General features: G+C 34.1%; 2 long non-coding RNA genes across 2 annotated transcripts; both read right to left on the reverse strand.

The window, feature by feature from the left end:
* Positions 1-35,575: 35,575 nt before the first annotated feature.
* Positions 35,576-39,358, reverse strand: LOC142630443 (uncharacterized). The gene is made up of 5 exons (XR_012843314.1): positions 39,223-39,358; positions 37,682-37,729; positions 36,399-36,534; positions 35,985-36,173; positions 35,576-35,884 (listed from the first exon to the last, which is right to left on the reverse strand). It is a non-coding gene; the product is annotated as an uncharacterized LOC142630443 (long non-coding RNA).
* Positions 39,359-41,640: 2,282 nt separating this feature from the next.
* Positions 41,641-45,300, reverse strand: LOC142632249 (uncharacterized). The gene is made up of 3 exons (XR_012843757.1): positions 44,995-45,300; positions 44,777-44,863; positions 41,641-42,131 (listed from the first exon to the last, which is right to left on the reverse strand). It is a non-coding gene; the product is annotated as an uncharacterized LOC142632249 (long non-coding RNA).
* Positions 45,301-60,948: the final 15,648 nt, after the last annotated feature.

Here is a 60,948-nt window from a genome sequence, read left to right on the forward strand (position 1 = left end):
GAAATACATCAAGAAGCTCCTAGGTACAATCTAACACAAACACAAACTCCCCCTATCTCCATGCAAAATATGTACTCCTCCTTTTTGTGATGAATTGCCAAAGGGCAATCAAGACTCATTGTTAAAAGGAGGTGGCGGAGAAGACCTTCGATAACCCGCCAAGTCAGCACATAAAGCCTAAAGCTCCGTGAGCACATCCAACAAAATCTGTCCATACGCCGCTTGAACGGTCATGACAGTATCCAGCATTCTCCATATAGAGGAATCGCTTGAAGAAAAAGGTGGAGGATCAACAGTGGCGGTAGGACCAACATACTCCTCAACAGTATGATCGCTTAAAGAAGAAGCCTTAGATGCATCACCTGTGGAAAACTCTACTCTAAAGCGTTTAGAGCTAACTTTCATCTAAGCCGCTCTTTGCCTAAGAAAGGTGGCACCTATAGGAGCTATAATATGAACAGGCTTGGATGCAGGAAAGTCCTCTAAACCTAAGTCTAACAAAAATCCTATGAATAAAAACCGAAAAGAAAATACCATGAGATTTTGCACTACTCTTATGAACCTCAACTAAAGAGCTAATAAAAAGAGAAGGAAAAATTATAGGAGCATCAGTGACAAAAGCGTACAAAAACGCACATCTCTCGAGAGGAATAGTGTGTAAATGAGAGATAGGCCAAATGGAATGACAAGAAATCCGGAAAAACAGATAATTGAGCTTAGTAAGCTCATGGGAGTTTATCTGAGGATTAGTACCCTATCTAATGGAAGTACCGATGAGTAATGACATAATGTCATCAAGCGGACGGGACTTAGTGTAAGGGTACACAAGCTGCCATACCAAAGGTACACCAAGAGCAAAAGCCACTACCTGAGGTGTAATGACATACTCTTCACCTCTTATCAAACTCTTCACAAACTGAATGTTGGAATCATCGAAGTGGATAGAAAGGTTCGAATAGAACTCTTTAATCAAGGCAAGAGGAGGAGGATGCTCTACATCTAAAAGATGTAACCAACCCCTACGCTCAAAGTTCCTCCTAATCTCCCCATTAAGCTCATCTAGAATCACCTTATGCTCAACCCAAACCGACCTATAAATGTTAAGCTTTTCATAGGTTTCTTGGTTTCTCTTGGTTCTAAACCTATCACTCTCAAACACAAGGGTAGAGGGAGTGGTGGTTTTCTTGTTTGCTCTAGTTTTCCTAATCATGGTGCTAAGAGATTAGAATAAAAGGAAAACAGAAACAAAGAAAGAAACACAAGGGCAGATTGCATTAGAGAGGGTTAGAGCACAAAAATCTCATTAAATAACAATCTATATGATGCATGTAATGAATGCACATATGATGCATGCTCTAATGCATTGAAATTTGTTCAATTTTACATCATAAACCATCAATTGACTTGAACACAAAGTTTTAGACCAAAAACCCCAAATTTTGAAAAACCCTTTTTCAAAAATTAAACCAAATTGATCAATTAATCATTACACTAGTTAGAAAACAGCATATAATGACAAAACCAATCAATAACACAAGTCAATTTCATCAATTTTAGCCTAATTGAACAAAATCCCCAATTTCTCAAAGTTTCAAGCCCTAGAATTTTAAATTTTTCTTAAAACACAAAATTGATCAAATTAATGCACGAGAATCACATGTATATGATCTAGGAACAAAAACCCAGTGATTAAAATTGAATAAAAGCAACCCAAACATCAAAATCCCCAAAAATCTTATGTTCAAAAATCTTAAGTAAAATCCATGAAAAATGTGATTTTAATGAAAAATGAAGGGTATTTAGGTCTTACCTACACTTGAGGACAAAAACCATTGAAGATTTGAGGAAGAATATGACAAAAACTCTTAGATTGGATCGTTCGAGGAGAAATAGTGGAAAGAGTGTTTGAAAGGTTTGAATAAAATAAAGAACACGTGAGAAAGATTCCTTTTTAAAGCACTCATTGACTGATTTTTGATCAGTCAAAAATTAGCTTCGATCAGTTGAAAATTAAATTCAATCAATCGAGCATCAATCGAGCTAGATAGATTTAAACCCAAAATTTTGTCTCAATTTCGATCGGATGAGAAACAGTTGCAATCAATTGAAAATCTGGAAAATTCAATTTTTTGAAAAACATAGCAATTTTATGCAAAAACTCCTCAAATCACAATATTTCATGAATTAAGTACATGAGTATGAGATTAAAAGTTTTTAAAAAACACTTGAATTCAACCCAAATCTTTCAAAAAATAAAAAAATTTCAACCTTTTTGTCCCTAAAACACTCAACTATTAAATATATTTTGCATTAAAATCAAAGAACATATAATCTTGGATGGCCAAAACACATTCACACACAATATCATGTATGAAGTTTAGCAAGGAATAACTTGTGTAGTGTGTGCAACTAGCAAAAGCATGAGATACATGTGAGATGATAAGTAAATAATAATCAATCACATTTTCTACAGAATTCATCACATAAGTTTAAAAGAGACTATCCCCTAAAGAGTTACATCATATAACTCTCACATCTCCAAGTTTGCAAACATGGAAGTTTCTTGTTTGCCTCATAATGTACACACCGATTTTATTTCATTGTTAAATTGATATTTAAGCTAGATAATGTACACACCAATTTTATTTCATTGTGAATTTATTATAGCCCAATAATGTAAACACTAATTTGAGTATTAATCCTAGGCTACACCTTATGTTCTTTTTGTGCATGTGCTACACTTTCTCGAGCACAAAATCTTACGATATGCACTAAGGTGTTCATGATTGGCTAGTAAATAGTGGTGAGATGGTTATTTATGCATTTCTCATTAAGTTCTAGTCATAACAATCAAAAGCATGTGACTTCAAAATCAAGATCATGTGATCAAAAACTATAAAAAATTCCCACACAACATGCATTACATAGCTAAAACTAGTAAAGTGCAGTAAAATTAAGCTCATCCAAACTAAAGAAGGTACACAAGCATGTTATGTAAAAATACTATGGTCAACCTTGATTACAAAATCCAAGATATATGATGCAAAACACATCGTTTTCTTTTCCCTTTTTTTTTTTTAATAAAAAACAACCTGTCATGAAATGCATGAATATAATGCAATGCAATTCTTAAAAGTAAAAAAGGAAAAACAAAATAGCAAAAGAAGAATGGTCACAATGAGTATTGAGATGAAGCACAAGGACCATGTCAAAAAGATTCAATTAGATTGAACCTTTTGCATCCAAAACCTTTTAGAAGCAACTCTAGCATTGGAGTTATTATTCACATTTGAATGATGAGCAACTCCATGATTGGATTCTTAGGCTTAGTGTCTTTAGGGAGGTTAGGATTCTTAGGCTTAGTCTTTTTAAGATCAACCCTACTCTTCCTAGGAGGTGGTGTAACTTCTATTAGTTTGACAGTCTCACTCTTGGGAGGCTCAGAAGAAGGAACAAAATTTGTGGAATGAGTTTCAAACATCAAGATGCTTTCTACAAAACCTAGACCAGTTTTGTCTAAGGGAGACTTCTGAACACTCAACATGTGATGAAGTTTAGAACTAGCAGACCTATTTGTTTGTTCTCTAGCAATAGATAATTCTAGCTCCAAATTCTTAATCTTATCAAGAAACAACATGTTCTCAGTCTTCACTTTATCAATCAAAGTACTAGCATCAAGCAATTTCAACAACAAATCTTTCTTATCAAGTTCAAGAGAAGCAATTTTCTTTAAACCTAAATCAAAATTCATTACATCCTTTGCATCAACTTTGCATAGCTTATTGAAACCTTCTTGCAAATCAGCACATTTAGAGAGTTCCCTATTAGAAGGGTTCTCTTCAACCATAACACTTTCATCAACTACAGTAGTAGCTGTGAAAGTAATGAAGTTTCCATCTTCATCACTACCAGACTCGCGATCAGAAATTTCATCATCACTAAGGTTTACAGCCATGACTTTACCCTTTGATCTCAAGAATGTAGCACATTCTAATTTCACATGACCGTACCCTTGACAACCAAAACATTATTGACCTAGAGAGTTACTAGAGGTTTGACCAACTTTCTCTTTTGATTTGTCAGTATTATTATTAAGTTTAGTTGGTTCATTCCTCTTAAAGTTTCTAGGTTCAGCATTATTTTTATCTCTTGCCCTTCTGTTGTTATTCCTAAGAAAATTTCTAAAGTTGTTGGCAAGATAGGCAATCTCGGTAGAAGAGTGTTCATCATCAAATCTATTCCCATCAACATCATCAACTAACTTAAGAGTCGTTAATTTAGATTTGCTTTTCTTGGGTAGGTCTAGCTCATAGGACTGGAGAAATCCTATAAGCTCATCAATAGGGATGGAGTCCACATCTTTACTTTCAGTGATGTTAATCACTTTGGGTCTAAACTCCTCAGTCAAGGATCTAAGAATCTTCCTAACAATCTTAGGTTGATCATAAATTTGACTCAAGTTATATGTAGAGTTAAAGATATCATTCAGTTTAGCATAGAATTCATCAAAACATCCATCAACAGACATTCTAATACTTTCAAATCTAGTAGTTAACAGCTGCAGTTTATTAATCTTAATTGCCTTTGTGCCTTCATGCACAGTTTGGAGAATATTCCATGTAGTATGAGCAGCCTCAACATTAGAGATTCTCTTGAATTCCTCCATAGAAACAGCATTAAAAATAGCATTCATGACTTCCCTATTAAAAGCGGATACTTCTTTTTAAGAAGTTGACCACTCGCTTACGGGAGTAATCGGTTTCTCCCATCTGTATTCAACGAAATTCCCAACTCTCTCATCAATAGATTTCAGGAATGTTTTCTTCCTTACTTTCCAGTAGGCATAGTTGTTCCCATCAAAGTGGGGTGGGATTACAAGAGAGTAATCGTGTTCCATGACAGTAGGGGTCAAGGATTAACTCTTAGATTAAAAGATCTAAACACTAGAGCTAACTTGCTCTGATACTGTTTGGAAATTTAGACCCCGATTGATAGAATTAACAAGTTTTAAACCCAAGTTGTTAATTAGATTTATTATGTATAAAACTTGTTAAAGCATACAAACATCAATATCAAGTCAATTATCATGTACAACGGAAAAGTAAATAAGACAAGATATGATGACCCAGGAAAACTAATGAAACAATCTAGTTTCACAGTAAAAAACCTGGGGGAAACCTTCCCGAAAAGCAATCCACTATAATAAAGAGAAATTTCAGATCTAGTACAAAACCTTTGTCCTTAGACTCTACAATTCCCGTAGATGAACTTATAGCTAAAACCTTCTACCGCTTCAGAACTTTTGAATTCTTCAATATATGAACGCCACCCTTTGATGCACGGATCCCAATACATGACTCACTTACCAACTTGAGGAAGAAGAATGTTAGCTTCAAAGTTCTTCACTTCATCAACAATGAAGATCAAGAAGCATTTGGTTACAAAATCCTAAGGCGCAAAGACATAGAAGCTTCTTTTAGAGAGAATAAGGCTTCGGTCACCTTTTGCATATGTTCTCCTTGTATTATCTAATGTGACGGCTTTTAAAATAAGCCTTATATATGTCTAGGGTTGTGAGAAAAGAAACCCTACATATACATATCAGCATGGGCCAAAAATCAGATCTGAAAATCTGAATTTCATAAAGCTCAATAGATACAGTTGTCGAGGTAGGTGTCGAGACCTCTATAGATAGCTATCTGTCGAGCAGCTGTCTGTCGAGCAGCTGTCGAGCTTTAATGAATCAGCCCTTGTTCACTTGTTTCTTGGACAGATTTGCATGGCTTCAATACTAGACTAAAACTATTGCTTTTTGAAGTATTAAACACATCTTGGATCTACCCAAATACAAATAGAGTGAGTTTTGTCAAAGGATTAGCTAATACATAAAATGTTGACATATGTTCCTAACATAAATCACATATGTCCTAACAATCTCCCCATTTGGCAATCCGTGACAAAACCATAACAAACAAATGAACATATGAGAGAAGTCTTAAATCACTCAACTCATACTCACTTGTTGAGTACAATAAAATCTATCCTAACACAAACTCTTGAAAAACTTTGCAAGAAGAAAGTTCATGGCAAGGAAGACTTTGACAACCTGTATTTCTGAAACACTTAAACAAAACTCATGAAGGCATCTTTGTGTGAAACAGAAATAAAAGATTGCATACAATAAATAAGAACCATGTGTATAAAGAGAAAAAAGAAACAACACATGTAGAGGTAGGTGAAGAAGAACATACATCATCATATATATCAAAGATAAGCACAATGTATGTAAACATAATCACAAGACCGGTGTACAACAAGAAGAAGCTAACAGAAGCTCCTACAACAACAAGGAGGTAAACACTCCCTCTAACAAGATGAAACACAACTCCCCTTCACAAGGGCATGTATTTCTCCCTCTAACATGTAGAATCTTAAAAAGAAACCACATATTTCCACAATTTCTCCCCCTTTTTGTCATGATTGATAAAGGGTACAAAAAGTTACAAAGCTTAACTCAAGAAATATAAAGATGATCAAGGATGATCAAGGGGGCGCAAGGAATCCAAAAAAATGCATAAATGTAATGAAACAAGATGCTATGGATGACAAGATAAAAGAAAGATGCAAAACATGTAAAAGCAATGCATGCAAGAGGATCTCGATGGATTGATAGATATTAAGCTGCTATTGAGCCAACCTCGATGGATTGAGAAAGTGTTGAGCATCTATCGAGGAGACAGAAACTTTCTCGATAGATCAAGAAGCTGTCGAGAAGCTATCGAGATTGCGATAACAAGAAGCTGAAGAGCTCAATAGATAGCCTAGTTGTCGAGAGGTGTAGAGAAGTTGTCGAGATTGCTTAAAAATAATTTTTCAAAGAAGAGAAAAACAAAGATATGAATGCAATCAAATATGCAACTCAACCAAGGATCCAATCAACATGTTAAGCTCTCAAAAACATCTCTCAACAAGAAAAAAATATCAAGCTTCTAGATCCAAAACACACACACACACTAAACAGGTCTAACCAATTTTATATTTCAAAAACAAATTAAGATAGTTTAGTGAGCGTACATTAACGCATGTAAACCTTGTGATGGCCAAATCATATTGTACCTGCACATGTATCAAAAGTAGCAAAGAATATTGTGTGTTGTGTGTGAAAACATCACAAGATTGCATAAGTGTCTTAATGTTATGATGATTTGAGATATGAATAAATCACTTTCAACTCAAACACGATCATAACTGTTTGATGGAGACTATCACCTTTGAGGTACATCCTATAACTCTCACATCTCCTAGAATACACGCTTGCAATCATATATAAAGGATTTTGATTTTGATTTTTTGCTTTTATTGTTTCTTTGTATATATATTTTTCTTTTAAGCAAACTATGCATGGGCATAGAAGAGAAAAGAAATTAATACCCAATTATGTTAAGTTTTTTGACATTGAACTTTTGCTATGCCAAAGCATACAAATGTCATTTTATGATTGGCGAGCAACAGTGGTGAGATGGTTATTTATGCCTTTCTCTTAGGATTTTTTAGTCCTTCCCACCAAAAAGAGTGATACGAGTGTTAAGTATAAGAGATTATTTAATCTTACTCATCACAAACAAAGAGCCACAAAGCTCACTTACTTAGTTGTGCACAAAAATGCTCATCTAAGCTACAAAAGATACAAAGTTTAAAAAACTTTGTTTCATTAGTCATTCAAGGTACACAAGTACCAATGTACACAAACACACTGTTTTTGTATTTTTCTGATTTTTCAATTTTTTTTTATTTTGAAAACAAAACAAAATAAAAACTAAACAACCAAACAAAAACAGACAAATAACATGAAAGCATGAAAGAAATACGCAAATACATGAAGGCATGATAGAAAGGTGCAGATGCATGAAAGCATAATTCCAAAAGCAGATAAGAAATCAAGCAAAGAGAGTCCTACTATAGATAGAAAGAATTAAAGTAGATGACAAATAGAAAAGACAATTAAGTTTTAGGCTCCTTTCTCACCCACACAGCACGAGTTTTTGGCCATGAAGATGAAAAGGCATGTGTCCTAGTATGTCTACTAAAGGACATGGAAGAATTAAAATTCTCCTAAAATTGAGTTAAAAAGCTCAAGGTTTTTAATAACTCTCCAAATAAAGGTGTAGATCATTGAAAGGAAACCTATGACCATTTGGAAACTTGCTTTTGAGGATACAACTTAAAGCAATTAGGACGAATGTGTCCAAGAACACCACAATGGTGACAAACATGAGGTCTAACAAAGGATTTAGAATTAGCCAAAACGGTTTTGAATTTCATACCTTTATCACCTTTCTCAAATTGGGGCTCAAAGACAGTCCTTGATCCAAAAGCCGTGGAAGAGGAGGGGCCAGATGAGACAGCATATCCTAAGCTAGTCTTATCAAAACTAGGCTTTTGAGCACTCAATACCTCATCAAGCTTTGCACTAGACATCTCTCTATTTGAGTTCTAGCTTGACTAAGTTTAACCTCGAGATTCTTGACCTGCTCTTTTAATGAGGTATTCTCCACAACAAAAGTCTCAACTAACCTTGTAGTCTCATCTAGTTTGACTAATAGATCAACTTTTTTCAGTTTTTACCTCATTAAACTCTTTTTTACAAAGATGAGAAGTCTTTTCGAATTTTATGAATTCAGTGCATAGCTTATCATAGGTTTCCTGAAGGGTCAACTTCTTAGGTACTTCCTCATCAGAAGAATCCTCACTGTCACTAGCACTCACCACAATCACCTTATCAGTTGAGGCAGCAAATGCCATAACGTGATCACATTCATCCACATACTCATTAGAAGAGTCATTCTCAGTGTCACTCCAAGCAGCAACCAACCCTTTATCTTTTGACTTCTTGGTTTTTTCTTTCATAAAGTAGTTTGGGCACTCTATCCTTATATGTTCAAAACCTTTGCACTCATGGCATTGGATGAGGGGCTTCTCATCTTACCCTTCCTAGAAGATTTAGATTTCCTAGGAGGTTTCCCCTTATCCATTGTCCTAAACTGAAGAAGCTTAATAATCTCATCAGTTATGAAGGTTAGATTCTCATCCTAATCATCATCTTCACCTTCATCTTAAGAGTCCTCAATCTCTTCCTCTATACCCTTAAGAGCCAAAATTTTACTCTTTCCACCTTTCTCCCGTTGAGCCTAATCTCATCTCATAGGTTTGAAGGTTCTCTACAAGCTCAGTCAAAGGAAGTTGATCAATATCCTTCACTTCTTCAATGGAAGTGATCTTGGCATAGAATCTTTCAAGTAAGGACCTAAGGATTTTCCTAACAATTTTGGATTCTGCTATAAATTCTCCAAGGTAGAAGGCAGAATTCACAATATCTTTGAGTTTAGCATAAAACTCATCAAAGGTTTCATCCTCCTCCATCATTATTTCTTCAAAAATACTAGTGAGTCGTTGAAGCTTCACAGTCTTTACAGCCTTGGTACCTTCATAGGTGGTCTCAAGAATGGTCCATGCTTCCTTGGCAACTTCTATGGACAATATTTTCTTGAATTCCTTATTACTCACCCCACAAAACAAAGCATTCAAGGCCAAACTGTTGAAATTTTCTGCTACGATTGTTGCATCATCCCAACCCACCGGCGATTTCTTTAGCTTAATCCAGCCAACTTCAACAGCTTGCCATACCTGTTCACCTAGAGCCTGCAAAAATATTTTCATACGAACTTTCCAGTATGCATAATTAGTGTCATCAAATAAAGGAAGAGTCAAAAGAGATTTTCCACGATCCATGACAACCGGGGTCAAGAACCACACTCAAGAAATTAATCAAATCAGAGTGTACCCGTTCTGATACCACTTGTTTGAAAATTTAGACCCTGGTTGATAGAATTAACAATTTTTAAACCCAATTTGTTAATTAGATTTATTATGTATAAAACTTATTAAAACATACAGACATCAATATCGAGTAAATTATCATGCATAGCGAAAAAGTAAATAAGACAAGATATGATGACTTAGGAAAACTAATGAAACAAACTAGTTTCGCAGTAAAAAATCTGAGGGGAAACCTTCCCGAAAAGTAATCCACTATAGTAAAGAAAAGTTTCAGAACTAGTACAAAACCTTTATCCCTAGAGTCTATAATCCCCGTAGATGAACTTATAGCAAAAACCTTCTACCGCTTCAAAACCTCTGAACTCTTCAATATACGAACGTTACCCTTTGATGCACAAATCCCAGTACGTGACTCACTCACCAACTTGAGGAAGAACAATGTTGGCTACAAAGTTCTTCACTTCATCAACAATGAAGATTAAGAAGCACTTGGTTACAAAATCCTAAGGTGCAAAGACGCAGTAGTTTCTTTTAGAGAGAATAAGGCTTCAGTTACCTTTTGCATATGTTCTCCTTGTATTCTTTTATGTGACAGCCTTTAAAATAAATCTTATATATGTCTAGGGTTGTGAGAAAAGAAACCCTACACATACATGTCAGCATAGGCCAAAAATCAAATCTAGAAATCTGAATTTCATAAAGCTTGATAGATACAGTTGTTGAGCTAGCTATCAAGACCTTTATAGATAGCTATCTGTCGAGCAGTTGTCGAACTTTAATGAATTAGCACTTCTTCACTTGTTTCTTGGATAGATTTTCATGGCTTCAATACTAGACTTGAACTCTTGTTCTTTGAAGTATTGAGCACATCCTAGATCTACCCAAATACAAGTAGAGTGCGTTTTGTCAAAGGATTAGCTAATACATGAAATGTTGACATATGTTCCTAACATAATCACATATGTCCTAACAGATACCGCTTGTAAAGTTTTAGACCCCGTAACACAATATTTTTAACCTAATATTAAGCCAAGTTGATTAACAAGTTTGTTAATTAAAATTAGGTTAAAAAAATATGTGTAAAACAAATATAATGCAGAAAGTAAAGAACAAAAAGATCTAATGACCCAAGAAAACCAAACCGGTAAAAAATCCAGGGAGGATTTAACCTAGCTATCTTCAAGGTAAAACAGATCTACTATGAAAGAATTGAAGTTTATACAATAGAACTTAGACCACTAACATCCTATTACTACCTCGAGAAGAAAACTTACTACCACGGAAACGTGATAGCTCCAAGTCTATGAACTACTTCTTTCCTTTGATCCACTACAACTACAAGTTCTCCTACTTGTGACTTTGAGACTCCACTCAAAGATTTCAGATTTTCTTTATGTTCTTTATGTAACAACTGAACCGATCACCAAGTTCTTGACACGAATCTTGATCTTGATAACCCTAAGTGTGTGTGTGAAGGTAAACACCTCTAGATCTCACAAGAGATTTGATAGGCCAAAAATGTATTGACTCCTTGTGATGAATTAATTTTTTAATTACCCAAGTTTATTAATTAATCAAATTAACATGCCATGTATGTGGCAATACAAACAAATCACCAACTAAAATATAATTCAGTGGAAAATAAAGTTGACACGGTGATTTTTTTATGAATAGGGAAAACCTCCGAGGAAAAAACCCCAACAGGTGATTTTAAGGTCACCACTCCCGAAAATTCACTATTATCACAACAAGTGGTTATAAGTAAAGGAATCCTAGTACCTTATACCAACCTACAGTTGAACCCTTACCCCAATACCCAATTGGACTTGTTTTGTAGTGACAATCTCTTCTTTTAATACACGGCTCCTAGTACATGACTAACCAATAGATGCGCGGATCCCAGTACGCGACTTGATCACCAACTTGAGACGGATGTTGGCTACAAAGTTCTTCAGTTCATCACATGATGAAGATCATGAAACTCCCTAGTTACAAAACTCTACGATGTATAAACACAGCAGCTTCTTCAAGATGAACTAGGGCAAATTAGGTTTCCGGTCACAATTTGCATGAATACAGTTTTGCTTCACACTCGCACAACTATGCTCTCTGTGACGGCCCTTAAAATAATCCTTATATATGTTTAGGTTTGTGAGAAAATAAAGCCCAAACACATACTCATGGATTGGAATGAAATCATAATTGAAAATTTGACTTTCATAATTCTTGATAGATACCCTATCTATTAAGCAACTGTCGAGCTTTGGGCTGAAACAGCTTTTTAAGCCTCGATAGATACTAGTTGTTGAGCTAGTTGTCGAGTTTTAATGAATAGCACTTCTTCACTTGTTTCTTGGATAGACTTGCATGGCTTTAACACTTGAACTTGAAACCTTGTTTCTTGAAGCATTAAACACATCCTAGATCTACCCAATTACAAGTAAAGTGTGTTTTGTCAAAGGATTAGCCAATTACATAAAATATTGACATATGTTCCTAACATGATTCAATATGTCCTAATAAGATTCAACACACAGCATATCAAAGACTCTAAAACATAGCTAGGGTTTTTCTTTTTATACTCGAAGTAAAACGTAAAAACCTACACGCCAAACAGGTTTGGGCTGAGTTGAAAATTCTGTAGAAAATTAATTTTGCACGATTCTCGATCAATCGAATATAATTTTCTATCAATTGAGCCTTGCAGAATTTATCCACTAATTTCTGCAATCACTCAATTCCAACTTTACAATAAAACATACTTTAAGCAAGCCTAAACCTAGACTCTATGTTTTGATCATGGTTTGCCAACATGTTACTCATTGAAGTTCTAATACATTAGTCCCTAAGGTCTTAGAACCTAACAATATATATATATATATATATATATATAGAGAGAGAGAGAGAGAGAGAGAGAGAGAGAGAGCTTTCTTGCTATCCATTTAACATTTATTGTGAAATTTTTATTCTTCTTCATCATTTTAACTATAAATTCGGTTTTCTATGGGGAAATTTTTGTTGGTTTTGGAATCTAGAGGGGTCAAAAATCTTCCTAGTCCAAGGTTTGAAGGGTATTGATTGGCTTTTACTAAACAAGATTATCAATTGCTTTGACTGAATAAAATTATGGATTGCTCGAATTAACCAGCGCAAGACCAGCCTTGGTGAACTTGGGTTTAAAATAATATGTTCCAAGTTAGGTTGGTCACTCATATTTAAGAAAGATAAGCATGTCAAGGAAGCCCAAACTTATTACAAATTCATTTATTAATCGTCAATTTCACATGTAATGCTATGATATATGGAAAACCACCTAAAACCTCTAGGACAATACTTTAAACTCATGACCCCTTAGCAGATCCAAAGGAATGGTGGGTTGTTAGAAATTCTCCATCTTATGGGAAAGTGTTTAGTAACTCCACCAACAAGAGCTCGTAAGTATACCCTCCTAAATCTTGAAGTTGTATTCTTTTTCGAACTTCAACTGCTGATGTATACAGCTTATTTAACTTTTTGCTAAAAGTGTGCTACAATATATTTGTACTTTGAAAAAATTTGAAAAATAGGAAAAAATGAGGATTTAAAAAACTATACTAGGTTGTCAAAATCGAGATCCTACGTAGGATTGTAGAAAGTAGGTAGGGTCATAAATCGTAGGATTGAATCGTGGATCGTAAGATCCTACCTATTTTCAGATTTGAAGCAAAAAACACATTGATAGTGACTTTGTATATTGAATAATCACGTAAATTGTGAATCTTCCGTTAAAAAATAAATAAAGATTTTGATCATATGATGTAATTTGCATGTCCTACATTGCTACATCTATACTAATAAAAAAAAAATATTTAAGTTTTAATGCAATGTATTTTAAAAGTTCGGTGAATGTTTAATTAGAAACTAACCAAGTACCAAAATACTAACACACCTTTTCCTTCACCAGCAGCTCTTGAACCCTCATCATCACCTAACATTGATAACCAAATAATACAATAGTGATCACACATTCACACTATACACATGTAACTTTTTCTTTTTCTTTTCTTTTTTTAAAAAAAAATCTATAAAGGAAGGCATTAGAGTTGTTACTTCATTATCTTCATCAAAATCTGAACCATCATCTTCTGGTCGACACCCTTTACTAACCACTCATCATCCGAAGACAAGTTCTTCAAACTAATTTCTACTTTTGCACTTGATGGTTTATGTATTTTTTCTTTGATCTTCAAGTTTTACATAACAAATACCAACTCTTTTTTTTTTTTTTTTTTAATTTCTCCTTTTTGAGTGTACTTAAAGTTGTACCAATTTTAATAGAGAATTCTCAATTGGGGGATAATATACCAAAGTCATTTGGTCTTACTATTCCAAATGTACTCCAATTACTTTCACAACCTGAAGAGCTATATGTTAAGCGCAATATTCTTATAGCAAAAATATTCAATTCAAGAAAGTCATCTCCATATGAGTCCCACCACTTAGTTGATACATTTATGAAGTACAATGTCTTAGTCTTGAGATTACAAATTACAACTTATAAAGATGAACTTAAAAAAAAATTAATTTTTACGTTTTGATAGGATGGGTAGGATCCCATACGATCCTACAATCCTAAAATGTTTACGATCCTTGTGCGGTTCTAAACGTTTTGGTGAGGTGGGATCGTAAAATTGTGCAATCCTACGATCCAGATCACGATTTTGACAACCATGGCTGTACATAAAAACTAAACATGCTAAACATGCTCTGAGTCTACTCAAATTAGATACTAATTTAATCTTTAGAAGGGCTTATGACCAACCCCACAGGTTGGTCATCAGCCTATTAAGTAGGTTTCTTATTTCTAATAGGGCTTACATCATTGGAGATTGTTCTGTTACCAATTTTGTTCAACTAGAACCCTTGTTATGGTTCCTCTTATTCAGATCTACTTGCTTACAATTGGCATCATTTGTGAAAATCACAAAGCATAAGATCCAGCTAGGCATTGTCAAGGAAACCTGATTCAACAAAAACACTCCTTGTGAATGACCTATAAGACATCTACAAAGAAGCCTCAATAATCAGAGCATTTGGGGGACCTCTTTCACGGTAATGAAATTGTGGACTAGCCATGCCAAGGCTTCAACAAGCATCGATATCAAAGGATTTACTCCAAAGTTCACCAACTCAATGAATCTTGAAGAGGTGACACATGTAGTCTTAAGATCCCCCATTGTAGTGGAAGATGAAGGCTACAACTTCTACCGTTGGTGTGAGAGACCGGAACTTTTAGGGGCTCTCAATAAAAAAAGATAGGCACTGACACCTCTCTTTTGGGGTTTTGTGAAGTTGCCACTTATTTTTATTACCAAAAAAAAAAATTACATATCTAAAATACCTCAAGTTTCATTAATTGAATATATGAATACAACTTGGTAGAAGAACATTACAAGGCTTTGGTCCAAAATACAATCTGTGTAAAAAAATAAATAAATAAATAAAGTTTTGGTCCTAAATACAATCTACCAAAACAAAATAAAGACAAGACACTATTCTACGAACCAAAACCTATGGTTCAGGGGCTAGATTATAGAATGGAAAGGTGTTAGGCATCCATTTTGCCTAGACAAAGTCCAGTCTTCTAGACTTTAAATCATCATTAAGTATCCTTAAACAATGATATACAACAGATTATGAAATGCAATATGTTATGCAAGCTTTTTAGATCTATGGACAAATGTTATTTAAAGACTTTAGACCTGTATACTCTTCTGTGTAAAGAAATTAGATTTGATATTTAACATGGAAAACAATGTTAAGAAAATAGATTTGATGCCAATTTTTATTATAAAAAAAAAAAAAAAAAAGATTTTTGATGACAAAGTAGAGATCAGGATTCCAATAAATTTTGGTGAGAAAAAGACAGATCTAATTTTAGTTAAGAAAAAGATGAATTTTATTAAAATTTGAAATCTGATTATATATATATATATATATATATATATATATATATATATATATATATATATATATAAAAGAGTTTTGAAGAAAGAATTGTAGATCTGATTTTCAATTATGAAAAAGAATGATCTTTAAAGAATTTTAGATCTGATTTTTAATTAACTGAGAACCATAGATCTAAGATTATATCATGAACATCCTAAATCTATATGTTTGAACATGTGAATCAAACAATCATGGAATTTTTTTATGATGAAACAAAGATTCAAAAGAAAATTCATATCAGAAATTACTGTTCACATATTAACATGGAAAGTATATCTAGATACACATGCTAATAAAAGGAAAGAACACTCAAGCATGCTAATAGGTGTGTGTGTGTGTGTGTGTGTGTTTCTAAAAAAAAAAAGAACTCAGTGTTGTCGAGTCATCCCACATCAGGAAGGTGTGATATTGAGAAGGGGTTTATCACTTGCTTCGCGACACTAACTGCAGCATGCAGTTTTGGTGTTGGCGTGTGAGTGTATTCCCTTATCTCATCCTCCTTCCCCTATATATAGGTGTGTGTGTGTGTGTGTGTGTGTGTGTGTGTGTGTGTGTGTGTTTCTTAAACAAAAAAGAAAAAGAAAAAAAAAAGAGTAAAAGTAATATCTGCATAATTACAAGAACAAATTCTCCAGAGGGGAATTACTTTAGAGTTAGAGAGAGTGAATCTCTCTAAGTCCTAAAGAATTATCACTTAACAGGAAAGAAAATCTTAAAGTCAAACTTCCAAGGTTTCTTTAACGTTAAGGGGCAAAGGGGTGCTTAGAAAATCAATAGATATGAATTAGGTCAAGTTTTATCCCTCAAAAATTGAATTTGATAGGCCTAGACCTAAACCAAGCGTATCTGGGCCTAATTTGAAATTTGTGTCAATCAGCACTGTGGAAGTGCCAATTGGCATTCCAAAGTGCTTCGCCCAATTTCGTCTCCTTGTGCATTTTGGACTCTTTTTTGGGCATTTTTCTATGCCAGGAATTGTACTTGGACGTATTTTGGACTTGTATTCTCAATAAAATTCATTTTAACTTGATAATTAAATCCTTAAAAATAATTATCTCAAAGATAATTATCTCAAAAATAATTATCTCAAAAATAATTATCTCAAAATTTTAATCATAAATCCAATTTTAACATTATCAGATCATTCATTTTATTCCTCTACAACCAAACTTATTTTTAATCAAATCAACAATCAATCAAAAAAAATTATTTAATTAATTTTAATTATTCACCAATCAACACTAATTTCAATTAATCACATGTCATCAGTTCCCCGCAATAAATGCATGCAAACCATGAAAACTTGATCTTGTGATATCTTTCAATCTAACTGTCCAATTTGGGTACTGGGCATATTGTCACAATCATTAGAATCTCAAGATCATTTTGATGTTATGTGATGAATGATTTAATGCATGAAATGTAATTATGATTTTAGGTACTTAGAATGATCCTTTTTGTCATCTTCCAATATTAAATTATGGGTGCGAAATTGAGTGTCTACAGAATGCCCCTCATTGACAGGGCTTGAAAAGCGAATGTCAATGTAAAACAAAGACACTGATTTAATCGAGGTTATTTTTCAAAGATTTCCTAGCCCTAAAACCTAGAACCATGGGACATAGCACTAGTGTTCTACTGTCTTACATAAAAATGAGAAATGTTGACATCTAGTCTACTTGATGATTGATGAACCTATGTAGAGGCTTGATTGCCGATGTTTGAGAACCATATCTGCTTAATCTAAAATCTGGTATGATTAAGAATTGTATTCACTTAATCTAGAATCTGGAAGTCAACTAAGAACTATATTCTCTTAATCTAGAATTTAGGGTGACTGAGAACTATATTCACTTAATCTGGAATTTTGAAGTCGACCAAGAACTGTATTCGCTCAATCTGGAATCTGGAAGATGACTGAGAACTATATTCACTCAATCTGGAATTTGGGGTGAATGAGAACTATATTCGCTCAATTTAGAAATCTAGAAGTCGACTAAGAACTGTATTCGCTCAATCTGGACTTTAGGGCGACTGAGAAATATATTTGCTCAATCTAGAATGGGGAAGTCTACTGAGAACTGTATTCACTCAATTTGGACTTTGGAGCGAATCAGAACTATATTCACTCAATTTAAAAATCTAGAAGTTGATTGGAAACTATATTCGCTCAATTTGGACTTTGGGATGACTGAGAACTGTATTCGCTTAATCTAGAAATCTGGGAGTCAACTAAGAACTATATTTGCTCAATCTAGACTTTGGGACGACTGAGAACTATATTCACTCAATTTGGAAATCTAACGGTCGACTAAGAACTGTATTTGCTCAATCTAGACTAGGGAGACTGAGAACTATATTCGCTCAATCTGGAATAGGGCGACTCAGAAATGTATTCGCACAATCTGGAATGGGATGACTGAGAACTATATCTACTCAATCTAAAATTCAGGGTGACCGAGAACTATATTCGCTCAATTTGGAATCTAGGGAGACTTAGATTAGAATTTTGATGATTGATGCTTTATCTACTCAATTGTTTGGGATGTGGAATTTTCCTTTCCTTTTTTGTTTCACCAAAATAATCAGTTTTATCCTTGTGATTTTTTTTTCTTTTTTTCAGAATCTCTCTCTCTCTCTCTCTCTCTCTCTCTCTCTCTCTTTTTAAAAAAAATTTTGAATCATTAATTTTTAAAAATCCTTGAGGAATTTTAGAAAAAATTTTGAACACAAATTTCCCTATGTTCTCATATTTTCCTTCTCTTTTTATTTTGTTTTTCTTCCCCTTTTTTTTGAGTGAGTTAACTCAAGTTTGACTAATTCAACTTAGTCAAACTTGGGTTGACCAACCAATTAAAAGGGGAAGAGAGAGGGGGGCTAAAATTTGGCCCCCCTCTTTCATCTTTTTCCTTGTTTTTCTCCTTTCTTTCTTCCCTTATTTTTCCTCCATTGTTACTATTCACAAGCTCCATATTTCTTGCATCTTTCTAACCACATCTTGCTTAGAAAATCATTTCTCTAGACTGCCAAACTTGAATTTTATCATCTCCTTGAAAATTTCTTCAGATCCTTGAGTTTTTGAAAAACCCATCCTTGAAACCCATTTTTGAACATTTTCTTTTGAACTTCAATGGCACTTCCTCCTGGACCACCTAGATTCCTCACATTTCATGGGAAAAAAATATGAACTGCCAATTGAGTGGAATGTGGAAGAAGGACTTCTTCAAGACCTACTTAAGCATGCTCTATACCCCTCCACCAAGGACCTCAAGGTGAGTTCATTCTTTTGTTTCTTTGGTTAACTTGTTAATTTTTGGCTTGGTATTTGAGAAATTTGTGATAAACATTGTCATTTTGTTATTATTTTCTCATTTAGAAATTCTTGGATATCGTATGATTTGGATGAAAATTTATTGGACATGTTGATTTCTTAGGGCATTTTGAATTGTTGAATTGCTTGAGATTGTTCAATTGAAACAATGATGATTTGTGGAACTTTGCGTTGTATTTAATTTTGGGCATTGTTGGATAAATTCTGATTTTTTATTTTCAATGGGTATGAAATCATGGGAATTTGATGTGTAGATATGGTTGAACAAAACTCATCTTTTTTTTTTTATGGGTATGGAAATTTTTGCTTTGATGTTTAGACATTGTTTCTCATGGGTAAAAAAAAAAAAATTCTTTATGATCGTTGTTTGGGGGATTGTTAAGTTTTAACTTGTGGGAGTTACCACAATGATATTTGTCATGGGCATTTTCATTTGGTTGGCATAATTTTTTTTTTAATGATCATTTCTTTGAATTGGATATTTTTGTGGATGTTATGATGATTAACAAATTTTGTGGTGGGTCATATTTTAATGTGGGGCATTTGTTTTTGGTGTAGAACCTTAAAGTCGGGGTAGTCTTCAACTGTTGAAGGAAAGTTAGTATGTGTTGTAGCCAGACATTAGAAAGGTTATCAATGATGTCGGTTTTAGGACCTTCTTTCAAGCTATTTAAAGTTATGATACCACTGAATACAAGGATCTTCAACTGATTGTGGCATTATTTGAACGGTTTTGGTATACCACCTGTACTTTCCATTTTTCGGGTATTGGTGAAGTGATGTTAACACTGTATGAATTTTTAGTCATTACTAGCTTGAAATTGGGTGGTGAGAGGATTAAAGGTCATGACACCATTTCACCGAGTGAGATCAATGATTACTTAGGTGTACACCATCCTAGAGTTAGTAGTAGCAATGTGTCTCTGATGTGGTTTTATTCCAATATTGAAAAGTGTAAGAGCATGGAAATTGGCACCCGAATGTTCATGCTCTTTTTCATTAGGAGTCTTTTGTGTCCTAACTAAGGAGTATTGTGAGTCTTCGTTATTTGTGGATTTTGAGGGACATTAGGTGCATCGACAATTATGATTGGGGTGACATGACTTATTCTACTCTACTACACTTTATGACCCAGCTATCCAATTATAGTCTTTCGAGCCTAGGAGGTGCATCGTTTGTTTGGTCAGTAAGAAAAATTGTTTTGTCATATATATTTTGCAAAGGTTATTTGTGTTGTTGTTAACAATTGTTGATTTTTGTAAGTTTGGATGTATGAGTATTTCGGGGTTGGGCAACAGCTTTTGGAAGACGTTTTGTTGATTTTCCAAGGTTCCTTCATTGGATACCTGTCGATGCCTCATGGTTGCTCAACCACCCATCGCGGTGATGCTCAATGTGCCAGTACACGCGTGCACACATGCTGTGGAGGAGGTGTGTCATACCTCGGGTGTGTGACTAAAATCTGAGTCAATTTTAAAGAAATTACGAAGGGTAAGTGAAGTCTCTACCAATCATTGGGTTTTTTCTAAGGTGTGATTTGTCACCTGACTCTATTGAATTTTATTACCGATCCTAGGCTAAGAAAAAGTAATTTTTCCTAATCTAATATAGATGGATAAAAAATCTTGATTATTGAGTTTAGAAGTCTGCTTACGTGTGGGGAAGGTGTTAGGCACCCCACAACGTCTATCCATAAACAGTCATTTTGTTTGGTAAAATCATAATTTTCAAACATTGGAAATTGACAGGCATTAGCTTATGGGCTTTAAATGTGTTGGGCTTTAAGGTTTGGTTTAGGAATGGGTGTGGTCTTGATCAATGCTTTCTAAGTATGTTTGAAGTCGTTACCAAATTTCCACGGCAAAAATTCAGCAGCATTTTGCCTTATTTTTGTTGCAGAAATCCATTAGCACTTCGCCTTAGATGCATCATAGCACGCTAATTGCTATTCTTAAAAGGATTTCAATGTGAGAATACGGCAATGGGGATGCCCCATTTTCACGACGAAAATCCGGCAGAGTTTCGCATTTGGTGCGCTATGGTGCACCAGCAAGTTTTCGCGTCCATGTATATGGCGCGTATCGACATGCTCGCACTGTGACAAGCCAAAGCCCTCCAAAATGTTAAGCATGTTGATGCATGTCGGATACACTAGAAAACCAATGTCACTTGGTGACATGGATCAAGAAAATCACACCACGATGATCGTACACACAATATCGTATGAATATGCACCTATGGCGATTGCCTTGAGCACATACCCATACTAGAAGGTCAAGAGCTCTCATGACTAGAGAGGGTCACTCACGTAGTCACGAGAGTCCATCATACGAAGTACACAATCACCCATATACAAGAAGATATAGATATACATACATCATGCACATGCTATCACACATAGTGGGAAAGTAAACTAAAAATTGCCAACATTCCAAGGGTATGGCCCAGCAAGGTAAATGAAATGTAACATAGACATTGTCATACTCAAGGAATGTGGCCCAAGCAAGAAGCAGGAAAATAAAAGGGGTACATGGAGGGGACCCTAATGCATGCTCTAAAGAAGATACTTAGAGAGAGAAAGAGAGAGAGAGAGAGAGAAGACCACTCTAGAGGGGCTAGGCCTCCTAATCTACTGAACATTGCCCTTTGTGGGCTTGCATCCTTTTTCTTGCATCCTTGCCCTTTTTGCTCACGCCTAGGAGGTCGTATCCTTGCTCCAAGCGTCCTCACTCCATGCTTGTACATGCAAAGAAAAAAGAAATAAGCTAGCAAAGAAGCAAAGAAACAAATGGAAGGAAAATCATGCTAAAGATAGACGTGGCAAAACAGGCGGGTCGGTTCAATCGGGTTTGCAGGTCAAATGGATCATTTTTAAACGAGTCAAACGGGTTGCAGGTCAATCGGGTTGCTGGTCGGGTCGAGTTGACCCTTATTTTTCAAACAAGTTTTTTTTTTTTAATTACAAAAATAAATCAATGACAAACTGTTTAGAGAGAATGAATAAAATCAATTAAGCAAATAAATTGCACTTAATGCCACTTGTTAATATCCTTCCAATTCTGACAGTTTTGAGCATGACAAAAATTATTTATAGTCATAAATTCATGATGGAAAAAGTCTTCAATTTTAATAGGTCACTGTCAAAATGCATATAATTACAAGTTTACATTTTCAAAAAGAGATAGATCTTAAAACAAACAAAACAAGTAAGACAGCAAAGTAGCAAGTTATCGGTCTTCTTAAGTGTACGTGTTCCTATTGCATTTAAAATAATAGTAAAGTTAGATTACTTAGAAAGATAAACTAAACAAAAAAAAAAGATTTAAAAATAAACATAACATATTAAGTAAAGAAGAATAAGTAAATATTTTATAAGAATTACACCTCAATCTCAATCTACTCAACGTTGGTAGCAGATTCAGCACTGCAAATATCCATACTTGCAAATTGTAGCTCACATTTTAAAGTTTGTCACGTTTTAACTTTCAGGTTTGTGCATTGTGTGTGCCTTTGGCTTTGGACAATGGACTATAGCTAGTATTGAATGAGATTTGGATCGAGCGTCCATAGTTCCATTGGATTGGAGTACTGACGACACACAGACTCATGCAGGCAAGTGTGCAAAGGTGCAGAGAAGCACAGAAAGTCAAATGGGTAGCACAAGGCAAGCATATCAACATTACGCAGAGAGAAGAAAGGTATGTATCAAGCACACCAACACCACGGAGGTGTATCTCACAAGTGCTTACACCCAATCAATCCCTAGAAGGGATGGATGCGACCACACCAGCACAAGCCCATGGAGGGCACAAAGCATGGCAAAGCCTAGATCTAGAGAGGCTAACATGGAGATAAAGCATAGAAGTAAGCAAGCAAACATAGACATGCAAAGGAAATGATCCAAACTCTTTAATATAGGCCTAGATGTGCGGATGTAGGTCAAGACCACAGGATCTAGATCTACACCCCCCAGAAGGATCAAAAAGCAAGAAAGAGAGATATCAAAGGACAAAAAGGGATAAACTAGCACATGGCATAGCAACCAATATAGATCTAAGCACACAAGCATGGCACGGAGCACATAAACACATAGATCTAAGCATAAGGACATAGATCTAAATACTAATATGTAGATCTAAGCACAAACATGCCAAAGAAAACAAAGGCATGTAGATCTAAGCACAAACATGGCAAGGAGCCTAAAATACATGTGGATCTAAGCACAACCATTAAATTTAGATATATCCTAGCCCAAGAAAGCTAGGCCAACAACAAAAAAGTGATAAATCATGGTAAAAGCAAGGAAACATGCTATAAAAACAATAAAGACATGTTAGGAAAAGTAATAAAAGCATTTTTGAAGCAAGATAATGCTAGGGAAAGAAACAACGAGAAACAAGTGTGGATTGTTGCTAAAAAGCTACATCCACACCCCTAAACCTCAAATCCAAGGTATGGAACCAAGGAGAGGAAGATTGGGAGCAAGAACACTACCTTGAAGATTGTAGAGAAAAGATGAGAATCTAAGGTATTTGGAGGTGTTTTAATGTGTTTGGGAGAGAAATTAGAGAGAGATAGAATCTGCCCAAAACTGCCTAGAAAATCTTTTTTTTTTTTGGGTAAAATAAGGGGCCTGGGAGCATTTATAGTGAAAAAGTGACCCTTTAGCTGCCAGCACACCTTGTAGGGCCACCGACCACCTTGTTGATGTCCATAATTCTAACCTTTTCTTGGTTTAACTTAGGATGCATATTGGAAGACCTCCCCGGACTTAGATTAAGTTAATTTTAGTATCCCTAAAAAGCTCTGGATGTCTAGTTTTCAGAAAACTAAAGAAATTGAAAATTCAACGGTTGAATCAAAAGTTATGGACTAGGGAAGCATGCTGATGTTCTTTTTACGTTTTTTTGGATATCTTAACCGTTTTAACTCTAATTTCGACCCATGAATAGTCGTTGGAAAGGGAATTTGATAATATTCGCAGTGGCACTAGTCCTAACCTGTTCTAATGGTTGGATCAAAATTAGGGTTTCTAGTACCCTTGGGAGTCAATTTCAAGTCAAACTTGGTCAAACTTGACGAAAATCACCGAGTAGCTCAGGTTTGATATAGAAACATGAAAAGTCATTTTAGGATGATTTTGAGCGACTTTGACTTTCGGTTAACCCAGGGTTGACCAGGGGCATTTTGGTCAATTTGACCTGAAATGGCACTTCAAGTGCTCCGATGCCCAAATGGGTTGTGCCACGTCAATCCAAATGTTTCCGTGGCCCCATGAAGAAAAGATAATATTTTTGAAATTTTCAAGGTCCGACACACAAATTGAGGGCAAACAAAATACAGTGTCTACGATACCCAAGAACCACCTATCAACGCTTCCAAAGAACTCTTTGAAGGCTTGGCAAATGGTGATCGATGGCTTAGACACTAGAGATGTAAGTTTCCTTTTTTCTTTCATTGGTGGAAGCTTGATTTGATTTATTTTACATGGGTATGTCTTTTAAATTTTGGACTCTTTATGAATTTTAGATGAACTTAGATCCTTGGGAGGGATGTGAGGGTTATGCTAAATGTACATTGGCTCTAGAGCCGAAAGAGCATCAAGTTTTATTTGAATGTGGCCATGGGAGGTATTGGTATCTTGGAGATCAAGTGCTTCCATAGGTTTACCCTGTGTACCCTCATAAAGTAATTCATGTCAACCCTTGTCCTTCAGTTCGGTTGGCCAACCTTTTAACTATTGATGAAGTAGCCAATGCAAAAGTTGGCCACACCAGTCTTGGGATACCTAAGGACTATCTTGAATTCATCAAGGCTCATTTGTAGGGTCACTTGGTTGATGCATCTGGAGCATTGGTGAGCTTCCTCTTTTTCCAAATTAATTTGCATCATCTTTGACATTTTTGTCATTTGTAAAAGTGTCTGAATGTTTCATCTTCAAGCTTTGTCCCTTGGAGTGGGGGATTCTCTTCAGGGTAGGGCTAATCCTTCTCACCCAACAATGTTGATGGTCCTCATGCTTCCTTTGCGGGACATATCCCGATTTTCCAACATGGCAATATGAGATAATAAATCCTGATGAGTCTTACAGCTTTGTGAACTTAGACTGGCCTGAATCTACTCCGAATGTTCCTTGGAATGACCTGGTATATTTCCAACCCTTTTGATCTTTCATCTCATGCTCCTTGTCCTCTTGACTATTTCTAATTTTAGGCCTTGTGTTCTAGATTGGTGTCGACCTTGTGGAGAAGAGTATGAGGATGATTGGTGTCGTCATTGGTCTTTGATGACTTTGGTCTTGTATGAATCTAATTCAGACAAGTTTAGAATTTACTTGATAAAATCTTGGTTGTACAAAGATTTGAATTTACCTGATAGGTTTTGACATGGGTGATCTTACCTAATTGAAGCATACCTGAATGCCACTAGTTTAGAAATTTATGCATGATTTCTTCTTCTTTTTTTAATTTTGAGATTCTTTTAAAAAAAGAGATGACTGATTTTTTTTAGAAAATGGATGGGGCGTGGCCAAATGCTTCTTGTTTGGAAATGGATGCATGATTTTGAAAATCTTGATTTGATTTTTATCTTTAATGATGATGATGATCACTTTTTTTTTCAAAAATGAATGAGGCATGGCTGAATGCCCCTAGTTTGACAATCATTGTGAATTTTGAAAATTTTATTGTACAAAAGCCTTTATTGGAGAAAAATCAAAGCTCAAATGGAGCAAAAAGCACCAAAAACACAAAATTAATCAAAATTGTGTTAGGATTAGTGCCCTTAAATCCTATTGTATGATGCTATGTATGATACCATGTATGACATTATGTAAGACATGATGTATGACTTAATATTGTGATTGATAAAGTTATTTTATTATTATCTAAAATAATGGTAACATGAATATGGGACATTATCATATAGTCAATGAGATGCATTGTATGTGATTTATGTGAAAAGTCACAGAATATGTAAATCACAAGTTCTTTATAAACTCAGAATTTATAGTTCGTAGTCGGTGATCAAATTGGGCATTTCATCTACGAAGACTATAACGTGTCAACTAAGATGATTTGTCTTGATCATGGAAGTGGAGACTTCTAGTTGATATGTTGATATGTTTTAAGAATTAAGACATATTGAACAGGACCGCTATGAGATTAATTATTCTCCTAACGACTGTCAAATGAATAATAAATCTCACGACTTCTATTTGCATGAACTCTTAATCCTGAGAGAATAATGGACTTGATCATGAAGTGTAGGTTGCTTTGATATATCAGGAGTGAGATCTGAAGTGACGGTCAAAACCTTAGTATGTTGGGTAGCCACATTTAGTGTTGATGGAACATATATTCTCAAGATGGAATTCATAGTCTCTTGATGGAGATATAAAATATTCCCTTGAGATAAGTTTAATGGGTCCAGTTATTCAGAGAGTTAGGCCTAACCACTTTAGTAAGAAATTACTAAAGTATATATATTTATGAAATTCAATTTCATAAATATATAATGAACAACTTTAAAGAATTAAACCGAGTACTCAAGGATAAGATGTAGTAATTTACAAAGTGGCAGTCTACATTTATGACTTTGTGTTACTACGAATATTTTATGAAGGGGTTACGTGTATAATAAAGTCTTGGGATATAATTTATTAATAAGGCCTAGAGTGCAATTATATTTATATAGTGGTATTAAATATAATTAATGGTAACTTTGGACTTGTCAAGAGTTGACGAAAAAGCCCAAGGCCCATTGGAGCTAGTGTCTTATTGGTCCCTTTTGGTCCCACTCCAAGCCACACACTAAAGCCCAATTGGAAAGGCCCAATTGGCCAGCCTAATTAGATAATCAGTTAGTTATAAAGGGAGAAACATACATAATTTTTATTTAGAAGTGATTAGAAAAGAAAAAGAAACGGTGTGTGAGAGAGTGTGAGACACACTTTCATTCTCCCTTTGAAAAATTGATTGAGAGACCACACATCTTGGGCGTAAAGTGGAATTGGAGTGAAGATTAAAAGTGTTCCTAAGTGCTTCTAATCTTTGTTTTGAATTTCTCCACACCAAGGTACGCTATCTTGTTCTTAAATTCTGAAATTTATGTAGTGCACGTTAACAATCATGAATGAAATAGATCCTAGTTCGTTGCTTCCGCTGTGGGTTTTGCATGAGATGCAAAACCAGAATTTTTCCTTCAAATTGAAGGTGCTGGTGAAGGAAAAATTCTGGTTTTGTATCTTCTGATTTTGTATCTCATACAAAACCCACAGCGGAAGCAATGAACAAGGATCTATTTCATTCATGATTGATAACGTGCACTACATAAATTTCAGAACAAGATAGTGTACCTTGGTGTGGAGAAATTCAAAACAAAGATTAGAAGCACTTGAGAACACTTTTAATCTTCACTCCAATTCCACTTTACGCCCAAGATGTGTGATCTCTCAATCAGTTTTTCAAAGGGAAAATGAAAGTGTGTCTCACACTCTCTCACACACCGTTTCTTTTTCTTTTCTAAACTCTTCTAATAAAAATTCTGTATGTTTCTCCCTTTATAACTAACTGATTATCTAATTGGGTTGGCCTATTGGGCCTTTCCAATTGGGCTTCAGTGTGTGGCTTGGAGTGGGACCAAAAGGGACCAATAAGACACTAGCTCCAATGGGCCTTGGGCTTTTCCATCAACTCTTGACAAGTCCAAAGTTACCATTAATTATATTTAATACCACTATATAAATATAATTGCACTCTAGGCCTTATTAAGAAATTATATCCCAAGACTTTATTATACATGTAACCCCTTCATAAAATATTCGTAGTAACACAAAGTCATAAATATAGACTGCCACTTTGTAAATTACTACATCTTATCCTTGAGTACCCGGTTTAATTCTTTAAAGTCATTCATTATATATTTATGAAATCCAATTTCATAAATATATACTTTAGTAATTTCTTACTAAAGTGGTTAGGCCTAACTCTCTGAATAACTGAAACCATTAAACTTATTTCAAGGGAATATTTTATATCTCCATCAAGAGACTATGAATTCCATCTTGAGAATATATGTTCCATCAACACTAAATGTGGCTGCCCAACACATACTGAGGTTTTGACCGTCACTTTAGATCTCACTCCTGATATATCAAAGCAACCTACACTTCATGATCAGGTTCATTATTCTCTCAGGATTAAGAGTTCATGTAAATAGAAGTCGTGAGATTTATTATTCATTTGACAGTCATTAGTAGAATAATAAATCTCACAGCGGTCCTGTTCAATATGTCTTAACTCTTAAAACATTTCAACATATCAACTAGAAGTCTCCACTTCCATGATCAAGACAAATCATCTTAGTTGACACGTTATAGTCTTCGCAGATGAAATGCCCAATTTCATCACCGACTACAAACTATAAATTCTAAGTTACAAAGAACTTGTGATTTACATCTTCTGTGACTTTTCACATAAATCACATACAATGCATCTCATGGACTATATGATAATGTCCCATATTCATGTTACCATTATTTTAGATAATAAAAAAAAAACTTTATCAATCACAATATTAAGTCATACATCATGTCTTACATAATGTCATACATAATATCATACATAGCATCATACAATAGGATTTAAGGGCATAAATCCTAACAGCTGGAATAGTGTGCCAATCAACATTGCTAGAGTGCCGATCGGCACGTCTTAAGTGCCGATTGGCACACCCAATTTTGGGTTCAGGTTTCATGCTTTTGACGTGTTTTCAAGCCTTCTCAAAAATTTTGTTCATCTGTTATTCACTATACAACCTTTTCCTAGTTGACTTCAAACTCTTGGCAACCTGAAACCTTCTTTAAACATGATTAGAGATCCAAAACCCTATCCTAGCATCAAGTGGAGAATCCTGAAAGTAAATTTGGCATCAAGAAAAGAAACTAAGGAAGAGATATCACACACAACAATCATCCATGGCAAACAATCAAAATCTTTTTAATTCAATTGCACAAGATATCAACGAATGGGTTTGTAGCTTTGATTTTACTACTAAGACCAATTTTTCTACCTTCAAGTTAGAAGGAATCAAATCTTTGAGGAATATCAAGATCAACTGGGAGTTTCTTAGTACTACAATAAAGTTCTGGGATACTGAAGATCATGTTTTCCGGTTCGGTACTGCCAAACTTTGTCCTACCTTTGAAGAATTTTCAGCCATCTTGGGCTATGAGTTTAACAAAAAATCTATGGCAGTTTTTTGTGATACCAAGCATGAAGAAATTTATCTAATGCACTAGGTCTTTCAGTTTCAATTAACAGTAGCATGATTAAGGGTCACATGGTGAATCTCCACATAGTTGCTGCAAGGTTTACTCATCGACGTAATCATGGTATATCCGACAACATGCAGAAGAACTTTGCTTTGGCTTTTTGTTTCATAGGAGAATTCTTGCTTCGCTCTGGAAGACCTAGTTTTGTGGATGCTCAAGCCATAGGAATCGTAGATCAAATTAGAGATGGTGATAATCTTGCTTCTCTGATCTTAGTAGAAACTCTTTTAGGGTTGGACTCTGTATTCCTTAGTGGAGAATCACAACAATTTCTTGGGAGTCCCCTCACTTTGCAAATATGGTTGATGGAGAGAATGGACATGATAGCCATTCCTACGATTTCTAATTATGGTCCTAGTAACTTCCTCAGCAAGGTAGTTATCAAGACCAGGTGTCAGACTGAAAAAGATTGGCTAAATTTTTAGAGAAGAAATCTAGCCTTTTAATTCATTAGGACTGTTATTGGTGTAAGTTCCTACCCCCTCTATTACGATTTCCTAGATCAAATCATATCTTCCTAGTTGGCTTAAGGAGGGCTACTTTCTACAAGGCTGACAGACTCTTGAGACAATTTTTATATGAGCAAGGAATGCTTTGTGATAGAGGAAGAAAACATTTTGTCCTTGTAGACACAACTCCTACTTTTGTAAGGAATATGCTACTAAGTTTGGACATGGCTGACAGAGTGGATCAAACCTTTGTTAAGTTTCACTTTCACAAGATGATAGTAGAATACTCCAACTGGCTAGTGGACTAGATTGTGGATAGAGAAATTGACATGGTTTTGATGAGAGAAAGATTTCTTAGGGATGGAAAGGACAAGCAAGAGGATAGCGACAATAAATCCAAGAGAAGAGATAGAGATAAGGGCGTGATTGATATTGATAGAACAAGTGTCCAGCCAAAGAAAAGGAAACAACAAATTATGAAATACAATTTTCATTAATTGATATATGAAGACAACTTGTTAGAAGAATATTACAAGGCTTTGGTCCTAAATACAATCTATGTAAAAAAACATACAAAGCTTTGGTCCTAGATACAATCTACCAAAATAAATAAAGACAAGACATTAATCTACGAACCAAAACCTATGGTTTAGGGGCTAAGTTACAGAATGGGAAGGTGTTAGGCACCCATTCTGCCCGGACGAAGTCCTGTCTTCTAGACTTTCAATGATCATTTTGTTAGGATTAGTGCCCTTAAATCCTATTGTATGATGCTATGTATGTTATTATTTATGACATTATGTATGACTTAATGTTGTGTTTAATAAAGTTGTTTTATTATTATCTAAAAATAATGGTAACATAAATATTAGGACATTATCATATAGTCCATGAGATGTATTGTATGTGATTTAGTCACAGAAGATGTAAATCACAAGTTCCTTGTAGACTCAAAATGTAGTTCGTAGTCGGTGATGAAAATTGGGCATTTCATCTGCGAAGACTATAACATATCAACTAAGATGATTTGTCTTGATCATGGAAATGGAGATTTCTAGTTGGTATGTTGATATGTTTTAAGAGTTAAGACATATTGAACTGGACCGCTGTGAGTTTTATTATTCTCCTAACGTCTTTTAATTGAATAATAAACTCACGACTTGTATTTGCATGAACTCTTAATCCTGAGAGAATAATGGACTTGATCATGAGGTGTAGGTTGCTTTGATATATCAGGAGTGAGATCTAGAGTAATGATCAAAACCTCAGTATGTTGGGCAACCACATTTAGTGTTGATGGAACATATATTCTCAAGATGGAATTCAAAGTCTCTTAACGGAGATACAAAATATTCCCTTGAGATAAGTTTAATGGGTTTGTTATTCAGAGAGTAAGGTCTAACCACTTTAGTAAGGAGTTATTAAAGTATATGTTTATGGAATTGGATTTTATAAATATATGATGAATAACTTAAAGGATTAAACCGGGTACTCAAGGAATTAAGATGTAGTAATCTATAAAGTGGCAGTCTTCTTTCATGACTTTGTATTACTACGAATATTTTATGGAGGGGTTGCGTGTACAATAAAGTCTTGGGATATAATTTATAAATAAGGCCTAGAGTGCAACTATATTTATATAGTGATATTAAATATAGTTAATGGTAATTTTGGACTTGTCAAGAGTTGACAGAAAAGTTCAAGGCCCATTGGAGCTAGTGTCTTATTGGTCCCTTTTGGTCTCATTCCAAGCCACACACTTAAGCTCAATTGGAAAGGCCCAAAAGGCCAGCCCAATTAGATAATCAGTTAGATACAAAGGGAAAAACATACAGAATTTTCTGTAAAGAATTTTGTAAGAACTATTACGAAGTGGTGCAAAAAGTGTTCGACACTTTTTGACATTCTCCCTTTGGAACTGATTGAGAGACCACACATCTTGGGCGTTAGTGGAATTGGAGTGAAGATTGAAAGTGTTCTCAAGTGCTTCTGATCTTCAGTTTTGAAATTCACCGCTTCAAGGTACACTCTTGTTCTCAAATTCTGAAACTTACATAGTATATGTTAACATTTATAAATAAAGAAGATCCGTTATTTTTCCGTTGCGTACATGCATTTTTCCATCACATTTAAGAACCTTAAACAATGATATAGAATAGATTATGAAATGCAACATGTTATGCAAGCTTTTTAGATCCATGGCCAAATGTTATTTAAAGACTTCAGACCTGTATACTCTTCTGTGTAAAGAAATCATATTTGATATTTAATATGGAAAACAATGTTAAAAAAATCTAATACCAATTTTTATAAAAAAGATTTTTGATGACAAAATAGAGGTTAGGATTCCAATAAATATTGGTAAGAAAAACTCAGATCTAATTTTAGCTAAGAAAAAGATGATTTTTTTAATGAAAATTAAGATCTAATTTTTATTGATAAAAAAAAAAAGATGAGTTTTAAAGAAAGAATTTCGGATTTGATTTTTTATTATGAAAAAGAATGATTTTTAAAGGAAAAATTTTAGATCTAATTTTTAATTATGAAAAAGAATGAGTTTTAAAGGAAGAATTTCATATCTGATTTTTAATTATGAAAAAAAAAAAAGAGTTTCAAAGAAAGATTTTAGATCTGATTTTTAATTATGAAAAAGAATGAGTTTTAAAGAAATAATTTCAGATCTGATTTTTAATTATGAAAAAAGAATGAGTTTTAAAGAAATAATTTTAGATCTGATTTTTAATTATGAAAAAGAATTATTTTTAAAGGAAGAATTTTAGATTTGATTTTTAATTAACAGAGAACCATAGATCTAAGATTATATCGTGAACATCCTAAATCTATATGACTGAACATGTGAATCAAACAATCATGGCATTTTTTTATGATGAAACAAAGTTTCAAAAGAAAAATCATATCATAAATTACTGTTCACATATTAATATGGAAAGTATAGCTAGAGACGCATGCTAATAAAAGGAAAGGACACTCAAACATGCATATTAATAAAGGAGTAAAAGTGATACATGCATCAATTACACGAACAATTTCTACAGGGGGAATTACTTTATAATTAGAAAGAGTGAATCTCTAATTCTTAAAGTCAATCTTCCAGGGTTTCTTTAATGTTAAGGGGTAGAGGGATGCTGAATTTTGGGTGGTCTCCTTTATTTTTAGAGGTGCATCTGCTTAAAAAATAAGCTAGGGTTGAAAATTAGCAGATACGAATTAGGTTAGGTTTCATCCCTAAAAAATTGAATCTGATAGGCCTAAACCTAAACCAAGCGTATCTGGGCCCGATTTGAAATTTGTGCCAATCGGCATTGTTCAAGTGCCGATCGGAACTCCTTAGTGCTTCGCCCAATTTTGTCTCCTTGTGCGTTTTGGACTCTTTTTGGGCGTTTTTTTGAGCCAAGAATTGTACTTAGATGTATTTTATCTTTGAGATAATTATTTTTAAGTATTTTTGAACCAGTAAAATGGATTTTATTGAGAATCGTACTTAAATTTGTGCCAATCTAACGGTCTGATTTGGGAACGAGGCATATTATCACAATCATTAGAATCTCAAAATCATTTTTATGTTATGTGATGAATGATTTAATGCATGAAATGTAATTATGATTTTTTGGTACTTAGAATGATCATTTCAGTCATCTTCCAAGATTAAATTATAGGTGCAAAATTAAGTGTCTATAGTTGGAGCAAGGGGAGTGTCATTGAACAAAGGGACAAACTTAAATGACCCAACCTTGACGTATGAGTGAGTGATAGTCGATCTTAGGAAGCCGATCCAAAGGCTTTAGGTTGTCATATGGGAGGGGAAAAAAAAAACTCCTTACCCTAAACTGCAAACCAAGAAATCACACTCCCAAATAGCCCTTGGGCACATAAGTGGGGTCCAAGTCGTCATGAGCAAGACAAGTTAAGAGTGTAAACACAAAATTTCTCAATTTTAGAAAACCAAACAATTGAAAAGAAACATGGTTTGTAAATATAAATTTGTATTGATGAATAATGAGTACAATCTCCATTTCAATTCATTTACAAAAGAATACCCTTTGATTCTATCTTGACTCAAACAAGAGATCTTATTGACTTTGGTTGGAAGATGGATTGAATGGTCTTCACAACAAATCCCTAGCTTTGAGCTTATTAGAGATTTATTGTTCTTCAAGTCTTCAAATGTGAAGGCTTTTTAGGTTGAAATATCTTCGGGGCTTTATAGGCTTGATCCATTGAGCTTCAAGGATTTGGGATTAGTTGAAGTATTTGGAGACTTTTCAGCTTAATTCCAATGGAACTTCAAAGAACTTCTTTGAATGTTCTTCGGGTGTTCTTGAGGCAGAAATTCTCCAGAGCTTTGACGTCTTAGAAAAATTTTCTCGAGTGAGAATTTCTCTAGAGCTTTGGCGTCTTAGAAAAATTGTCTTGAGTGAGAATTTCTACAGAGCTTTATCGTCTTAAAAAAATTGTCTCCAAAATGAGAGGAGATGTCGTCTATTTATAGCGGTTTTAGAGGATAAGCTCTACTTTGAATTGATATGCTTGAAAATATGTAGTAAACTCTTAATTTGCCAAAATTTTGCTTAGAGATAATTATATCTATTTATCTATTTTGATAAATATCATATTTTGATAAAGATAATAATAAACAAAGATAAATAATTATCTCTATTTATTTTATTTATTTTAATAAAGATAATTATCCATAAATTTTGAATAGTGGATTTATCTTTATCTTGTGGGCAAAGTGACACGTGGCAAATTTCAATATGCCAATGTAATATCAATTTAGATGACACATGTCATCATTTGATTTAATTAATTTAATGACATATTAATCTAGAACTAGCTTGTAACCCCATGCATATGCATGGATACATTTAAAAATATACAATAAGATGCATAATATAATTCTTATATATAATTTAAATACTATTGATAGTCATTTCTATATTTTGTTAAATCTTTAAAAAAAAATTGTATGGATATTATTAGGTATCAAATGTAAATTGTCCATTTTAAAAAAAAATTATTGTGAAGCACTTTTTTTTACGATTCATTTATTCTACTCTTTGGTTTTTGTACTTAATAATTCACTTGGATGAATATTTATGATATGGTTCCACATTTGATTCTAAAATTAAGAAATAAAACTCTTTAAAAATAAATAATTTAGGATACATGGCGCAAAATTGGGACTCTAATTTGGAATTTTAATTTGAGTTTCTCTCAGCTTCACCTATTATTATATACTAGTGTTTAACCTGCGCAATGCGCGGGGTCATTTGTAATCTCATACGTAGAAGAGAAATTTAACAACCACAATCAAAATCGATTGAAATTAAATACTCTTTACTCTCCCAAATAGGTCTTAGAAATATTTCTAATTTCCTGTAACTTGCAATTTGGTGAATATGTTTTAAAATGAAGAGAACCACATGATGAAATTATGTTGATCAATTTTATTACTCAAAATTGCATGCAAACCTTCAATGTAAGCCTTCAGAGGTCCACTATAAAGTGGAGAAAAATAAAATAGAGGACAATAAGACTACAACACACAACACTACGTTAAAAAATCTTATCATATAAATATTTCACATCATACCTGGTGAATGTTACAATTTTAATAGGATAATTTATAAACGAAATATTACAGTTGCAGTAATTTAGTAGAACATTCAGTTTACTCTTCTAAAGAAAATAAAAATAACAATACAATGAAATACACAAACACTTGTACAGTAAGGTAGTATATACATTAGAGCTCAGTTTTTTTTTCTTTTTTGCTGCATTTTGCTTAGAACTTTTTTGACGTTTTTGAAGCATTTGGAGCGGTATTCTTTCAGGTCTTTCAACAGATGTTTCTCCTATTTCTATTTTTGGACTGGCAATGTACTTGTCCTTCCTTGATTTTTTTACAATTTCCTCCATTGTGTCCTGCAATAATTTGCATTTTTATGTATCAGTTAGATTTATATAGTAAATTATGAGTAAACTAATGTTTGAATCATATGGTAAGTAATTATGCTTTAATTACCTGATGCTCTTCAACTTTACATGAGTCATTTTGCTTATGTGAAATTTCTATCTCCAAAATCTTTGAAACTGTGTAATTTTCTTTTCCATACTTCAAATTATATTCATCAAGATGCAGTTGGAACAAATATTCGTTGCCAATTATTTTTTGAATTTCTTTTGGTATTGTATTCCCATCTAATTTGAAAATCTGTTTGAAAAAAGTTTCATACAATTAGCAATATGTATATGGTGCGTGTATATATATATATATATGTGTGTGTGTGTGTGTGTGTGTGTGTGTGTGTAGATTATATTAAATGGTGCATGGATATATGTGTGTGTGTATCTGTGTGTACAACATTGGTAAAAATGTATTAAAACTTCAGTTTTCAGATAATAAAGATATGGGGCTGACATTTATATATGAGATTACCTCTTCTTGCATCTTTGCAAGTTCTTTTGCAGTTTTAGATATAATTCTTTCAGTTCCTTTGTCAAACAATATGAATGTGGTTGAACCGGTCTCATCAACATTTATAAAAGCCTGCCAATAAACTGTGCCCAATGGCCTGAGCAGTACAAAAATTAAAGGAAACAAAGTTTAATAAGCATTCTAGTAAATTAGAGGCATACATCAATATTGAAATAATAATAAAATTAATTATCAAGAAGAAAAACAACAAAGGCAATTAGAGAAAATGCAGTTCAATCTGAAAAAACACAGTAAATCTCAGGCCAAAGCATTGAAAGAGAGATAATAAACATCCGGATTTTAATTCAAATTCAAATAATAAAAAATAGTGGTGAGGATGTGAAATAAGTAAAAGGGAGAATTGGCTGAAGAAATGAATTTGTAAAGACAGAAGTTAGGTAAAACATGTAAATCAAAGCCAATTAAAACAGGATTACAGTAAATGAATAAAATGTAATTCTAAATATGAGATAAGTAAAAAGGATATCAGCATTTAAACAAACTGTACTAAACTGTAAAATGGTTTTAATTTTCAATTAACTTGCCAATGTTCCTTTTAAATGAAAAGTTCGGCTGTTTTTTCAAAATTCAGGCATATATAGAGGTCAATTACGATTTATAGATGGTTCTACTATTCTTGTCCATCCCATAAACATTAATATTCATAACAAATCAATATTCAACCATTATTAAATGCCAAACATGTCCTATAAACACTAATATTCATAACAAATCAATATTCAACCATTATTAAATGCCAAACATGTTTTTCCTTACATATATTCAATGGGTAAACCCCATTACGCCACTCACAAAAAAGCTGGGTTATAATAACTCAAAAAGAAATCATTAAAGTAAAGAATATAACACATCAAGTAACAAAATGCTGACCTTGGGTACGAGTCTTGACAAAAAAGCAAAACGGTATTTGGATGTCAAGTTTTTATTGACAAAGGTGCCGTTTGTTTAAGAATGTGGCAAATCAAGTCAATCCAATACGTGAACATGGTGGAGGTACCAAATGCAGGTCATTAAAAGCATAGCAAAATAAATAAATAAATAAAAGTAATGACAGTCTAACAATTCAGTAAAATACAAAATAAGAATACATTGAATTAATAAAAATTGAAGGGAAAAGTAGAGTAAAATATGCAAGTCAGAGCCTAATCAAAACTAAACAGATCAACGGAGAAAATTTAATTCAAATTATGAGATAAATAGAGGGAAAATCAGGCTATCGAAACCTCTTAGTTTGATGCAGAAACTCTTCTTGCAAAATAACCGTGTTGTACCTGGCAAAAAACTCAGCATTCAACAAAATGAAAGGGTAAGAAGTTTTTTAAAACTGCAGCAAAGAAAGATGACAGCGAGAATACAAAAGAAGCAAAAGTAAACATTGTAATATGGTTTAAGTTGCAAAAAATATGAAAGATTGTTTTAGTTCTTAACAATCTATTGGATTTTCAAAAGATGAATTCTATTGGAACAACTGCATTGATTTAGTAGTATATCGATCTCAAATTAATGGGAGAAAGGAAAAAAACCAATAAATTTGTGGAGAAAGAGAGAGAGTTATTTATAAGTCCATAAAGGATGATATAGGTTGAGTCAACTAAATTCTAACTTACACATATTTCTACAGCTACAATATATGAACTACAAACTAATATCGAAGGGAAAATATGCTAATTTGGATTACTGAGAAAACAATGACATTTTTGTGCAGGTGCATCAAACTGTATTAGGAAGAAAAAATATCCACAATAGATTAAGTCTACAGTGATGGGGTACTAATCTTGATACTCAGTGTGTTCTTTGTAAAAAGATAATTGAAAGTAGGTATCACTTGTTTTTTGATTATTCATTCTCGATGAATATATGGTGAGCCATAATAAGGTGGAACCTTAAAAAAATCACAAAGTTCTGTTAGCAAGAGATTATACTCAAGGATAAGAATTGAGTCTAGATTGGCATTCTGCTCTATTATGTATCAGTTACTGAAATTCTGTTCAAAACAGAAGAATAAAAAGTTTTATTCTAAAAATAAACAAACTAATCGAAATATTAATGTGTACACCACACAACAGTGTTTAAGAATTAATCCCTAAATATTTAACGATATAATTTTAAGCAATATATTAGCTATTTAATCAAATACAATAAGGGAAAAATAAAAACATAATATACTGTCAAAAAAAATTCACTAATTCTTTAAAACAAATATACATTCACAATAAAACAGGGAACATGATTTTTTAGCACAAACAGTAAGGAGAGAGGAGAGGCGGCAATTCAAAGAGCTTGAAAAGTTATTAATTAAATAAACAAACGTTCAGAAGCACAAATATTAAAAAAGAATAACCCAATCTAAATCAGATATGACCTCAAATTAAAAAAATTTTAAAAATAAAAATAAAAGTTAAAAACCATAAAACAGAAACTGGAAATGGGTTTGACGATGGCAAAATCAAGGGCAAAATCCCTTATGTTACCAGGACATAAAACCAAAATTATATTTTATGCATAGAAAAAGGAACAAACCCATCTATTTTTCAAAAGGAGTCAAAAGAACAACCCTAGAAAATTCGGTAGGAATTTTTTTTTGAAAAACAGATATATAGAAAACTAAGATGCTTAATTATGTAGTATAAACCCAAAATTATAATTTTTGCATAGAAAAAGGAACAAACCCATCTATTTTTCAAAAGGAGTCAAAGAAGAACCCTAGAAAATTCGGCAGGAATTTTTTTTGAAAAACAGATATACAGAAAAGGAAGATGCTGACCTTCAGAAAATTTTTGTTGCAGAGAAGAGATGAAACAGAGCAGAAGATCAAATCGTGATGGCCGGCCATACGAACGTCCACTGGATCCCAATTTCTTTTTCCCCTTCTTCCCTTTCTCTGTGTCGCAGTATCGGTAGGTGATTTATTTTAGAGAGAGAAGATATTAAACGTAATCTGATGAAAACAGACGGCTAGGTTTTTTTTAACTGAAATGGTTTTTTTCCTTTTTTTTTTAAACGGGCTTTATTTTTAATGTAACCCTTCTTGGTTTTTAATTGTCAGACGTGTCAGGGTTGAAAATCCAACCATTGTACCGTACAGCTTTTTAAAAAAAAAATTGTATACGTGTTTGAATTTTAAATAGGCAGTTATCCTATTTGTCAACACCTCCTTAAATGTAGGAACCAACTTTCTCTCAGCTTCTGCTATTATATATACTAGCTTATAGCCCGTGCAAATGCACGGGATTTTTATAATTGTGCTAGTTGTTTGTTTATAGCATCATCAAAAGTACACTTCTTTTTTTATATAACATCATCAAAAGTAAATAATACTTCATCATAATAATATATATTAACATAATTTGAATAACGGGAATAAAATTAAACTTACAGCAGAAGAAAAACAAAAACCATTCTTCATAACATCATAAAAATTTAGATCCATAGCTCAAAATAACATTTATAATCCTAAAATAAACCAAAAGTCAAATAGTTTAGCCCTTTGTTTATGGATTTCATGCTTTCTTTGTTAAAAGTCTTTATGGGTCTAATGTTGTAAGCAACCAAGCCATTGAGGATCTTTTTGCATGCCTAGACATATCAGAAGATTCAAAACAAAATGTTAATGTTAAATTGATTTCAAATGAAGATCACATAAAATATTAATAAGTTGAAGAAGAATGAATGATATTCTACACATTCCCATAGGCAGCTCTCATACCTACATAATACTCAACAAAGACTAAAACTTAATTAAAAATTCCAAAAGAAGAAGAAGCTGCTTCTTTTTATTTCTCCCCAAATCTTATAATTTTGTGGTTCTATTAGGCAAAGTCAGAAAACCTAAGAATGAAAATGTATAACACAAAATGAGGAAATTAGCAGAGATAGAAAAAAAAAATTTATAGCAACTAAACTAATTTATGAAATTTACAAATGACAAATTTCTCGAATGAGACCAAATAGAAATTCTCCATCAAATGAATAATACCCTTCATTCTTCCTCACACCTACACTAAAATTAGAGTCCAGAAGCAAATCATGACCGGTCATGACTTTATTTTGTTTTCAAAAGCCTTAAAATTTATCCTTTTTTTTTGAGATAAAAGGTAGAAATTTATTTAATGAATATGCAAAACATTACATGTGTAAACAAAATAGGGGGTCCGGACCTCTGACTCTCTGCTAATAGCAACAATTATACATAAGAACAACAACTTCTGCCTAGCCAAAAAAAACTGAACACTACCTAAATCAAACAGCAACTCTTGCCTAGACAAAAACTGAACACTATTTACAGCAAAGAAAGAAACTGATCCACTCCTAATAGCATAACAATTATGCAGAAAACAACAACTTCTGCAGAAACATAAAACAATACATCCAAAACCTTTAAAACAAAACAGGACAATCTGCTACAAAAACAAAACAATTACTTCATGTGTGTACTTCCCTACTATGAGAGATTACAAAAAAAACTACCAAAAAAAAAAAAAAAAAAAGAATCTGACTTTATGCAACTTAAAATTACATGACAATTTCAAATAGCAAATCTGCCATTCCTAAGAACCACAATGAATCACACCGAACTAAAACTTGCAAGGCAATTTCAAATACCAATCCACCATTCCTAGGTACCGCAGTGAATTAAACCATGAGATTAGAGAAAATTTTACAACCAAAAAGTTTAAAAGAGAAAAATGGCTACAGGTTTATGAAATAGAAAGTCAGGAAAATATTAGTCATATAATGATGCATAATTAATAGTACATTGGAATCTCAAATTCCAAAACCAAACCAATATATAACCCTTAAAAGGAACATTGAATCCAACCTTTTAATCACAAAAGAAAAAAGAAAAAGTTGTAATGAATAATCAAGCCACAACATATAAACAAAACAAAATTCCACCTACAACAAATAAAATGCATACTCAATGGTAGATGGGAATCTCAAATTCTAAAACCAAACCAATTCATAAGTCATTACCCATAAAAATGACATCGAATCTTAATCTTGGCCCTAAATTTCAATTGCAAAACAAAAAAACAAAAAAAGCTCACAATCCCCAATAAGCTGCAATGATACAGAGAAAATCTATTAACAACCCATTATTATGTAATCATCTATTCATAAAATTAATAAATAAAAGTAAATCATCTATAAGTACTCAAATCCAAAACACTAAGACACACAATAAAAACAATCATACCTTATTCTTTTGAAGGTAATCGATTTTTCTCTTATATTTCTCTTTTGTGTAATCATATTTTTTTTTTGTTTTATTTCAATAATCTATAGGAAGTGAATCATATGATTCACAGTATTCAGTATTGTGGAATTGACTAATATGTGTCTTATTTACATTAAATGTATCACTTTTTGAAACCACTCGATCTAAAATTTTATGCTCAATGTTGCTCGATTTGCTTTGCTGGGTGGTTTTATTTCCTTCCTCTGCGTTTGTAAATACAGGACTTCGAGTCCATTTCCTTTTGTAACCTCTCTCAAGCCCATAGATATTACAACCAAGTAGCCTAAAGCCAATACTGTTTTTGTCAGTCCTGCTTAAACTGTGAAGCTTTCCCTCCAAAAAGTAGCTAATGTGGAGATTCTGCATCTAGGAACTTGCAAGATGGAAAAGCACATGGAACCTGATTCCACATAACACAATCAATCAGCTTTGACCTGAGGAAGAAAAAACAAATGATAAGAGAAAGATTGGAGGGAGAAATAAAAAGTTATCACAATGAACCAATTGCAAATTATCTACCACCTCAAGCATCAGTGCTGCATAATGAAATATTGCAGATATGATTTTTTTTTTTTATTATCCCCAAAAAAATTCCAAATTTTCATTAAAGCAGAAGAGCCCAACAATATGACATACATCATCCAAAATATGAAGCCTATCAAACTATAAAATGCATATTATAAGCCAATTAACAATGTGACTATTACCAGACCAGACCACCTTTCAAACCCATGAAAAACCATAATAAAAGGCTCCCAATCAAACAGACCAAGGGTACATACAAAAAAATGTACATAACTCTATAGTGGAGGAGATGCCACTAAGAAAGTCCTCACAAATTTCGTACACAATCATAAATTAATCCCGCTTCTATCTTAACAAAAAATACTCCAATGCTAAATAACAAAATGATACCAAAAAGTATAAAAATATACATTAATATAAAAACAAAACTAATGCTTATTCCAGTAGAAAAGCCTTAAAAAATGGACTCAATACCAGGGGGGGAGGGGGAATACTACCAATAAAATTTTAGACTTTATCCCTAGTAACATACCAACCCCTTTTATCAGCAACATTTTCAAACCAAACTTTCACATAATGTGATTCAGAATCATCCAAAAGTGGAGGTAATCCATAGCATCAAAAGAAGGATTAATGAAAAAAAAAATCAGATTTGGTAATATGATGGACCCAACTTACAAAAGCCAGCAATCTTGAAGAAACAATCCAGCTATATTTACAATAGAATTTCCCAGCAAATCAATTTATTTTTACTTCTAATTGAAGAAACAATCCAACTTTATTTACAATGTAATTTTCTAGAAAAATTCATGGCAATATGTACAAATAATATGACATAAAATAACTTAACAATACATTTAGTTTACTCTTCTTAAATAAAATAAAAAATAAAAAACTTAAAATAAAAAACAAAAGGGATTGAACCCACATAGGGTAACATGAGAATTGTAGAGAGCAAATGGCAAAAAAGCAAAAGCAACACAGAGCAATGCAACTAAACAGAAACACAGTGCAGAGCAACCCCAATGAAACCGAACAGCACACAGAGTCAAAGCAAGAGTAATAGCAAAATCGAAAACAAAAGCCAACACACTATATCGTCTACCCAACGTCGATATAATTCTGGCCAAAACCCATTTAGCAAATACAACATAGTGTCTCCCTAATGAAACTTAGTCCTTGAAACTTCATCCATCTCAATCGCCAATTTGTTGGCATGCCAAAAATAGTGTATACCACCGATACTCAAGACATTGTGAATGCCAACCTAAACCTTGTAAATGGTTTAAGAGGCAGAATCTTGGGAATGGAAAACAGGTGGTGGTTGGGGATGTTGGAGATGCAGAGGAAGGGTCTAAGGAGAGATTTATGAGGTTTTGAAGGGTTTATTTAAGAGTTGGGCAATGAAGAAGAAATAGAAGACGGATTGGAGGGTTTTGGCTGCGTTGTTTCAGATAGAAGAAATAGAAGATGGGCACTAATGGTTTTGGGCTGCATTGTTTCAGATTTTGCGTTGTGATTGTTTTTAAATGGTTTTTTTCTACATGGCAGCATCTCCTAAATTGCAGGTATAGAATAACTAATATTTTGTATATCAATTATAGTTATACTATCTAAAGAACAATAATTCCTACAACGTTTATTTATTTATTTACAATATAACCAAGGACAGTATAACGGAAAAAACTTAGTTTAAAAGTAAATAAATTTTAAAATTAAAAAGAATCTTCTAAAACAACATAAACAATGTTCAGACATGTGGATAAGGGGTATTTAATCCAAACCTAATCCACAATGTATATTGTTTGTTCTTAGATAGGAAATATTGGCATGAAAATCTACAAAATCACCTCCGTAAAAACAGAAAATGAGAGTATTTAAAATGAATGGTTATGTAGTAATCATTCTTATTCAGTTTAGATGGATAAGAATTTTAAATGCAGTCTGCCTCCTACTTAGTCTATAAAAATTACAAAATCATAAGACTCACCAAGAAGTGGAGAATAACAGTAAACCCATTGGAAACCACTACAACTACCATATACTATAACATCAGAATTTTCTTTTTCTCAAATTTTAAAGGGCTTGCTTGAGTTGATCATTTTGATTTACTGAGAAATTAATCAATCCCTTCAGGCAACAAAAATTTGTCATAAGTAGCATAGTTGGTCTAGAATACTGCAAGATATATTGGTAAACAGCCTATTGGGAAGATTTTAGGGATAACCACTCAGGTAGCACCATAAGCCAGAGAACCATATCAGGGAGGAACCAAAACTTTATCATAACAAAACCAAATAATTTTATTCCCCTCTCAATTAATTAAAATAAAATCTAAGATTTCTAAATTAAAATTTATTTTCTTTCCCTCATTTTCTCAAAACCCAATATACGAAAACCCCATCACAGGGTCATATTTATTTCCTAATAAACGAAAACCCCATCACAACCAATGAAAAACCATATCTAAAAACTCAAAACTTTTAATTGTCACACACTTTCTCAACACCCAAACAGAAAACAAACACACACACAGAGATAGAGAGAGCAATACCTTAGTAGAATCATCGAACACTTTCTGAAGAAGAACTTCATAATTTGAGGGCAACTTCAATTCCCAAAATCAGAGCCACGCAATCCTCTGGTAAATCACCCAAATTGGGAGAAAATAGAAGAGAAACAGGTGTGAATTGTCAAAGAAGGATCTGCGAATAGTTTTATACAATTTGAAACGGAAATTGAATTAAAAAAAAAAAAAAAAAGCATGCCTACCTCTGGAAATGTCTGTTGTTGCAGAGAAGGAATGGGATAGCGTCTGAATCGACTGTTGCGCTTCCTTTTGGATTTTCTTTTTTCCTCTGTTTGTTGGTTTGGAATGGAACATGCAAGCAATAAGACACGAAACAAAAAAAAAAAAAAAAGAAACGTTTGATGAGAGGAAGATTATATTTGTTGGTTGGAAAACACTGTTATGATCTGCCTGTATATGGAGTTTTAAAGAAAAGATGGAGGTCAAAGTGAGTCTGAACTTTTGATCGGGAAATATGGCGTTTGGGTTTTTGGGTGTGTGTTTGTTTTTTATAAGCGTGTTTGTGTTTTTATATGACTCTCCCAAAACGGTGTACCGTACGGTTGTTTTAAAGAATAAATTGTAGATGTGGCAGGGTTAAAAATCCAACCATTATACCGTACGGCTTTTAAAAAAGAATTGTATTCGTGTCTGAATTTTAAATAAGCAGTTATCTTATTTGTCAACACATCCTTAAATGTAGGAACTAACTTTCTCTCAGCTTCGTCTATTATATATATATAGATATAGATATAGATATAGATATATATATAGATATATAGATTTGTCACTAAATTTTTGATCTGGCATTTTGTAATTGGCTTGACAAATTTTTGCCTCCTACAAAGAGATTTCCTTAACCAAACTTCTAGTTTAGACTCTAAGAAGCAATAAATCAAAAGAAGGAAAACAATTTGATATCCTCATAATCCAAAGAATGGCACGCCCTATAAGCACTCAACTCATAAGGATTGAAGGTGCGCATGCCCTGAGAAAAGTGAAGGGTCCCCAGTAAGTAAAGAGGAGTTCATAACGCCATTTGGAAGGCTTTCCATCAAATCTCAAAATTGTTATCTTCGATCAAGATAAGGAAGGCAAACTTACCACATAAGTTTTAAACTCTCAATCTTATCCTTTATAGTGGAGGAAATGACTTTAGTTGGGTATATAAGCCATTATTTTCAGATAATGACCTTGTAATATTAGCATAATGCACTGATATGTTGAATGTTTCCTCCTAGCCTTAAATTTGTGGCATTTCGATGGTTCAATTAACTGGTGCACAACTCTATTCACTCCTAGGAAATGACAGCTGACTCGTTCATTGCTTAGTTCATAAGTCATAACCAATAATCGATGACCAATGGAAGTGGATATCTTCTCGTATCCATATATTTGGGGTTAATTGAAACCTTAAAGGCCTGTGTCACGCATGTCTATTTGTGTTCAACATTTTCGGTTAGTTTTTAGCTTTTATGAATAAATTTTAAAACTTCTTTTTTTTTACTTTAGCACATTTTCAATAAAATAATCCCTCACTAAATAGCCAATCGGAGACATTCAAGACCTAATGGCGCAAAAGGAAATCTACAAGTCTCCCAAGGTTTGTAAGCCCTCCCCTTGGACCAAGAAGAAAGGGCCCATAAGGAAATCATACACCTTAAGGGCCACGTTAGATGCACACTTTCTAACTGGGCTTTAAAATATAGGGTTGGCCTTAAACTTTAGTCTATGATTGATTATGCTCAGGCCCTTTTGTTTCCTCATGACGTGGTTTCCACAAAATTTAAACCATTTTACAGAGAGAAGAGTAGCGAAAATACCAGCAGAAAATAGAGGAAAAAAAAGCTGCCGCGTACTATGACAAGGTGAGTAGTAATGGCCAAGGCGCCGCCAGGTTCAAACACGGCCTCAGCTTTTCCTCCTCCTCTTCTTCTGCCTCAGAGTCCAAAGCTCCACCGTTGAGAGGCTCGGCACCGGTGGCTCCATGTAGAGTGCACCCTGTTCTCAAAAAATAATAATTATTATTATTATATATAAATTTAAAAATATTATGAATTTTTATCCTTATTAAAACTTTCTGACAAATCTAAATTTTTTTAAAACTCAACAGAATTAAACTTTTGGATAAAATTTGACAACAAACTTGGTTATAGGTTAAAGTTACAACTCCATTCAATATTTTTTTATTGAATGTGAATTTTGATAAATTCACCATTTAATTACATCTTCTTCTTAAATATTCCATATTTGCAAAATTTCAAGAATATCAAAGATCAATAGCTATGTCGTCAATTAAATATTATTAAGAAAGTCCAAAAAAAAAAAATTATTTAACTAAAAATTTTGAAAGAGATGTAGCTTTCAACATTAATAATGAGATTATTATGTAATAATTTCAAAATAAGAAAATTCGTAAAAGGAAATTGTAAGACTTTATGTGTTTGTATGTGTGTGTGTGTGTGTTTTGTTCATTTTTTTTTTTTTTGTCGTTAATATATGAAGTTCTCTTTTTATTAGATTCATATAATTTAAGTTTCTTAATAACCACCCTTAAAAAAAGTTTTGGAGCCCCCATTGAAGCTCGGCTTTGCCTCCCACCTCCTCTTTCCTCAGTTCCTTCGTCAGAGCCTCTAGCCCTTCCAAGGCCTCTGAGCTTAAAAAGCAAGCTCAACTCAAATCCATTCGAAAAAGCTCAAGAAGAAACCCACCTCAGATAAACAAGAATTTTGGAAATACTAAATGAATAGTATTGTATTTTACAAGTAATAAAATATACAAGAGTGTCTTTATATAAGAGGCAAAGTGTAGTACAAGTATGTGTATAGTACAAGTAAACAATGTGGGCCTAAAGCCACAACCTATTATGCATTAACAGCCCCCCTCAAACTCAAGGTGGGTGTGAGAACAACTTGAGGTTGTCAACCAAAGCACGAAGGCACCCCTTAAGATGTGACTTGGTGAAGATATCTGCAAGTTGATCTTTAGAGGAGACCGAGAACAGCTTGAGAGCACCATGGACAAGATGATAACGGATAAAATGATAATCGATCTCGATGTGTTTAGATAAAATGATAATCGATCTCGATGTGTTTAGTCTGTTCATGGAAGACATCATTGTGAGCAATATGAATGGCACTCTAGTTGTCACAATACAGAGGAGTAGTAGAAGATGTAGACACACCTAAGTTCTTAAGAAGCCATCGTAGCCAAAGAAGCTCAGATGTGGTATTAGTAAGGGCACGATATTCTGCTTCAATATTAGAGCAAGCTACAAAGGTTTGTTTCTTGCTTCGCCAGGAAATTAGAGAAGAGCCAAGAAGAAAGCAATAACCAGTGGTAGACCTTCGATCAGTAGGATCTCCTGCCCAATCAGCATCATTGAATGCACGGAGAACAAGAGGAGATTGAGCAGAGTAGAAAAGACCATGAAAGAGAGTGTCCTTTAGGTATCGAAGAATGTGCAGAACAACAGCATAGTGAGTCGATTATGGAGCAGACAGATACTAGCTCACCTGGTGAATAGCATAGGAAATGTCTAGACGAGTGACGATGAGATAAACAAGGCTGCTAACTAATCGTCTGTAAAGAGAGGGATTAGGCAATGGTTCCCCCCCCCCTGAGGGAGTCAGATGCACATTAAGTTTAATTGGAGTGTCAACGGTCTTGCTATCAATGAGTCTAGCTCGAGACAAAAGTTCAGAAGCATACTTGGCCTGAGTAATATAAAGACCATCTGTAGAATGAGTGATTTCAAGGCCCTAGAAGTAGCTAAGATGTCTAAGATCTTTCATCTCAAACTGTTGACTAAAAAAATCATTGGGTTCTTGAATGTCACTGAGGTCATCACTAGTTATGATCATATCATCCACATATAGAAGAAGCAAAATGGTATCTTTGTCAGTGCAATGAAGAAATAAGGCAGAATCATAATAACTGACAATGTAACTCAAGCGAGAGATGATAGAGCTGAACTTGGCAAACCAAGCTCATGGGGCTTGTTTAAGGCCATAAAGTGCACATCGAAGGTGACAAACATTGTTCGGTTCAATAAAGAGACCAGGAGGAGGTTACATATAAACTTCTTCACTTAAATTCCCATTTAAGGAAGGCATTTTTGACATCCATATGAAAAAAGGTCCTATTTACTAGCAACAATAACTGCTAAAAGGGCACGAGCATATGAGATTCGAGCAACTAGAGCAAAGGTCTCTTCATAATCAATCTCATTGTGTAAAACCTTTTGCAACAAGACGAGTTTTATATCGTTCAATGGACCCATCAAGGCGAGTCTTAATCTGGTAGATCCACTTACAACCAACCATAGATTTCCCAAAGGGAAGAGTCACCAAATCCCAAGTATGGTTTTAGATAATGTATCAAGTTCCTCTTTCATTGCAATCTACCACAAATAGTCAGTGGAGACCTCACGATAGGTGTGAGGCTCATGTAGTGTAACAAGGCCAGTATAACAATGATAGTCAAGTGATGAAGTGGAATGTTTTGTGCAAGATCTTCAGGCGGAGCAGGAGAAGGAGCAGGGGACCCAAGAAAACAATATCCCTTTTGGGAGATACGAAGATGATGAGAGACAGGTTCATAACACTGATATCCCTTTTGAGTTTCGCCATAGCCAAGAAAACAAAAAAGTCTAGACTAAGGCTCAAGTTTGCTATACTTATATGGCTGAAGAAGAACGAAACAGGTAGAACCGAAGGAAGGTAGTGATAGTCTGGAGGTGACCCAAAAAGGTGCTCATATGGAGTTTGATTTTGGATGACAAAACTAGAAACGCGATTAATAGCATGAAGAGCAATTTCGCCCCAAAAGAGCAAGAACTTTGGCAGAGAGAGCAAGAGCACGAATAATGTTAAGAATATGACGAAGTTTTCGTTCGACTCTACCATTTTGCTGAAAGGTATCTGGACAAGTTAGTTGATGAACAGTGTCATAAGAATGCAAAACAGCTTGAAAAGCATATTGAGTGTATTCAAAAGCATTATCAGATCGAAAAATTTTGATGCGTTTGAAAAATTGAGTTTCAACCATTTTTGCAAAATTAGAATATACTTGCAATAATTCAGAATGATGTTTCATATGAAAAATCTAGTTATAGATGGAATAATCATCAACAAAGATAACAAAATATCGAGATCCACCAATACTAAAGATAGAGGAAGGCCCCTAGACATCAAAATGAATTAGGTTAAAGATATCAGTGGACATTGATTCACTAGTATTGAAAGGCAAAACTGGTTGTTTTCCTAACTAACATGAAAAAAAATCAAAATTTTCTATGGACACTAAATCTAACAAACCTCTAGAAGCCAAGTATTGTACCCAAGAGAAAAATGCATGACCAAGTCGAGCATGCCAAAGTGAAAGGGAAGGAATAGAAGAAATTGCAACAACTACAGCAACAACAAAAACAGGAGCAACAGGCGGAAGATGAAGGTTGTCAACAGGAAACATACGCCCAACTTTGGGACCGGTCCTAAACTCCTGTCCCATCCTCAGATCTTGCACAATACACCCAAAATAATCAAAGGTAATGCGATAACGCAACTCAGCTAATTGTTCCATAGAAAATGAATTATAAAAAATTTTAAGAACATCAAAGACCCTAGGAACCGAGAGGTTGGAGGTCAAGATAGAACCTATATTATGACCAAACATTGTGGAATTATTAGCTATGCAAATATTAAAAGGGTGTGGTGCAAGTCCAAGTTGAGAAAATAAGGATAAGAGAGGTGTCATGTGGTTGCAACAAATAGAATCCATAAGACAAGAGGAAAGAGACATACCAAATGAAACTAAAAGAGAAGAGGAATAAGATGCATTACCAACCATATGAATGGTATTAGCGATTTTGTTTTGAAGGTCAACTATGGAAATGGTGGTAATGGATCCAAAAGACTTGGACTTTGCAGAGATGGGAGCCATTGGTTGGATACTCTTAGTGTTAGCAATAGTAGCAGCAGAAATGAAAACAGCTAATTTGTTGCATTGATAGCAAGTCTCAATATTATAGTCAAAACGTTTGCAAAAATTGCAAAAATGTTTATTGGATTTTCGGCGACGATTGTTGCAAAAGGAAGAAGACTTATCCTTATTCTTTATTTAGAATAAAAATATACAAAAATGGACTGCAGAAATGAAATCTACACGACAAACTAGTTAAGGAGCACCTAGACTGCAAAAAAGTCAACTCTAAAAGTCAACGGTCAAAGTCAACAATCAAACCAGCCTAAAAGTCAATGATCAAGTCAACCAGCAAAGCTATGACGTCAGCAAGAGGACACAGATGATGACATAAGTGAAGACTAGCCATGACGTGGTAGATGACATGTGTTGTAGGGCTGTCGAAAGCAAGATGATGTCACAGATGACATCAGCAGGTTCTGGACGCGCATGTGGGGCATGGGCAAGTGAGGCGAGTAAGCGCGTGGGCACATAAGCACATGGAGCATTGAAACAGAATTGCTGACGGCACGTGTGGCGTGTGCCTTCGGTCCCGATAACTTTGGGAGCGCATACGATGCCCGATGACATCGGTTCTTCTCCGAGGATGTAGATAAGAGGAAGACGATTCTGATGGTATTGGCAACGAGAGGATCATGGAAAAATTGTATGGCAGCGACTAGAATGGCAATGGTCTTCAGTGTAAGACAGTAAAGGCGATGGTAGGGGCAGTGAAGAACACTGAGAAAACTGGACTGCAGATTGCACACCAAAGAATTCAAAGTAGTGGCTCTAATACCATGTTGGAAATACTGAATGAATAGTACTATATTTCACAAGTAATAAAATATACAAGAGTGTCTTTATATAAGAAGCAGAGTGTATAATACAAGTATGTGTTTTGTACAAGTAAACAAGGTAGGCCTAAAGCCCACAATCTATTATACGTAACAAATAAAAACACTCTAGGGTTCCTGAGAAAACCGACAGAGACAAAGACAGGCATTTGAAGAGGCAAAGGAGCAGAGATAGAGACAAAGACAATGACAGGAAAAGAAGGAGTGTGTTGCTGCGAGAGGGGAGGAGATCGGAGAAGAGTAGAAGTGAAGATAAAGATAAGGATAAAGTTGATTTTTCTAAGTTGATTAAAGGCTATGAAAAAATGGAAATGTTTCTTTCAATTCTGTTTTTTGAATTCAAAATGGTATGCATATACATTGTAGTATAATTATTTGTGATTTATGGGTGTCAATGTTGTTTAGCTTTTTGATGTCTCTCTTTGTGTTGTAAACAGACACCAACTAAAAGAGTCAACCAAGATGAAACTCTAGCTTGCGGAAACAGGTAAAACTAACTTATCTCAGATGTTGTATAGTAAAATGTTTGTTTAAGTGCCTTATTTTGTTAACGTCTATTGGGTTGTGGGCTTAAGACCCACCTTGTTTACTTGTATAGCACTCTTACTTGTACTACACATATCTGCCTTCTATATAAAGGCACTCATGTATATTTTATGATTCTAAGAAATACAATACATTCATTCAGTATTTCTAACATGGCATCAAAGCCAGATTCTGACAATTTTCTTAGCAGTCTTGTCTCTCTTTGGTGTTACTCCAAATTCATAGTCACTTCCGCCGTCACAGCCACCACTACAGCCATTTGCAATTGAATCCCCGACGTCTCCAAGTCATCGTCCCTAGTTTTGGACCTGCAGCTGCTACCATTCAGGAGTCTCACACTACAGAGACCACTACCATATCATCGCCACCATAAACATTGCCGTGATTGTGTTTTTTCAGGTACCATTGAGATCGTCCTCCGCCGATCTACTATTTCGTGGAAACTTGACCGTCATCAGAGACTGCACTCGCCACCCAAGAAATCTGCATCGAAGACACTCTCCCACACACCTGCACGCACCATAACAAGAATCTGCATCTTCTTCCACATGCCCATGCCCATGCCCGTCACGCGCGTCCACATGCGTCATATGCCACACACGCTGCACAACAACTTGCTGACGTCATCATCCACATCATCCTGCTGACATCATCACTCCTTGGTTGACTTTGACTGTTGACTTTTTCAGGTAAGTTTGTAGTCCAGGTGCTCCTTGCCCAGTTTTTCGCGTAGATTTCATTTTTGCAGTCTATTTTTGCATATTTTGCTTCTAAATGAAGAATAAGGACAGGTCTTCTTCCTATTGCAATAATCGTCACCGACAATCCAGCAAACGTTTCTATAATTTTTGCAAACGTCTTGGTCATAATATTAAGACTTGCTATCATCGCAACAAATCAGCTGTTTCAATTTCTACTACTACTATTGCTAACACTGAGAGTATTCAACCAATGGATCTTTTCTCTGCACAGTCTAAGTCTCCTGTTTAAGTTGCTCCTGTAGCTGCTGCTGTTTCTTCTATTCCTTCCTGTTGGGAAATTTAGACCCCGGTTGATAGAATTAGCAAGTTTTAAACCCAAGTTGTTAATTAAATTTATTGTGAATAAACATTGTTAAAACAAATAAACATCAATATCATGTACAGCAAAATAGTAAATAAGACAAGATATGATGACTTAAGAAAACCAATGAAATAAACTAGTTTCACAGTAAAAAAAACCTGGGGGGAAACCTTCCTGGAAAACAATTCACTATAGTAAATAGATGTTTCAAATCTAGTACAAAACTTTTGTCCCTAGACTCTACAATCTCCGTAAATGAACTTACAGCAGAAACCTTCTACCGCTTACTCTTCAATATATGAATGCCAACATTTTGCACGGATCACAGTATGTGACTAACTCTAGCAACTTGAAAAAGATGTTGACTGCAAAGTTCTTCACTTCATCAACAATGAAGATCAAGAAGCATTTGGTTACAAAACCCTAAGGCGCAAAGACGCAATAACTTCTTGTAGAGAGAATAAGGAACTAGGTCACTTTTTGCATGTTTTCTCTTTTTATAATGGCTTTTAAAATAAGTCTTATATATGTCTAGGGTTGTGAGAAAAGAAACCCAACACATATATGTCAACTAGGGCCAAAAATTAGATCTGGAAATTCTGATTTCGTAGATCTCGACAGATTTAGCTTTTGTCGAGCTTTGTTCTTAAATCTCGATAGATACTGTTTCTGTCGAGGTATCTGTCGAGCTCTAATGGACAAATTTTCTTTACTTTTTCCTTGGTCCAATCTTCATGGCTTTAATACTTGGCTTGAACAACATGTATCTTGAAGTACTAAACCCATCCTAGATCTACCCAATTATAAGTAAAGTGTATTTTGTTAAAAGATTAGCCAATTACATAAAATATGTCCTTAACAATCTCCCCCTTTGGCAATCTGTGACAAAACCACAACAAACAAATAAATCATGAGAGAAGTCTTAAATCACTATACTCATAACCACTTGTTGGATTACAAAACAAATCTAACCCTACTACAAACTCTTGAAAAACTTCGTAAGAAGAGAGTTCATGGCACGGTAGACTTTCACAACCTGTCTTTCTAAAACACTTAAACAAGACTCATCAGGGAATCATGTGTGAAATAGAAATAAAGATTGCATACATAAAGAAACATGTGTATAAAGAGATAAAAGAAACAACACATGTAATCATAGGTGAAGAAGACATACATCATATATATATATTAAAGATAAGCACAATGTATGTAAAAAGATGGTCACAAGACCGGTGTATAGGAAGCTTAAAAGAAGCTCCTTAAACAACAAGAAGGTAAACACTCCCCCTAACAAGATGAAACACAACTCCCCCTTACAAAGGCATGTATTTCTCCCCCTAACATGTAGAATCTTAAAAAGAAACCACATTTGCACCCCTTTTTTGTCACGATTGACAAAGGGTAAAAAGAAACTATAAAGCTTCACCCGAGAAACATAAAGATGATCAAAGGGGCACAAAGAATCCATATAAATACATGAATGTAATGAAACAAGATGCTATGGATGACATGATAATAGAAAGATGCAAAACATGTGAAAAACAATGCATGCAAGAGGGTTTCGATAGATCGAGAAGCTGTCAAGTTGCTATCAAGAGAAAACCCATAAATCTCAATGGATCGAGGATCTGTCGAGAATCTATTAGGCAAACAGAGAGATTAGATATTTTCCTCGATGGATCGAGAAGCTATCGAGAATTTGTCGAGATCACAAGAAGAAGGCTTGATAGAAAGGATATCTGTCGAGGATGTGTCGAGCTTGAAGAAAATAGGTTTTTCAAGAAGGGAAAAACACATAAAGATGAATGCATAAAACAAGCTACTCACTCAAACATCAAACCAACATATTAAGCTCTCAAAACTCATCTCAAACAAGATGCAAATCATATAGATCCAAAACACACACACGCACACTAAACAAGTCTAACCAATTTTATATTTCAAAAACAAGTTAAGACAATTTAGTGAGCATATATTAACACATGTATCACTTGTGATGGCCAAAACACATTGTACTTGCACATGTATGATGTGCATTGATAATAGCTTAATTTTGCATATTTATATCATTGTTAGAAAGCATTATCATACTTATTTTGAGGTAATTCATGCATTTTATACTTGGTTTTGGAATAATGGTGAATAATCAATTTTGTGCTTAATTGAATCTTATTGTGTGAATTTGTCTTTTGTAGGAGAATGGAATTAAATAAGTGGATTTGTGCAAAGAAGAAAACTAATGGACTTTACTTTTGCAAGGGCAATGATGAAGTTAAATAATGCCAATTCAATTAAATTTAAGTCCAATTGGAGCAGGGAATCAAAGGAAATTTGCATCAAATCCAAGTTTAATTCGGATTAGGATTCCAACCTGCACATCAGTTAGTATTTTTGGCATAACTTTCGGCTCAGATGTCCAATTGAGATGATTCAAGTTGGACTGGAAATTTAACTTAAAGGGCTACAACTTTTTAGTTTACCAAAAGTCCGAATTATAACGTTAAATGGGTCAAAATTGTCGGTTAAGTGAAGCCTAAAAATCTGGAATTTTTCCCAAACGAGAATTCAACTTGTAATAGGATTCCTTGACCTATTTAAAGGCTCTTTAGGGCAAAATTCAAAGGGGGCTAGTGCTAGGGCTGGGGGCTAAACATATAGAGTGCGGCTACTTCTTTGGTTTTCTTCCATGACAGTTAGTTTTATTTTATTTGTCTAGTTTAATGTTTAGTATTTTATTCTTGTGCTTTATTTTAATTATTATGAGTAGCTAAATTTATAATTAGGGTTGAGGATGAAACCCTGTTAAAGATTATTAGTAATATTTATGTGATTTGATTTTTCCCACAATAGTTGTTCTTTAATGATTTAAATTGTTCTTGCTTCATATCAATTGACTAAGATGAGATTCTAGATATGAGTTCAATCATGTTTTTCTCATGATTTAGGAATTTTCTTAATTAATTGAATGCTTGGTTTATTAATTCTTGATTATAAAATTGGATATCGCTTGTGATTTATCTGTCAATGGATACAATTTATGATTTGATTTTTAGAATTGGATATATCTTGTGATTTGTTTGGCTATAGATACAATTGATGATTTGATTTTATACTTAAGAAGCGAAGAAGAACATGCTTTTGATTTTTAAAATAAGGATTTTAATGAGAATATTTTTCATGATAGAAAGATTGATTTCTAGATTATCATGTAGTAGTTGGAAAAAATTAATGATCATAAATATATGTTGATATGACTTACAAGGCGGATTCCAAAACCTTAATTCCTTTCCCTTGATTGTTTACATCTTTTTATTATTTTATATCTTTTGCTTAGTTTAACTATTTGCTTAACTTTATTATTTGCTTAGTTTATTTACTTTCAAAACAACCAATTTCTATTAAACTAGATTAGGATTAATTTGGTTAAGATTTGATTAATTTTCCTACATTCATTCAAGTCCCTGTGGGTTTGACCTCGTTCTTGTCAAACTATACTTCGGTACAGTTCGTACACTTGTGAGTATTTGAAAATTTCACAACAATGTATCAAAAGTAGCAAAGAGTATGCGTGTTGTGTGTGAAAACATAACAAGTGTGCACAAATTTCTCATATTATGACGATTTGAGATATGAGAACATCTAATACCCTCACACACAATCATAACTGTTGGTGGGGACTATCACCTTTGAGGTACATCATTTAACTCTCACATCTCCTAGAAACATACTTACAATCATTTTAAAAGCATTTTGATTCTTTTTGCTTTTATATTCTTTGTATATTTTTTTTTTGAACATATCATGCATGTGCATATAAGAGAGAAAAGAAATACCCAATTATGCAAGCCAAAACATCATAATTTTGTTATGCCGAAGCACACAGATGTTATACATGATTGGTGGGCTTTAGTGGTGAGATGGTTCTTTATGTCTTTCTCTTAGGATTTTCTAGTCCTTCTCATCAAAAAGAGTGATATGAGTATGAGCTATAAGAGACAATCTTAATCGTACTCATCACAACCATAAGCCACAAAGCTCACTTGCTTAGTTGTGCATTGAGATGCTTATCTAAGCTACAAGAGATACAAAGTTTAGAAACTTTGTTTCAATGACCATCCACAGTACACAAGTACCAACATATACAAATACACACTATTTTTGTATTTTTCTAATTTTTTTTCTTTTTTTATTTTGAAAACAAAAACAAAATAAAAGCTAAACAACAAAACAAAAACAGACAAACAACATGAAAGTATGAAGATAGATGCAGATACATGAAAGCATGATTCCAAAAACAGATAAGAAATTAATCAAAGAGAGTCCTACTTTAAAAAGAAAAAATTAAAGCAAAGGACAACAGAAAAGACAATTAAGTCTTAGACTCCTTTCTCAGTCACACAGTGCGAGTCTTTGCCTGTGAAGATGAAAAGGCACGTGTCCTAGCATGTCTACGAAAGGATATAGAAGAATTAGAATTCTTCTGAAATTGAGTTAAAAAACTCAAGACTTTTATTAACTCACCAAACAAAGGTGCAGTTCCTTGAGAGGGATCCTATAACCGCTTGGACACTTGCTTATGAGGATGCAACTTGAAGCAATCGGGATGAATGTGTCTAGAAACACCACAATGGTGACAAATATGAGTAGATTTTGAACTACTAGACTTCCTAGAGTAAGGTCTAACAAAGAATTTAGAATTAGTCAAATCAGTTTTGGATTTCATACCTTTATTTCCTTTCTCAGATTGGGGCACAAAGATAGTATTTGATCTAGATGCTATGGAAGAGGAGGGGCCGGAGGAAACAACATATCCTAAGCCAGTCTTATCAGAACTAGGCTTTTGAGCACTCAATACCTCATCAAGCTTTGCACTAAACATCCTCTAACTTGACTAAGCTCAACCTTGAGATTCTTGACATTCTCTTCTAATGAGGCGTTCTCCACAATAAAAATCTCAACTAACCTTATAGTCTCATCTAGTTTGACTAACAATTCAGCCTTTTCAGTTTTTACCTTATTAAGCTATTTTCGACAAAGATGAGAAGTCTTTTAAAATTTTATAAATTCAATGCACAGTTATCATAGGCTTCCTAAAGGGTCAACTTCTTGGGTACTTCATCATCAAAAGAATCCTCACTGTCACTAGCACTCTCCACAATCACCTTATCAATTATGGCAGCAAAAGCCATAATGTAACCACATTCATCCACATACTCATCAAAAGAGTCATTTTCAGTATCACTCAAAGTAGCAACCAACCCTTTACCTTTTGAATTCTTGGTCTTTTCCTTCATAAGATAGTTTGGGCATTCTATCCTCATATGACCAAAACCTTTGCATTCATGGCACTAGATGAGGGGTTTCTCATTCTTGCCCTTCTTAGAGGTTTTAGATTTCCTAGGAGGTTTTTCCTTATCCTTTTTCCTATATTGAAGAAGCTTGATAATCTCATTAGCTATGAAGTTTAGATCCTCATCTTCATCATCATCTTCATCTTCGCTTTCATCTTCATCTTCAGAGTCATAAAAATCTTCCTCTATACCCTTAAGAGCCAAGTTTTTACTCTTTCCACCTTTTCCCATTAAACCTAATCCCATCTCATAGGTTTGAAAGTTCCCTACAAGCTCAGTCAAAGGAATTTAATCAATATCCTTCACTTCTTCAATGGCAGTGATCTTAGCATGGAATCTTTCAAGTAGGGACCTAAGGATTTTTCTAACAATTTTAAGTTCCATAATAGATTCTCCAAGATTGAAGGCGAAATTCACAATATCCTTGAGTTTAGCATAGAACTCATCAAATTTCTCATTCTCCTCCATCCTTATTTCTTCAAAACTACTAGTGAGTCTTTGAAACTTCACACTTTTTACTGCCTTGGTACCTTCATAAGTGGTCTCAAGAATGGTCCATGCTTCCTTGGCAACTTCTGCGGATGATATTTTCTTGAATTCCTCATTGGTCACCCTATAAAGCAAAGCATTCAAGGCCCTGCTGTTCAAATTTGCCGCTTTGATTGTTGCTTCATCTTAATCCTTCGGCGCTTCCTTTGACTTAATCCAGCCAACTTCAACAGCTTGCCATACTTTTTCACCTAGAGCTTGCAAAAAAAACTTTCATACGAGCTTTCTAGTACGCATAATTAGTGCCATCAAATAAATGAGGAATTAAAAGAGATTGTCCACAATCAATGACAACGGGGGTCAAGGATCACATTCAGGAAATATATCCAATCAATGTGTACCTGCTCTGATACCACTTGTTTGGAAAATTTAGACCTCGGTTGATAGAATTAACAAGTTTTAAACCCAAGTTGTTAATTAGATTTATTATGAATAAATCTTGTTAAAACAAATAAACATCAATATCATGTCGATATCATGCACAGCAGAATAGTAAATAAGACAAGATATGATGACCCAAGAGAACCAATGAAATAAAATAGTTTCACAGTATATAAAAAAAAATTTTAAAAAAAAAACTGGGGGGAAATCTTCCCGAAAAGCAATTCACTATAGAAAAGAGAAGTTTCAAATCTAATACAAAACCTTTGTCCCTAGACTCTACAATTCTCATAGATGAATTTACAACAGAAACTTTCTACCGCTTCGAAACCTCTAAACTTCTCAATATATAAACGCCACCCTTTTGCACAAATCCCAGTAAGTGACTAACTCTAGCAACTAGAAGAAGATGTTTTTGGCTACAAAATTCTTCACTTTATAAACAATGAAGATCAAGAAGCACTTGATTACAAAACCCTAAGACGCAAAGACGCAGTAACTTCTTGCAGAGAGAATAAGGCACTAGGTCACTTTTTGCATGTGTTCTCTTTTTATAACGGCCTTTAAAATAAGCCTTATATATGTCTAGGGTTGTGACAAAAGAAACCTTACACATACATGTCAACTAGGGCCAAAAATCATATCTGAAAATTCTGATTTCGTAGATCTTGACAGATTGAGGATCTGTTGAGCTTTTGTCAAGTTTCGTTCTTAAATCTCAATAGATACCCAAAGGATTAGCCAATTACAAAAAATGTGTCCTTAATACTTCCCTTGCACTTTGGCATGCTCGACTTGGTCATGCATCTTCCTCTCGAGTACAACACTTGGGTTCTAAAGGTTTGTTAGGTTCAGTGTCCACAGAGAATTTTAATTTTCTTTCATGTCAATTACGAAAACAACCAGCTTTGCCTTTCAATATTGGTGAATCAATGTCCACTGATATCTTTGACCTAATTCATTCTGATTTCTGGGGGCCTTCCTTCGTCTCTAGTATTAGTGGATCTTGATATTTTGTTGTCTTTGTTGATGATTATTCCCACTATATCGGGATTTTTCATATAAAACATTGCAAGTATATTCTAATTTTGTAAAAATGGTTGAAACTTAATTTTCCATATACATCAAAAATTTTTTATCTGATAATCTTTTTGAGTACACTCAATATGCTTTCCAAGCTGTTTTGCATTCTTGTGGCACTATTCATCAACTAACTTGTCAAGGTACCTCTTAGCAAAATGGTAGAGCTAAATGTCTTGACACTATTCATACCCTCATTCTCTCTGCCAAAGAACTTGCTCCTTTTTTGGGGCGAAGTCCTGTTATCTAAAATCAAACTCCATATAAGCGCCTTTTTGGGCCACCTCCGGATTATCACTACCTTCACTCCTTCGATTCTGCTTGTTTCATTCTTCTTCAGCCATATGAGCATAACAAACTTGAGCCTCGA

The sequence above is a fragment of the Castanea sativa genome, chromosome 4 (assembly GCF_040712315.1).
Source record: "Castanea sativa cultivar Marrone di Chiusa Pesio chromosome 4, ASM4071231v1".
In the NCBI taxonomy this organism is placed as follows: domain Eukaryota; kingdom Viridiplantae; phylum Streptophyta; class Magnoliopsida; order Fagales; family Fagaceae; genus Castanea; species Castanea sativa.